The sequence below is a fragment of the Megalops cyprinoides genome, chromosome 21 (assembly GCF_013368585.1).
Source record: "Megalops cyprinoides isolate fMegCyp1 chromosome 21, fMegCyp1.pri, whole genome shotgun sequence".
In the NCBI taxonomy this organism is placed as follows: Eukaryota; Metazoa; Chordata; class Actinopteri; order Elopiformes; family Megalopidae; genus Megalops; species Megalops cyprinoides.
In genome coordinates, this window is record NC_050603.1 from 1897530 (window position 1) to 1967365 (window position 69836).

At 48.8% G+C, this 69836-nt stretch overlaps 5 protein-coding genes across 6 annotated transcripts in view; 2 read left to right on the top strand and 3 right to left on the bottom strand.

Annotated features, from left to right (window-relative positions):
• Window positions 1-8917: 8917 nt before the first annotated feature.
• On the top strand, window positions 8918-15085 carry tac1 (tachykinin precursor 1). Of its 2 annotated transcripts, none has more exons than XM_036516028.1 (5): window positions 8918-9554; window positions 10733-10850; window positions 11282-11305; window positions 14386-14442; window positions 14904-15085. In XM_036516028.1, the coding sequence occupies exons 1-5, from the start codon at window positions 9441-9443 to the stop codon at window positions 14948-14950; spliced, it is 360 nt and encodes a 119-aa protein (XP_036371921.1). In that variant the 5' UTR covers window positions 8918-9440; the 3' UTR covers window positions 14951-15085. The 2 variants fall into 2 exon arrangements, with proteins under 2 accessions (XP_036371921.1, XP_036371922.1); XM_036516029.1 differs by having other exon boundaries at window positions 10733-10835.
• A 2042-nt stretch (window positions 15086-17127) lies between these two features.
• On the bottom strand, window positions 17128-27003 carry asns (asparagine synthetase). Its single transcript, XM_036515973.1, has 12 exons — window positions 26921-27003; window positions 25377-25639; window positions 24093-24330; window positions 23171-23356; window positions 22895-22996; window positions 22609-22736; window positions 22385-22511; window positions 19847-19953; window positions 18682-18782; window positions 18094-18175; window positions 17773-17928; window positions 17128-17514 (listed from the first exon to the last, which is right to left on the bottom strand). The coding sequence occupies exons 2-12, from the start codon at window positions 25623-25625 to the stop codon at window positions 17311-17313; spliced, it is 1680 nt and encodes a 559-aa protein (XP_036371866.1). The 5' UTR covers window positions 25626-25639; window positions 26921-27003; the 3' UTR covers window positions 17128-17310.
• Window positions 27004-30551: 3548 nt separating this feature from the next.
• Window positions 30552-44501, bottom strand: anln (anillin, actin binding protein). The gene is made up of 25 exons (XM_036516066.1): window positions 44400-44501; window positions 42450-42597; window positions 41065-41394; window positions 40342-40667; window positions 39661-40054; window positions 39238-39437; window positions 39057-39140; window positions 38714-38792; window positions 38216-38326; window positions 37645-37892; window positions 36653-36810; window positions 36290-36431; window positions 35941-36076; window positions 35615-35809; window positions 35313-35439; window positions 35060-35108; window positions 34774-34827; window positions 34164-34199; window positions 33779-33800; window positions 33549-33661; window positions 33295-33348; window positions 32664-32750; window positions 32232-32339; window positions 31240-31412; window positions 30552-30985 (listed from the first exon to the last, which is right to left on the bottom strand). Exons 1-25 carry the CDS (start codon window positions 44415-44417, stop codon window positions 30871-30873), a joined length of 3507 nt encoding a protein of 1168 aa, XP_036371959.1. The 5' UTR covers window positions 44418-44501; the 3' UTR covers window positions 30552-30870.
• Window positions 44502-48101: 3600 nt separating this feature from the next.
• LOC118769056 (uncharacterized protein KIAA0895-like) lies at window positions 48102-51405 on the top strand. The gene is made up of 6 exons (XM_036516067.1): window positions 48102-48659; window positions 48976-49119; window positions 49466-49598; window positions 50166-50471; window positions 50912-51009; window positions 51229-51405. The coding sequence occupies exons 1-6, from the start codon at window positions 48102-48104 to the stop codon at window positions 51385-51387; spliced, it is 1398 nt and encodes a 465-aa protein (XP_036371960.1). The 3' UTR covers window positions 51388-51405.
• A 3538-nt stretch (window positions 51406-54943) lies between these two features.
• Window positions 54944-69836, bottom strand: part of LOC118768771 (endonuclease/exonuclease/phosphatase family domain-containing protein 1-like) — a 17752-nt gene continuing 2859 nt past the window's right edge. Inside the window, exons 2-7 of the mRNA XM_036515681.1 lie at window positions 61795-61846; window positions 58208-58318; window positions 56719-56853; window positions 56150-56288; window positions 55837-56031; window positions 54944-55358 (exon numbers count right to left, since the gene is read on the bottom strand). Of these exons, the coding sequence (XP_036371574.1) occupies window positions 55162-55358; window positions 55837-56031; window positions 56150-56288; window positions 56719-56853; window positions 58208-58318; window positions 61795-61846 (829 nt within the window). The 3' untranslated portion in view covers window positions 54944-55161. The remainder of the gene's footprint in view (window positions 55359-55836; window positions 56032-56149; window positions 56289-56718; window positions 56854-58207; window positions 58319-61794; window positions 61847-69836) is intronic.

The window sequence follows — 69836 nt, forward strand, 5'->3', positions numbered from 1 at the left end:
AAGATACCCAACGTGTGCCATTCCAAAAGAACAGGTTGTTCCCAACGCCAACATTTTCGGTCTATAGAAATGGGAGACAAGGAGGAAAAAAACTCTCTTCATAATTGTCACTGTACCAATCATTCTCAATAGAGCTTGTCAGAACTGAGTGGTCCAGTCTTCCTGTCGTACCACTGATACAGGCATAAAAGGCTGAATGGCCCATTCTCATCATGATAATGCTCTCTCCTTTCTGTTCTCAGACAGAGCCAGCCGGCAGCCCGCAGGGACCCAGCCCGAGGGAGCGGAGTCGCCATCGCACCCGAGCGTCTGACTGGCGCAAAGCCTCAGGAACGGCCCCTCTGGCCAGCGGCTCACGGTTCGATGGGGCAGGTGGCGTCAATCAACCCACAGCAATCAGCCATTACATGTCAATTTAATGCACATGTACATGACGAAGGGACATTAGTGGGATGGGGATTCAGAGACTTCTGAGGTTACAGTTAAAGTCCTCTCCGCACCTCCCCCCCTTTTTACGGGGGTCGTGGGCTCAGCCCCCCCCATCACACACCCCCCCACCCGCCCTCCCGCAGTGGGGTTTCTCTGTTACGCCTCAGAACTGCAGGAGGAATGAGTCGGCTGGGAGAAACGCAAGCGTGCAGCAAGGCTTCTGAAGCAGACGGCTGGGGCGCTCTCACAGGGGGGTTTCAGTGGGTTGCCTGGGAGACGGGTCCTGAGGCTGAAACGGGGGGCAGAACCCCAACGTGCAGGGAAACAGGGAAACATGTCTGTCGCCCCGACTGCTTTAAAAGGGAAAAGAAAGTATTGCTCTGACTGCACAGGGCCTTTGACGTCGCCGTGAAGCGCTCTCTGCAGCAGCACAGATCAATACCACAATACTAATGGTTTTCCAGTTCTCCACCTCCAGACATCCATTTTTCAGCTATTTCAGCGTGTGTGTGAGTGTGTGTGAGTGTGTGTGTGTGTGTGTGTGTGTGTCTGTGTATGTGTGTGTGTGTGTGTGTGTGTGTGTGTCTGTGGTGGGCTGGGGCGGGAGTCGTACTGGGAGGAGGGGGGACTATGAGGGGGGATTCAGGGGTGGGTGGGCCAGGTGCCACCCACCCCCCAGCTTTGCTCGCAGTGTGAGTGGAGCTTCATTAAAACCACTTAAAAACCACCCCATCCCATCGCTGCGTGTACATCACTGTGGGATGATCTAATCACATCATTCACAGAGAGAGGGAGGGGCGTAGAAAGGGAGAGGGGCAAAGAAAGAGGGAGGGGCAAAGAGAGAGGGAGGGGCAAAGACCGAGGGAGGGGCAAAGAGAGGCTTTGCTCATTAACAGGCAGAGAGAAGACTGTGTAAAAATGGATGGCATGAGAAATCAGCATTGTGTGTTTCTGGATCATTAGGAAGCTATTCCAGGAGACAATTCAATGCAAGATCTAGCACCATACTTTCGTTCCTGTCTCTGAAAAAAAGAGTTCCTGTAAAGATCACACTTACTTTCTCAATGTATTCATGAATATTCACAAGCACAAAGGTACAAACTTACATTAACTTATATTAAATAGCTGGTGCTCACAAAGCAGATACTCCATACATACTGTATAGAGAGTGATTACAATCGAAGCCAAACAAGTTCCCTTAATGAATATCCATTTGTCTGCTTTCACCTAAGATTTGCAGTTCAACAGAGACTAAACTTTCCAGCTTCAACTACTGAGCCACAGATCTTGCCAATGGGCAAAGCATTTCTACTCCAGCCTGTGTCTGCATTTAGTGTATCACACTGGATAAGACAGAGCAGGATTAACTGAATCAATCTTCTGTCTACACTAAAATACGAAATCTCCACGTTCAGAGGCTTTACCTGTGGGGGAGGGAGGGTGGTTCAATACGATAAGGCTAAAATGAAAATGTGTCATCATATTGCCATCATCAGTAAACCAGCATTCTGTTGTCGTGTTATTCTGAGCGTAGTATGATGAATAATTTCCCAGAAATGCACGACAGAGTAAGAAGAAACCTGGTTAGACACCTGGAGTAGCAGACGGCAGGGGGTTTTATCTGCAGGTATCCTGCCGTGCGTTACTCTGCACACTACCTGCAGATTTACTGATCTTAACATGAACCGACTAGCCCATTCCATTCACTTGTGTTGGCTTTAGCCAATCCACTTACACTGTAGATCAGTGGGTCTGCAGAATTTGAGGCAGCAGCGGGACCAGACCTTTTGTTTGTGTTGACCTTCCAATGACCTCCTGTTTCCTGTCAGGCCGGGAGCTCCGTCTGCGGCGTCTCTCCTGGAGGAAGGCCAGCGAGTGAGATGCTGTTTCCGCCGTCAGCTCGCTCTCAGGAATATGAATGACAGGAATGAGTAGAAGGAAAACTGCATTACGCTAATGAGCTCTTGGGACTGGTAAAGCTGCCAGCACTATAGAGTTTGGCATCTTACTGACTTTGTCCACAATGCTATTCCAGTGTCATATCATTTTTTTTGTTTTTTGTTTTGTTTTTATTGAGATGACAGATTGGTTTTCTTTGAGCGCTGGACCTGCACTGGCCTTTGCTGCAACCTCTGTTTTAATTGCTTAATTTGCCCAATGTTTTCCCACATTTTAAAATCTAAAAGATGAGGACTCTACTTCTGCCACATTCTCAATATTTTATACTGCGTATTTCTGGAAATGAGTGGCGGCCATATTGTCTGTGACCAATTAACTAATTGAATCAATTAAGACCGAACAGCAACCTGCCTACACGCAGCATCCTGGGAACATCCCTGTCACCCCTGGCAACAACCTCCCCCCCCACCCCACCCCCCGTGCATCAAAACACCAGATATGTCAGTTTCTCTACACAGATTACAAGGATTACCATACCAGAGGCGTGTGATATTCACCTTTACAGAAGCGTGACATGAGAGCGTGAGTTGCCTTTGGCCTCTGAGTGTGTATGTGTGATATAGGCTTTTCTTCAAAACAGGAGGGAATTATCTATACATTTCAATATCAGAAATTTAAATAAATAAACAGTATCACTCTCAAATGAAAATGAACGATGGATTTCTCTCACTGGCCGGTATACCTCTTCTGTGAACCAGATTAAAATCTGAACACCGTGCGATAGGAACGCCGTATACGCCAGTCCTGCACAGTTTTCTCTCTCTCAGAGGTTGGTGGCTGTAATTCTTCAGCAAACCAGATTAAAAATCTGACGCTCTCAGATAAGGTGTGAATAAAGAGGTGTTTTTATGTGCGCCGCAGGCGCTGAAGGTCTCCTCAAAGCGCACGTGAGTGAGGGGGAGCGGGGGGGGGAATGTGAGTGGGGGGGGGGGGGGGGGGGGGGCGCCCCTCCAGAGAGCCTGTGCTTGGCCCTGCTCAGAAGGAGATGTTCCTCAGGGGAATTAGGCTCGGAACGGTGAGGTGTAAATGAAACCACGGTGATTCTCTCGCGTGTGGGATGTGTTGAGGTATGATCTCACAGCGCGCACAGAGACGCAGCACCAGGCAAACATTTGATTTGGTTCAGGACGCAATAGTGTGGCATAGTATTAAAGGGGCAGGGCTTGAAACCGGAAGGTTGCTGGTTCCAACCTCCCCGGGGCACTGCTGTCGTACCCTTGGGCAAGGTACTCGACCCAGAATTGCCTCAGTAAACATCCAGATATCCAGCTATATAAATGCATTTATTTGTAACCTATGTAAGTCTCTCTGGATAAGAGCATCTGCTAAATGACAGTAATGTAATGAAATGTGATCGCTGACGATTGGTAGGAGCTGAGGATCCGTGGCATTTGCCTGTGAGGCAGGTGAGGATGAATGAGGCAGCTGATTGATCTGGCCTCCTCTGTTCTCACAGCGGAAGCAGTGCGACCACCATGCAGTGAGTTTGTTTTTGGAATCGCATGCTAGGGCCCGCGTCATGTACAAACCAGCGGTGTGGTTGGGAGGGGACCAACACCCTGCTTCCCCCTCACTCTCGGCACCATGACTGAAGTCCTGCTCACACAGCTGGTGATTCCTGCAAACTGGAGCTGTGTCAGACATCACTGCCTCCAGCTCTGAGAGAGATCCTGGTTTAAACTGAGGCTCTCCAAGAATGCAGAAGTGGAGTATCCAGAATCTGCACTCAGTTAAGATAAATTCTGCTTATTTTGATCACTCATTTTTCTGAGTCTCTCTCTGTCTCTCTCTTGCACACACACACACACACACACACACACACACGTGCATGCACACACACGAACACGCACACACTCCAAAACTACCCTGATCAAACAGCTCTACATGTGTCCGATGCTGTGCTAAGTCATTCATGCGGCGCCCGAGTTGTGTACTGTTTAATATTAATGCCTCCAGCTTCAGTAATGCTGTGGAGGCTCTCTGCTGCACTGCCCCATCATCGTGTCAGGAGGGGGTGTTCACAGGGGTTCACTGATCACATTACGCCACTCGTAATGGCAGCCAGAGACCCTACCTCTTCTCTCAGCAAGATATCTCTCTCCCCTCTTTCTCATTCCACCCTTCTTTCTCACACCTCTCTACATCCTGCCCTCCAGCTCTCACCCTGGCTTTCTTTTACTTCCCTCTTTTTTTTCCTCTTTCTCTCTGTCTTTACCTCTATCTCTCCTTCCCTCTTTCCCCCTCTCCCTTTCTCTATCTCCTCTCAATCCCTTACTCCTTCTCTCTGTCATTCTTTCCCTCTTTCCTTCTCTCTTTTCCTCTTCCTCTCTGTCACAACCTCCTCTGCCTTTTGCTCCATTTCTCCTTCTCTTTCTTCCCTCTAATTCATCCCTTGTTCTACCTGTCTTCCTCTTTCCCTCCATCTCTCACCACCTCTCTCTCTCTCCCTACCTTTCTCTAGCACTTTCTACCTCTTTTTGCCATTTCACTCCCTCTCTCTATCCCATGTTTGCTTATTTTCCCTCATTCTGTCTATCTTTCTCTCTTTCCTCTCCTTCTTAATTAAATCAGCAGACTCACTGCTGTGGGTGATTCACTCCTGTTCAGAGAGTCACTGAGGTCACAGGTCACGTATCGCAGAGGAGTGATTAAAATTAAAATCAGGAATCCGTCATCTTTGTAGGGCCTTCCTTTCCTCCCTGGCAGGGTGAGGACTTTCACTGGAGTCCCTCCAAGCTGTTAGAGCCAAGGCTGTTAAAACATTGATGGATCTTTTGTATCGGAACCCTTATGTGCAAATGTTCTGGCCCACAAAGTCTTAATGGATTAATTTATAAATATAACAGTGCGCTTATGAGGGTGTAGATAAATTGGCACAACCACTTTCAGCTTTAGGAAGTGCACTGTAGAACGCGATTATGAAAAAAACATTTCTAAGATATAGATATAATATCTCTTTTTTAGTGTGTGTGAGTAATCTTCTGACCATGGCAATATGTACATATACAGAACATAAAACACTTCAAATCAGGAAGTCTTCATGAAAACGTGTGCTGGTTATGCATGTTTTATATTAATATAGTTACAATAAATTATGTTGATGGTTAGTCATAGAGGTCACTGTTTATGTACATGTACTGGTACACTAACTTCACCATGTTAATATCTTGCCATTTTACCCTGCTATTGGCACATAGGAGAGCTCTGGCTTCAACATTTTTTGGAACATGAGATCCGTATACAAAGTGCTCATCTGGGCAGATCAAGCTGCACACTGCGGATGAAAATGTGTCTGTCTGGTCTGAAGTGTGTGTGGTCTGAAGGATCTGAGCCATCTTCCACTGCGTATGTCTTACATTTACATTTACATTTATTCATTTGCCAGACGCTTTTATCCAAAGCGACTTACAAATGAGGTAGAGTACAACACAAGCGAAAAACCTTCCTCATCTTTGTCCAGCACTAAACCCTTCATGTGCTTTCAATGACTCTGATTTGAACCAATCACGGTGTTTCACAGAGTACAGCGAAATCTGATTGGCAGCGCATAATAGCTCCACCCACTGTGGAATTCATGAAGCCTGACTGTTCCACACTAATGGTGAAGCCACGCTCTGATGGTCAGACCACCACCAATCTGCAACATAATGAGACAAACTGTATACACACACACACAGTTTCAGCTGCCATGAATACCTCCCTTTGGAGGAAAAGAGCTAAGTCTATATCTCTGTGAGAGTTCTCTGAGGCACATACAGCAATTCTCTCTCAAAATCATTTAGGGGAATCTGCATGTTCATTATAGAATCCCTTCTCCCCTGGCGGCCGTCAGCAGAGCAGCAGCTAAACAGCATTTATAGCAGGGACTGCTGCACTCGGGGTCATGTTCAGCGTAATGTCCTCCATCCACACTTAACTCATGATTTAGAGGCCATAGCCTGGGCTTTAGTGCCGCTGAACAGGGCCATTTCTGGCTAAAACCAGATAATGAAGCGGTGTGATTCCAGCAGACAGGAGCATCGATTCAGGGCTACCTTTCCTCATGAGAGTCTAGAGAAGCTCTCTGTGAAACACAAACCCCAGGAAAAGACTCAGTTGGCCCAGAAAAGCATTCATCAGCCTTGTGAGGGCCTACTATTTTGTGAACAATTGAAATGTACAACCATAACAACCACACACCCGCCCCCTCCTTCCAGATTTAATCTTTTTGTCATTTTGCAGAGAGCCTAAAATGACTGTTAACCTTTGAATTTGATACACATGATAATAATAGAAATAGATAATAATAGAAATATCAAATATTGGTATTTATTTCTGAAAATACACATCGGAGGCTTTTTTTTAGCGTATATCCAATACAACAGGGGAATCAAACATTCAGACCGGCCACTTCGAAACAGGAAAAAAGGACTTCAGGTTTTAGGTGATCCTTTGTCTCCTAAATCACAATGGCCCACGATTTATTACTACTGATATTAACATAATGCTATCAATCTCTGACAAAACAGAACAGAGAGAGTGCATAGTGTCCCTACAGCACAAAACTACAGAACTCCACCTCAAGTCTGAAGGACAAATATGAAATTCACCTTGTACAGAGAAGAATGGATTCATGCTGACGAAATGTAGCACGTACTTATTCCTGAACCCTCATTACCATTTATCATCAGCATATTAACATCATCGCTGCTGTTTAAATGCATATATCTATAAGAAAACACGCGCCTCTCCTGTGCCAGTAACCTTAATAGTGTTATTTTTTTCAGGGGTATATAACATTAACATACGACATTAACATATGATTAAATAAGGGAACGTTGCCGTTCCACAAAAGCCTCTTCATCCGTGAAGAGGGCATTGGGCGATGTGGGCAGCGTGTCACCGGCCCTCTCCGCCTCTCCGCCTCCCTCTCTCCGCGGTAAACACGCTGCTTTTTTAAACAAGCACTCATTCTGATGCAAATTAGTCACGGCCGCTCTTCCTGCGCGGGGTCGCCGGCCTCTGACTGTCCCCTCTCCGTTTAAATTGTGTTTGATGCTTTCATTTGCTTTCGCGCACAGCGCTGATTTAACCGTGAAAGCGTCAGCGGAGATGGGCTCCGAGGCAGAGACGGCAGCGCCGTTACGCCCGGACCCAGCCCGAAATAAAACTCCGCACCCCTGCCGAGGAATCAGATGAGGCGCTGAATGGAAATACTGGCGCAGAGGCGTATGGTCGTTGCTTCGTTCTTAACTTTAAGACAGAAATTTAATAAAGTGTTATTTTTTTATTCTTCTATTGAAATTCCCGTGAGGTTTGAGGAGAAACAGATTTTTAATGTAAATTCTCCAGAATCAATTATGGTGAAAATGAGCAAACGTACAGCGTGAGGTCAACAGACAGCCTTTTGATAACAAATGTGCTTAACGGCGTCTTGCGCAACTCTTCACTTTTATCCAAACCATTTGCTTCAGTAATGTCATGTTGTAGCAGAACATCAAATTCACACTCAAATCCGGCCACAGCGACACCTGAAGCACCAACAGTTACAGCTGGCCGTTCTCATATATCACATTAACTCCGGATCCATGCAATGAAACGGAGCGGCCCTGTCATGCGCCGCGCCCCGGCGCTGCTTTCTCTCAGCCGTTAATAATACCCGGATCGAACTGTGATCTGCGGGCACCCATTGCAGCTTGTTCTCCTCTTGTATTAGCTCAAGTCAACTTTCTGCCAAAAATGTAAAAAAAAATGATGTTCCCTTAAAGTTTAAATTCAGAAAGCAGGGCACACATGGTAATTTGTCCATATTCTCTCTCCCATACATTTGGGGCGAGGGGAGGTTGTTTTTTGTCGTGTCAGGAGCAAATCGTATACACGAAATCAATGTGTAAGATGTTCCGTTGTCAGACGTGCCTCTGTCTCAACTCATTCTGCTGCCTTCAGTCTAGATGGTTTCTTTTTCAATTTATAATATGTTAAGGTACAACCACTTAAATTATGGATATGCAGTCTGTAACAGTTCTTGGAGAAAGCTGGAATTATGCAGCCCTGTTAAAATTGTCATGTAAGACACTGTCAACGGATACTATGAACGAGCGCAGTAGCCTACATTTGAAGTGAATGGCTTTATGAAGATTTCTTTTAAAAATTATTTCGATTTAAAGTGTATGTTGTCCATCTTTGTGGGTGTGATTATGGAAACACGGGCATACAGAGCGCTGTCTCAGATGCAACGGCAGAATGCAGAAATTTGCCTGCGTCTTAGCATGATCATCCATTAATGCATTTCTGTCGGAACACCGCTGATCTCTTAATAGTTTGTCAATGTATTTTCAAAGTAAATTTTTCCATCTCTGGTACAACAGTATCAAATATTTATGGGGAAAAAACAGTATTTAACATTCTGTGCATATTGTTATCATTTGCGTAGAACTGGGCGTAATCTGGGTAGAAGTGAGTTTTGCGTGCGTCACTGGATTCTTTTTTCTTTGTGAAGACGACTTTGACATCCCAATTACATCGGCTGAGATGATTCCAGTGCTACAAAAGCCACGGGGCGACGTTATAGCAGAATCGACCTTATGTAAAATCGTAGAACGGATATTAGTCATACAGTGCGTCGAATCCACCTGCCAAAGAAATTAACTACCTTAATTGATTTAAAGCAGTTTAAGATACCCGTCACTTGCCAAACTCTCGCTATAAAACGTAGTTGGTACTCAAGGGTTGTCACGAAGACGCAACAGCAGCGAGGTGGAGGCGCTGCAAGGCAGAACAGAAGCGTGGCGGGAAACCGAGGACGCTTTCCATTTTGCGCACGCTTTTACGCTGTTTGGAGAGGACAGCATTCTGTCAGGTGAAACGCTGCGGGAGCGCCGAGTACACGGATTCCTAGATCGACAAAGAGCATTAACGGCGGCTCGAGTCGCACTCCTTCACGCAGATTATTACCGTTCCTTAGATATATCGCGCTATTTCACGAACTTGCGCACAGGCTCCTGACGCGCGTTCCGAGCTCGGGGAAACCGGACTCTAAGGTGAATCTGTTGCACGCCACCGACCGCGGCACCATGAAATCACTGCTCTCTCTTACGGTCGTTTGCCTCGTTCTTGCACAAGTCTTTTGTGAAGAAATGAGCTCAAAAGATGATTTGAATTACTGGACGGGCAGCAATGAAGTGCAGGTAGGTGTCCGTTTTTCACGCCGCGCGCCCCTTGCTTTACAATGTTTAATTGAAGTGATACCTGTCTGACAGATTACTTTTGCGCTTCCAAACTTTATTCTGAAGGTTGTTATACATTTAAAAGTCTTTTTCAGCTAACAGTTAGGGGGTACTTGCATGAAATCTTGTTAGACTATTTGTAGGTTTTTTTTGTGCGTCTTTGAGATAAGGTACACTTTTATTTCGTTTTGTCATTTTTGTTCAAATGCGTGTCACCTGCTGTTTATGTTACTGACAATATAGGTGCTTCCAAATACATTAAGTCGTTATGCAATATCAAATATATTCAAAAATATGGTATAAACAGTGTATTGAGATGGTCTTATCTTTTGATCTCAATTTGTTTTAAAATAGTAATAGTAGTAAGTAGTAATATTATGTATTATAGTCCACATGTATGTTAATCCTGTACACAGAATTTTAACATTTTACTTGGCAGAGTAGGAGGTAAGAGGATCCATCCGTTTAGTACACAGATTGATTCGTAAATCAATAGAGCGCTAATGTATACAGCCCTGTGCCCCGTCGCGGATTGCTTTTGTCCCAGACAATCTCCTTTCTGATGTAGCGCACGTTTCACGTTTGACATTGCGGGCTGGACGGCAGCCAAACGCTAAAACGGTATTAGATCTTCCTGCTCATAAACTGCAGCTCCCCACCGTTTGCCATCAATCCCGAGTCCCGCCAGGCGTTTTACAGGTCGACTGAAATATTCTGAATATCTTGTTTTAAAAATGGTATGAGTGGATTAATTACAAACTCGATGTATAGGACAACAGGAATATGGTGTTGTTATAGTTTGTTTTTGACTCTTTAATACTGTATTAATTACTATTAGGTATTATGCAGTGCACTTGGGTTCTGCTAAAACCCGAAGATGTGTATTTTATTGATAGTGGTCTACACACTGAAGTTCATTGTGGATATATATATAACTCAAAAGTGGTATAAACAGACACCGCGGTACATTTAGAGTAGGCTTGCGGACACTGAAGACGATGATGGTATTGGGTTGTTATCATGGTTGTGTGTAACTGATGGGTGTTTTCGAATGAATTACGGTAAATGCTGTCGAGTCGTAAAACCCTCCTCACTGATGCACTCTGCTGCTGTAACGCTAATGAAATTTCCCTCCTCAGGACGAGTGGCTCTCCGCTGACCCGTTTAAGGAGATTTTGAGACGGATGACGCGGAAACCTCGACCGCATCAGTTCTTCGGCCTAATGGGGAAGCGGTCCTCCGGTACGAACGTTTTAAGTAAGATCGTTTTAGACAGAAATCGCTCACTTTCTCCCCCACCGCCCCCACCTCTCTCTCTCTCTCTCTCTCTCGCTCCCTCTCTCTCTCTCTCTCTCTCTCCCGCCTCTCTACCGTTCAGACTGCACTGCGATGCGCTCGGTTTAATGTCTACTGGCGCAATCCTCCTGAAGTATTAAAATGACTTCCGAAAGGGTGATCATACATATTTCATTAACAACTTCATTTTTTAATTAATTTGTGAAATATGGAAATATGACCTTTGAAATGAAAACAGTGGAACAGAAATTCAGAAGCTCCACATACCTTTTTAAGAAGCTCACATGAATTACAGAACAGATTAATATGCATTCATAAACCAATAACCATTTTTACAACTTTACAAAGACTGAAACTCTCCACTTTTCTCTCTCTGTTTTTCTTCCCAATAGCCAATGCACAGATAACCCGCAAAAGTAAGTAAGACAATATGACATATCTCCTTATGAAATGCTCTATCGTGATACAACTAATCAGGAGTTGGTGTGGCTCACCAGGATTAATATTCAGAGCTGATCCATTGCATAAGTTAAGCATATTCAATTAGTTCCTACCCTGGGCTGTACCCCTGGGCAAGGTACTTAACCTGAATTACCTCAGTAAATATCCAGCTCTATAAACAGACATTTAAAAATGCACCATGCAAGTCGCTCTGGGTTCGAGGGTCTGCTAAGCGAGTGTAATGTAAATGAGATGTGATGTGTTTACCTGAGGGAGGCCATTCCTGTGTGGAAGCACAGGTTAATGAGGTATCACAGGTCGCTGCTGAGGGGTGCCCCCATCTGGAGGAAGATAATAAAACTAACAGTCCGATGTTAGGGTGAGACACTGCACCAGGGGACTGAAAATGGCCGGAGTCGGAAGGCATTCATTTTTGCAAGGTTTCTGTCATTTTAAATCGGGAAGGCGGGGTGGGTTTACATGTGTGAATATATCTTTGTTTAGACAGAACCTCAGCGCAAAATTACCTGAAAACCATGTCCTGGCCAGATGCTTTTTCACTGCGAAACTACCGCGACACTTACGACTATATGTTTTGTGTTTTTTGAAGGTTGCAAATCTCCTGGGCTCAGATTTTCTCTCTCTCGAGCTCTCTGAACCCTTTTATAGGCGGTGCCACCATGTGTGAACCAATCACAGTTCGGTGCCCCTCTACTGTGACACCGCTTCGGTTCAGACTGCCCAGTCCTCATAACTGTGGAAGATTAAGTAGTAGAAATGAGTCATATCTCTGTCAGGAAGGCTGTGGAGTCATGGCTCTGTTGGTACGGTGAAGCAGCCTGGAGTCATGACTCCAGCAGTAGGGTTAAATAGACTGGACTGGTTGTAAGGTTAAGTACCTGCACTGCAGGAAGGCAGTCCCGAAGAAGTGTCAATCTTCAGGCCACTTCTCAAGGTCAAGGGCTCTGTGATGCATCTGACCTCTGCAGCATCATCCTCACTTTCCCCCACTGTAAGGTCACAAGGTCAGGTCAAAGGTCACACGTGCTGCCTGTCAGGGAAAACAGCTTCGGTTCAGAACAGTGAGTATGAGGAGGTCAGGGAGAGAGGGAGGGATAGAGAGGGGGGAGGAGAGAGGAGGTGAAGCTGGGGGAGGAAAGATAAAGGGACAGAGGGAAAAAAGAGGCAAGACAGAGGGAAATAGAGAGTGAGTGATAGATAGAGAGGTTCGGGGTAGAGGAGCTAAGCTTCATAGGCCCTCTCTAATTGACAAGCTCTCAGACTACAGACCCCCAGGATACCATTGATTTCTGCCAGGACAGTAATGGGTTAAATTAGATTGGCGTTTGCAGCCAGTCTCAAAGTGCAGCACTCAATCATGTGATACTCTTTTCCTTTTCATACTTAACTTTATTAATATCCCTGCTGAAATTCGTTTTGCAGCAGGGTATGTGTAGCTACTTTCATTGAAGAAATTAAGTGAAGCCCTCTTTTTAGAGAGCAATCAAGAGCACAGCTCACGAGCGAAGCCTTTTTACGACTAACGTATATTCTTGCCAATCATATCTGAACCTTTAACATGAAGCCCCTCCGATGGTGAGACCCTCATACATCTGGGATCAGTCCCCTGACGGTAGCAAGCGTGTGTAAACGCCTCTCAGTCCCGCACGCTGGGGAACTCCCCGGAGGCTCTGTTCCCTGTCAGAGCAGCAGGTGTTTCATTACTGCAGTGGACAGAGGCGTCCTGTGGCGCGGTGACAGTCCTCACGAGAGGCTCACAGCGTTCAGCACAACCGTCTCTCCCGTGAAACGCCCTCTCCCGCCGCCTCCGCTACACACCGCTGCCCCGCCCGCAAACACAGCACAGTCCTCGAGAAAAACACTTCACCAGCGCGACAGGATTCCCCTCTATTCTTCGATTAACCTCTGTGACATTGCATCTATATTCCTACCGACTCCTCACAAGTCCTGTCTCCACCCACTTAGCGAGTGTTTTAGGGTGTTGGAGGAACCGCAGAGAAATACCTGTGCACAAAATACACGAGCAAAGACACTTTTCCATCCAAACTGACGAGATATAATACGGGGGGATTCACAGTGAGGTCACTGTGATGCCAGAACTGAATGTGCTCACTACTGTCACACAAGTTATCTTGTAGTTTGTATGTAGAATAAAGCAACCCTGTCAAAGTAAAACCTGCATATCGAATATGCATAACAAGGTGGACATTCTGTGCACATTTTGTTGTCTTTAAAGCAGTGTGCATGATAATCTGTGCTATGCTGTATTTCCTCTCCTTGTCTGAAGACAATAAGCAGCTGGTTAGAATGATCAATCATTCAGATCAAGATAGAGGCTCCAGCAGTACTGTGCTTGTTTTTTATCCTTGAGCAGCTTTCAAAACAGTCATGTGCTCCCAGCTCTACCTGTCTAGTTATTTTATATGGCACTGAACATGAATGTCCAGTGTTTAGAAAAAGCCACAGGGCCCAATCAAAGAGCTTTAACACATTCACTAGGACTGCACATATACTCACATTCAGGGTTTTCCACATCTTGCATCAGTCAAACAGTTGTTGCAAGTTAGAATAACACAACCTCTTTTGGGTTACCTTGGGAGAAAGCTTTCGACCGTAAAACAGAAAAAATAATCTCACAGTAACCTCACAAAAACTAAAACAAGCGGAAAACACACCGTGGCTGGAAGTCAGAACCTTCGTTTGGTTTTGTTCAGTTCTTGTTGGACCAACATTGCACAGATTCACTGACCTTCATAGCATATGAAAAGGCATGAATGGTTGGATCAGTGAGCAGGATAGGAAATCCAGATAATGTGAGGATCAGTGATTCTTGTGCAGCACTGATCAGAGACGGTCTGCACAGTGCCTCTAATCCGATCCTTGTGAGGAAGCAGGTAAATACCTCACCCAGGTGAGCTTTGCAGAGCCAGTGAACAGGTGAGGGGTGGCCTCCCTCTCAGAGTGAGTGAGTGAGTGAGTGAGTGAATGAGTAAATGAATGAAACTCTGATGGCTCTCTGAATGACTCTTTCCAGGACACAAACTGAACTCTTTTGTGGGACTGATGGGAAAAAGAAGCCAGGAGGAACCAGGTAACAGAAGCATTAAAACTCACTAATATTAGAACCAGTTTCACAAGGCATAAATAACACGGGCATTAGCATGGAATTACTCACTTTAGAAATCTTTTAATAAACACCTGCAGCCCTTTACAAGAGCTGAAATGGTAATATGGCAGGTAATGTACAAAAAACATAGATACATACATGAAAGCGTGCAGTGTATCAGCCAGCCACAGTAAATGACACTTACTTACAACTGCATTATAAAGGGAAAACAACATAGCCATTACTGTTCCACCTGTTATGTGAAGGGCTTATGAAGTTAAACCCCCATTATCAGGTCTTGAACCTTTTGTATTTGAGCCAATTGCCTTGTTCATGCTGGCTTAACTCTTTAAAAAAAACCAACAACGAATGTGCTGAATGTCAAACGATCAGGAGTTCAAAATACCCGAATTTATTTGACAGGAAGTTTTTTTTTCTCCTTGCAGGTTCGTACGAGTGGAGCACAATACTGAATTATGATCAACGGCGCTGAAACAGTCGCAGCCGAAGGGGAGAGACGTGTGCCTGGCTTCTTTTATTTTGTTTTTTTTTAAAGGTATTACTTCAAACTGTTGATCGAAGTTGTAGGGGTTAATAAACGTTCTGTTTCCACACCGTGGCAATGCTACTGTACTTGTGCCAGTTTTGTTTTAGCTCAAGGGTGGGGGGCGGCAAAGATGGAGGATACCGGGGTCTGCGGCAGCCCGCTGCAGAGACCTGCACGCGGGGCTTACCCCGGGGCCGGGCAGGGCCGGGCGGGGGGTGGGGGGGCCACACTGCCAGCGCTGCTTACCGCTTCGGCTGTCTGTACTGACCGTACCGTCAGCACACCGTCCCATATAGCTGTATCGTCAGAGCCTGTTGCTCCCAGCGTGGTGTTTGTGACTGTATGTTGCCGTTACCTCTCTCCAAACGATGGTCTTTGTTACGACATCACAGAAACACTGGTTCTTACTGGTTTGTGATAGTGGCTTGACAAATTAAAATTATTTTTTACTACTAGTGGAACTTTTAATTTCTTATCTTTTTTATGCGTCCATTTCGTGCTCTTCGAGAGAGGTGAAATGCAGCAAGCACAGAGAAGCTTGCACCCAGCTAGGACAACCAACACTGCCGATAACACAACTGCACCCTCTGGTGGGAGTTGGAGGAACAGCAAGACACTGCATGGCGGCCAGACGGGTTCATGACTGGAGCAAGACGGGGAACACAGTGTGTGTGTGTGTGTGTGTGTGTGTGTGTGTGTGTGTGTGTGTGTGTGTGTGTGTGTGTGTGTGTGTGTGTGTGTGTGTGTGTGTGTGTGTGTGTGTGTATGTGTGTGTGCACGCACATGAATGAGCGTTAAATGTCTCTCCTAACACACTGCAACAGGTTCATGTGTGAAACAACTTCATTCACCACACCTCATGAAGAAAAAAAAATACAAAAGCACAACATTTAAATAGTTTTTTTTTTTTAATTCAATCAAAACACAGCAAGGGAAGGGTGCAGTCTATTTAAGAGCTAAGGTCTGGCGGTTAATCACTCTACTCTCATGAGGGGAACAGGCAGAATGAGTTAGGCTGGGCCTGGCCAACTCTTCCTCACAGACGTCCCAAACTCACTCCACAGGCACTAGGTCATTCTCCAATTACACATGTATGTCTACTTTCCAGTCACTTCTTATATATGTATTATATGCATTTTATATTACATATAATTAATACATAAAAATAGGACTTTTTCCCCTTTCTCTACTCTCTGTCACAGAGACACGCACACACTCACTCCTCTGACTGCATGTGACACCATCCAACCAGAGGCAAATGAAAGAGAGTGTAAGAACGGAGGAAAAGCAAACTTACTCCATTTTACTCACATCTTTGTCTCCCAAAGGAGACACCCTTAGTCACTTCAGAGAACCAAACCACTGCACATTTTCAAATTTTAATCTTCTGACCTGTATTTCCAACCAGAAATATTGTTTTGAACAATACATTTTATCATTTCATCTGAATCTCAAAATTCCAGTGTCATTCAGAAAAGAAAAATAAATTTAGTCCAATACATTACATTCCTTAAAACAAAAATCCAGAAAATGCATGAAAACCCAAATGGAAAAATAATCTTCAGCCCAGGAATCTGACAGCGTGTGTCTGAGAGACATGCCCGAGCGAGAGCGACGTCAAGAACATACACAGGAATGGAAAAACCAGCAGGAACGCCAAGCAGGAACGCCAGGAACTCTCCCGCCCCTGCGCAGCTGCATAGCGCCGAGCAACAGCTGTGCATTTTATTCACACACATTATGCACCAGGCATTTAGCCCTTTCACTAAAGGCTCATTTTAAAGACTAATGGGGGGTCACACCTCAGGACCACTGATGCCCATCTGAACCGGAGTGGCAGCCCCAGTTGGGGAACAGCAGCTCCAGCTCTAATGAAGCTCAGTGGTCTGGGATGCGTGACCTTGAAAAGGCCGCAGCCATTGGTCCTGCATCTTTAGAATGCCACACCCCTTTCCCGTGATTGGCCCTGCCTAGCGATGCTGCAGGGAGGAGGCCGTTAAACACTGGCCGCTTTATTTTTGCGAGGAGTGTAAGTGCGAATGAGCGTGTGTGTAAAAAGGCGTAAACCCGTGTTGTGTAGAGCAGGTCTGGACCTTCAGGGCCACCACACGGTGACTCCGCTCACACACACACTGCTGTTGGCGGGTTATGGTGAGTACTATGGAGCATTATTACCAGAGTCCTTCGTTTTATTTCGGGGTTTGTTTGAGAACGCAAGGTGGGGCTGCTAAGTGCTGTTGGGGTTGGCGGGGCGGGGGGTTAAAGGCAGGTGTGCATCACCTCCATTGCCGTGGTGACGGGTGCGGTCACTCGTCCTTGTCAGGCTTGTAGATGGACAGCGTCCGGGCGGACGGGTCTGTGGCCTTGATCCAGCGGGGCATCCAGTAGTGGGACAGCCAGGAGGCCCGGCCGGGGTAGTACTTCTCAAAGATCTGCCGGTAGAAGTAGGCCTCTTTCGTCCGGGGAGGGTTGTGGCTGAACACAGCTTTGTCTAGCTGGGTGTCGTTCACCTACAGCAGAGACCGGGGGGGGCAGAGAGAGGGAGAAGACAGAGAGAGCGACAGAGGGACAGAGAGGGGGGAGAGGGAGAGGGGGAAAGAGGTAGAAGGAGAAAGAGGGGGAGAGAGAGGTAGTTAGTATCAGGGTATCCTTTGGCGAGTGTTGACACTGTGTGTGTGAGGGTACATGCATCCGCCATGACTGTGAGTGAGCGTGTGAGCAAGTGTGTGAGTGCAAGAGCTAGCACAGGAGAGAGAGCTTGCACACACCTTAGACTCGATGTGGTCCTGCAGGCAGGAGTACCACGACTTCTTCACGGAGGTCATGCCGTCGCTGAAGGCCTCTTTGCGTCTCCACAGAATCTCCTCTGGAATCAGGTTCATCCCCTTAAACGCGTCTCTCAGGAGGTGCTTCTCCACCCCGTCCTGACGCGTGATTGACAAGTGTTTCATCCAATCAGAACCACCAAAAAAAAAACACAGAATGCATCCACGCAGCCCTCCATGTGAGTTACAGGGTTGCCAAATAAAATCACATCCTCTTGTGAAGCATTATTATTGTTTCTACAAATGACAGGGTGAGGCACTCACCTTTGGAACCCTCATCTCTTCAGGGAGAGAGAGGTAGTAGGCGGTGAATCTGTGATCCAGGAAGGGAACTCTCAGCTCCAGCCTACAGTGAGAGAGAGAGAGAGAGTGAGCTTTAAGAGCCGCAGGGAGTGGGTGTGTGTGCGCATGTGTATGTGTGTGCGTGTGTGTGACCACTGCCCCAGTGTTTCATCTCCACAGCATGGCTCACTCGCAGAATTAACACGACTGATTGCTACTGTCATCCTCACTGCAGATGTCAGTCACCCTTCCCACAGACATCAAGCATGGCAACATAACCGCACAGAAATGCTCTCACACGCAACCGAGTGTCACTGAGCTGGCCAATCAGAGCAGAGGCCACACTGAGCTGGCCAATCAGAGCGGAGGCCACACTGAGCTGGCCAATCAGAGCGGAGGCCACACTGAGCTGGCCAATCAGAGCGGAGGCCACACTGAGCTGGCCAATCAGAGCGGAGGCCACACTGAGCTGGCCAATCAGAGCAGAGGCCACACTGAGCTGGCCAATCGGAGGCCACACTGAGCTGGCCAATCAGAGCGGAGGCCACACAGAGCGCGTGTGGGGCGTACCCATGGGCGGCGGTGGTGCGGTCGGCTCTCAGCACGTCGAACATGAACAGCTCCTTCAGCAGACGCACACTGTCCTCCGCGGCTGCCTGGGGCGATGGGGCCTGGACCAATCACACAACAGGATTACTCCTCACACAATCAGCCTTGGACCAATCGGAACAGGAGGTTGGGTCGTGGCGGTTCTGAATGATCCTGTTTTCATTTAGATTCACTCTGCTGTATCAGTAGTCCAGATAAACGTTAAAAACAGTTAAAGAGTCACTGTTGCCCTCAAGGACCAGGACAGAGGAGCAGCGTTCTTCCACAGAGAGGGAGAGTAACTGACAGAGAGGAGCAGTGATGCTCTTCCACAGAGAGAGGGAGTAACTGACAGAGAGGAGCAGTGATGCTCTTCCACAGAGAGAGGGAGTAACTGACAGAGAGGAGCAGTGATGCTCTTCCACAGAGAGAGAGAGTAACTGACAGAGAGGAGCAGTGATGCTCTTCCACAGAGAGAGGGAGTAACTGACAGAGAGGAGCAGTGATGCTCTTCCACAGAGAGAGGGAGTAACTGACAGAGAGGAGCAGAGAGAGGGAGTAACTGACAGAGAGGAGCAGTGATGCTCTTCCACAGAGAGAGAGAGTAACTGACAGAGAGGAGCAGTGATGCTCTTCCACAGAGAGAGAGTAACTGACAGAGAGGAGCAGTGATGCTCTTCCACAGAGAGAGGGAGTAACTGAGACAGAGAGGAGCAGTGATGCTCTTCCACAGAGAGAGAGAGTAACTGACAGAGAGGAGCAGTGATGCTCTTCCACAGAGAGAGGGAGTAACTGACAGAGAGGAGCAGTGACGCTCTTCCACAGGGAGAGGGAGTAACTGACAGAGAGGAGCAGTGACGCTCTTCCACAGGGAGGGAGAGTAACTGACAGAGAGGAGCAGTGATGCTCTTCCACAGAGAGAGGGAGTAACTGACAGAGAGGAGCAGTGATGCTCTTCCACAGAGAGAGGGAGTAACTGACAGAGAGGAGCAGTGATGCTCTTCCACAGAGAGAGAGTAACTGACAGAGAGGAGCAGTGATGCTCTTCCACAGAGAGAGGGAGTAACTGAGACAGAGAGGAGCAGTGATGCTCTTCCACAGAGAGAGGGAGTAACTGACAGAGAGGAGCAGTGGAGAGCAGGCCTACCTTGTGGAAATAGATGTATCCCTGGGTCAGCTCGTCAGACCCCTCCCCAGAGAAGATCACCACGCTGTCGGTCTTCTCCCGGATGTACTTGGAAACCAGATACATTCCTGGAGGGGGGAGGATTTTGAGACAGTCTTAGGGTTACAGAACCAATGACACAAACTTTAACTGAACAACAGCTTTAGAGAACAACATAAAACTGCTCCCAGGTTTGTGTTCCTCAGCGTGGTGGAGCTGGGGAAAAAGTCTGGCATTCAGTCTCTCCCAGCAGGCAGGGGGAGGTTTCACCTGGAGTGCCCTCACATCTTTACAGGCAGGTTTTTAACAATGAAATCAGTGGCTGTAGCTGGAAGGAACTTCTGAAAGAAGCAGAAAACACCCTCACATTGTAAAACAGACACCTCCGACAGGAATCAGACACAAAGGGAGAGAGCAACACATCCCCCTGAGAGTGAACGGCATTTCTCAAACCTGTCCGAGGCAGAACGGTGACAAGCTCTGAAATTCGCAAACGCACGGCACTTCAGCTCGTGAGCATCTACCTGAAATGGCAAATCTTTGGCTTTCATGGCCTAATTAGCCTGAGCTGAGTCGCTCTGCAAATTTCAGCGCGTTTGGAAGGAGACAGGCGCAGTGAGGACCCCACGGCGTTCAGGCATTCAGAGGAAGCTCCTGAGTGAGTCGATGTCTCTGCCTCCCCACAGAGATAACAAGGAGACAGAATAAAGCCTGGCCTTCTCTCGCGTGGCGCTGGTATTTTAAAATGTCCTCCTGAACACTCAAGCTATGCAAGTGCTCGATGCTCCTCTTCAGATAGAGAAACGCTAATGGGTTCCAACAATTTTCTCCGGAGATTTCAAAAGCACTCAAAATGAAGACGGAGGTGTTCTCTAAGGCTGTTTCTCTGTCCTTCAGGAAATGCAATCCCACCTGTTTAACAGACTCTCTGAAGCATGAGGACATTTTCTTAAAATGAAACTGACCGTGTGCTGAGCTTGCCTTTGTTATAGCTGGGCATCCACACTGAGAAGCTATTTCATTTAATAAACTAAGAATATGAAGAAGCTCCTCCCAAAAACCCCCAGAATGCACTGCTCCACCCCTCTCTCTGGGTTCTAGTATGAGGGGTTGAGAGGAGGTGGGTGTTCTGTTCTTGTTCTGTGCTTATGTATAGTAGCTCAGTTACAAATACAGTTCTGCATTTGCAAAGACATAATTAATACTCGCCAACATGCCCTTTAACTTGCGCTGAGCTAAATGGCCAAATTTGTCTCCAGACCAAGTAACATGTTCTTCAGAAAAGCTAGATATAATCAGACTTTTTGGGATATGTTAAGTAACAAGCACTCTTTATTCATGCAAAGCACCAGTATGAAAATGCAGGGCAGTGTAACTCTTATCAGCCCTGAAAACAGGGCTTATCTGCTCAGCACAGCTTCGCACAGTTTAGGACAGCCTGCTGTCCCTTATTCCCAACACTGTCCTCTACCAGCACTCTGGCTCCACCTTGTGGCAGAAATTGTGAAATAACAATGAGCCCTATTGCTGGCAGCTTGGCTGACGCTTTCTCGCGGGTTTAAGCGATATGCACTAAATGCTTTACCTCTGATGCTTTCTCGCGGGTTTAAGCGATATGCACTAAATGCTTTACCTCTGACGCTTTCTCGCGGGTTTAAGCGATATGCACTAAATGCTCTACCTCTGAAAAGGTTTCTGGGAAATAATGAAACATGGACAGGGGTCGGGAAGTTAAATCATTTTTTTTGTATGATATTAAATCTTTTCCACTCTTGTTTATAACAGCAAATGACTTTGTGCTCAAGCAAAGTTATTCTCGCTAGTGAACATGTGGATCAGTGGTCAAGCTACATGAGTTTCCAATGCTTGACCTGCCATAATTGCCTGTGTTCATACAATACCAATCACAACAGCGTCCTAAGAAAGTGATCTGATAATCTTTCTGTTTTATTTCATTTTTTAGAGGATAAAGCATTGTGTCCAACATCCTACAGATGTGCAACAGACCCAAAGCAAACCCACATCACGTGTTTACAAGCAGAACGCTGGCACTCCCGACCGCTGCTGACGGCGCAGTTTAAACGCCAGCGATTAGGGTGGATAACGGAGTCTAATCCGTGGGCAGCAGGGAGAGGTTCGCCTGAGAGAGAGGATCGCAGGAATGCCAGGGGACAGAGGCTGCAGTGAGAGGAGCCGGACACTCGGCACGCTGCCCAACACGTCACGGGTCTGCGTTTACACACTCAGACGCACCCCGCTAACCACAATCTGCACCTTCAGACACGCTCCAGTGACCGCAGTCTGCACCTTCAGACACGCTCCAGTGGCCGCAGTCTGCACCCTTAGACAAATTCCACTAGCTCAGCTACTGCAAGGAGCCAAACAAGACTCTCAGACTGGACCCTGGTGCTCGGCCATCATCATCCGGACATCATCACCCTTATCAGACATGTTATTGTCGCTCTAACAGTCAGGGCGGAAGTGAAACGCGTCGTGTGTAAATTCCGGGTGAAGTCTCACCGACGGAGGCGCGGATGGTGGTGATGTCGTACGTCTCCAGGTGGAAGATGACCTCCTCTAAGGCACTGATGCCCTCCTCGGGGGTAAAGTTCACCTCGTGATGCTCGCTGCCGATGTGCGCCGCCACCTGGTGGAAGGGAGGAGGAAACGCAGCCAGCAGTGTCAGCTTCCCGTGTCAGGGCGAGGGGACTCGGGGTGGGGGGGGTGGGGGGTCAGGCTCTCACCTTGCGGGCCGCCAGGACGTCGGGGCTGTCCTCCGCACCGATGGAGAAGGTCTGAACTGGGTACTTCAGCTCCGCCTCCTTAGCCAATTTCACCAGCATCGCAGCAACCAGGCTGGAATCCAGCCCACCTGCAGGCCGGGAAAACATCACCGTAACAACGGGAAGGAAAATAGCCGTGACTACCAGGGGCGGAGGGAGGATGGAGAAACTGGTTTAGAGAGCTTCAGGTATTAGTAGGTGAAGGGGGGGTGTATCGATAGGTGATGAGTTTGGGGTAAAATCTCACCGGACAGAAGGCAGCCGATCCTCCTGTGAGCCATCAGCCGTTTGCGCACTGCGTTTTCAAACAGAGTCCTGATGTTGCTCTTCACCGTCTCCAGCTCAAAACCTGGGAGAGGAGGCATCACACACACACACACACTCAGCTCACACCACTGCCTGCTACAGACTCCACTCATAATCAGCAAGGAAGGTTAAACATTCACAAACACGCGCACCGGGTCGCTGACAGGGTGTATCCCTGAGATCAGCCCCCCGGGTGCGAGGGGAGGGGCATGGCTACCTGAGGGGAGTGGCTCCACGCTGTCGTAGATGGCGTGCTTGGGCTCGTCCGTGCAGCTGTGGTAGCGGTCCAGCTGGATGGACTCCACCTTGCCGTTGGCCTTCAGGTCGAACACCTCAAAGTGTCCGGGGGGGAAGGGCGTGACCTCGGCCGGGGTGGACATCGAGTGCGTGATCTCCGTCAGGCCTGCGGGACAGAGCCAGCACACGGTCACGACAACCACAGCCACACGGTCACGACAACCACAGCCACATGATCAGGACAACCGCAGCCAGGCAGTCATGACAACCGCAGCCAGGCAGTCATGATGACCGCAGCCACACGGTCACGATGACCGCAGCCACACGGTCACGATGACCGCAGCCACACGGTCACGATGACCGCAGCCACACGGTCACGATGACCGCAGCCACGTGATCATGACAACCACAGCCAGACGGTCACAATGACCGCAGCCACACGGTCACGATGACCGCAGCCACACGGTCAGGACAACCGCAGCCACACGGTCACGACGACCGCAGCCACACGGTCACGACGACCGCAGCCACACGGTCATGATGACCGCAGCCAGATGGTCATGATGACCGCAGCCACACGGTCACGACGACCGCACCCATGCGGTCACAACAAGCACAACCACCCAACCAGAGCAGGAAGACAGTCACCTAAATCATGACCTCAGCATCTAACCAACCAGCATCTAACTACGAAATGGTCACAGGTATGACCACAACTTTTACAGTAGCAGGTCTGGATCGAAGGGAAAACATTAATATTAACTTAGCTTTCATAATGTGTCACAGAAGTCTGTGTCACTGCATTTGCAGTATGAATTGTTCTTCAGAAACACATCGTTCCACAGGGATGCCACAGCACCAGTCTAAGACTCAAACCCACACCCTACTGGTCAGCGTGCTACCTTTAGCCTCGGAGCAGACTGCGAGGAAGCCGTTGTCCGTTATCATCTTGAACATGGGGCGCACCCCGTAGGTGTCCCTCCCCAGGAAGACTTTGCGGTTGGCCGTGTCCAGCAGGATGAAGGCGAACACCCCGTCCAGGAGAGAGGCCATCCTCTCGATCCCGAACCGCTCGTACAGGTGAAGCAGGACCTCACCGTCCATCTTGGTCTGGTAGTCGAACTCGAACTTCTTCCTCAGCTATGGGAGGAAGAGGAGAGCGTGTGACATCACTCAACTGCGATTCCATCGGTCACCTGACTCTCATACTGAACCAATTAGGCTTCAGAAACAGAAGCCTCCTTTCACTGAAATCCGGTGCATGTGTTCCCAGCTTTAAATGTCGCCCCCTGCAGGTACAACCAGGCTTGAACTATTCCTGTTTCCTGCTCTTGCAAAGACGAGGCAGAGAGGCGAGTGCATCCGAGGAGGCCACATCACGTCACACGAGGCTCATCAGAGCTGAAGCACCCAGTGTAGTCTGCGCTCAATAGGAACAAACAAAGAGTTTCCGTTTGCAGCTGAGGGCCCGAGTCACTACACAGCAATCTAACCGCAACTGAACAACAGAGCTGCATTGGGTTCATAACATCAGTGAATTACCGATCACAGAGCCCAGGAACTGCACAGTCTGGTAATATCCTTAAAGGAAGAGAGTGCTGTGAAGAGGTTTGCTGGAAAGAAGCCCACTCCTGCGAACGCTTATCAGCACCTCTTTATGACATTCTACAATATCTGTCATATTAAACTGACAGAAGGCCAACACCAATAATTACAATACAAATGAGTTTGAGTCACAGCACTGACCCGCCCCACTCTCCCTGATTACTCTAGCATTTTACACCCTGAAAATCAACCCCTGTCCAGCGGAGAGGTGAGGGATAGGGGCGGGGAACGGGGCGGGGAACGGGGCGGGGACAGCCGCGGGAGAGGAGTGGGATAGGAGCAGGGATCAGGGCGGGGACAGGCGCGGGAGAGGAGTGGGATAGTAGCAGGGATCAGGGCGGGGACAGGCGCGGGAGAGGAGTGGGATAGGGGCAGGGATCGGGGCGGGGATCGGGGCGGGGACAGCGGCGGGAGAGGAGTGGGATAGGAGCGGGATAGGAGCAGGGATCAGGGCGGGGACAGCGGCGGGAGAGGAGTGGGATAGTAGCAGGGATCGGGGCGGGGACAGCGGTGGGAGAGGAGTGGGATAGGGGCAGGGATCGGGGCGGGGACAGGCGCGGTCTCCCGCCGCCAGCACACACCCTGTGATGGTTGTAGATCTCTCCGTTGTAGCAGAGCCAGAGGAAGGGGAACTTCTTGACCCGCAGCGGCTGCATGCCGTACAGCTGGTCGACGATGGCCAGCCGGTGGAAGCCGAAGCAGCAGTTGGTGAAGCCGTTGACATTCTCGAAGCGGAAGGCGTCAGGCCCGCGGTGCGCGATCTTCATGGCACACGTGCACTGCGTCGAGAGGCAGTCGTCGCTGCCGAACAAAGCCCAGATGCCACACATCTCTGCAGGTTCACCTGTGCAGGGAACACAGACACAGACGGAGCACAGTCAGGGAACACAGCCCAGAATCCAGAGGCTGCAGGTTCAAATCTGAGGAAGGAGGCACTGCTGTTGTTTCTTTAATCAAAGTTAAATTTACAATGATGTCACAGGGAAAATGGCAAGACAAGGAGCCAAGTCAACTAGAACATCTGAGCAAATGACTGTGTGCATACTGACAAAAGGAGTTCATTTCGGGGATGTGGGAAACACTTCCCACAGCCTGGTAAAAGCATTACCCAGCAAGGACTGCACCGGTTTAGCTCTCCTCAAAGATAAGATAAGAAATACTTTATTAATCTCGAGGGAAATGTGACACTTTATTAATCCCGAGGGAAATCTGAGTATTTCTTATCTTAAAAAAGTGCCTGTGTTCTAAACAGCAATTAGACTTGTTTAAATGCTGCAGTTCCAGACAAAAATAACAAATGTATTGTTCCTATGTTTCAGGAATGTCGTGCAGCTTCCCAACTCACGACTCCATGCCCGACAAGCAGCGAGAGTTCAAACAGCCCGCGCATGCTCAGTAACGTGACGTCACCCCGCCCGCGCTCCTGCTGCATGAGGTTCGTGTTTAAACCGGCAGCGCGTCGCCAATGCGGCCGCCATTCACCCAAAGCGTTTTATCTGCAGTCAAACAAAAACGAAAAAGCCATTCAAGCCATGATGTCAATGTGTAAACCGGCTAACGCGTCATTTAAAACCTCATCAAACCCAACACTGGCGTTTAATACACTGAAACCGAGCTAGCTTGCTTTTATTAGAAACAGCCATATGGCCAGACATAACCTCAGGAATACTACTGTAGCCAGGCCAGCTGGTAATATGTAAGGAATCGTTTGACACACTTGGTGATCGTGTGTGGACATGCGAATAACATACGTCATCAGTGCGTAACGCTCCAGAATCACACACCCTCCACCGGCGAAAATTTTGAACAACGTAAACGCGGTCTGTGTAGCTACCCAGCCAGCCAAATGACGCAATTCACCATGTTCGCTTTTTACACTTTTCCAGCTGACCACGTAACATTTTGACAATACAAAAGAATCAGTCAAACAGCTGCGAGTACATCTTCAAAACCCCGTATGATGGTGACAGTTGGTTCTCTAATTTCTTGACACCGGGCAAGCGAGCTAACTTCTGATCGCCATGCCTTGCGTTCATCGGCAATATAACCTAGCTGCGTAGTTCTACCTATACCAATATTACAGCTGAGATATCAATATATCAGTCAAAATCCGCGTTTGACTTACCGTTAGCGTTTCTGAATGAGAATTATATTATTACTGTTGGTATATGTAGCAACACGCCGCTTCGGACACGCACGCCGTTACCGTCTGAGCCGAAACACCGTTCTGCGAGGAGGGCGTGTGGTAAAACCCGATGCGGTGGAAAACCCGAAGCGGAACACGCTGGAATGGACCGCTATGTTCCCCAGTGCACCGTTCCGAGGGGCCGCTCCAGGAGTCCATTTCTGCTTTTGGAAATGCGGGCGCGAAACGTGCGTCATCCATTCGCGTAATTTGACATGATGTCGCGGAATACATGCGCTGCTCGCAACAACGTGCCGAGTTGCATCATCTTAAAATACTGTTTTATTTTTACATTATTACAAGTTAATTCGTAGAACTGGAAAATACATTTAATTGTTTTACTTTCACCGTATTTCCAAAAAGGAATAGTTTAATTCTATAGCTCGTTTCTTTATTATTTTCAGAATGCGTTTCTTCTTCATGGTCGCGAAACAGAGAGAGGCTTTTCCGCAGCAGCTGCCTTATGACATAGTCATCTTTTCCGCTTTTTTTTTTTACATAAATTTTCAGCGTGTTACGTTTTGTTCTAAAGCGAACAAGATGGATCTGGCAGTACATATTGTGGGAGATCATATTGGACACGAAGTAGGATGGCTGTGAGCAATACAAAAGGAAGGCCGTTACCTTTGGCGTAAGCCACATGGGTGACGTGTCCAAATTGAAGTCAGGCATGGGTCTAATGAGAGACCAAGTGCCGATTTAGCAGTGACCTCCAATAAACGACGACCGAGTGCAGAATAGCTGAGTAGCAAAAACTCTCATAATAGTGTCTCTCATATACGCTTGGTGGAGAGGATTTATTTTATCAATGGCAAACAATGTATTAAATATGCTTCGAATCAGTGAGCATCTGAATGTTCCTGTGTGACCCGGTGGTCAGCACTTTGCCTGCAAAGAATGGCGGATATTTTCTAGTACTTTGCTAGTATTCAGCATGAAGCGTTGACTGAGCCTGTTATTAACCTGGAAACAACTCACAGCTTGCTGCTTTGAATTCTGGATCAGACAAAGCTGTTGTACCGTAACCTGCGGTTGTTCAACCAGAATTGTTTTAGCAAGTGTACAAAAGTATAGACTGATAGGGATCGCAGTAAAACAATAGTTAGGTACCCTGGATGAGGGAATCTGCAAAACAGATCTTGTCAGTTATAGGGCTACATGTCTACATGGAAGTTTTAAATCGAATAATTAATATTTCATATTTTTAAAGCCAGAAAGCATACCAGGTTGACAGTGCTGAGTAGCACAGTGGCTGTTCCAGTTTACATGCTCAAACTAGACCACTGTCGGGGGCCATGCCCGTTTGCCTGCTTGGGTTACAACAGCAGCGCTTACACAATGACGAGAATCTGGGGCCCTGTCATGTCAGAAAAAAAAAACTGGGTCATATTTGCAGACAAAGATGCATCTTTAGCTTTCTTTGCAGAAGAAAAATGTAGGTTTCTCCAGAATACCTACATTATACCTACCTACATACCACCACCCCCCCCCCCCCCCTTGGGTGAGGCAACTCATCCATAATGATTTACAGCAGTGATGTCATCATGACCCCCCCCCCCCAGGACCCACAGTCCTAAGGGTGACAGAGAGGCCTCTCAACCAGCAGCAGCAGCTTAAAAATGCAACGTTGTTCTTGTCCAGAATATAGTTTTGAGTATTTAGAGGTCAGTAGTGTTTGTTTACGCTGTTGAGTCAGCCAGGGCCTGAAGGAGAGGCCTTTCTGCTGCCAGAGCTTCAGGAAACGGAAAAAATGATGCAGCCACACGCTGCCATGTGTGTATGAAATGTTCACCATCAGTACTTAACGACTCCCAGCTTCCTCCCTTATGTGCTAAAATGCCCAGATGAAGTTTGTTAGAGGTGAGTGTGTGTTTGCACTTACAAGGCTGCTCATTCAGTGAAAGAAATTCTTGTTTTGCCAGCTGTTCTGCATTTTTTCACCATAGAATGCAACGTGATTAATCTTTATGGAAAATAAAATGCCAATGCAACCATCCAGCCAAGTCCTCCAGCAGGTTTCAGTGATCAGGCATTTTCAGGTTTTGACCAGCTGCCTCCTTGGAATCATTCTTCATTCCTCTCCCATACCTGTACTTTGCACACACTTGTGATTTTTCTGTGGCCAGGTTGCTACAGGTGAAGTGAGCCGAAAGTGAAGTTCTATTCCAGCATTTCTGTCAGTGTTCCAAGGAAAACTTTAAACTCAAGTTTAACATACACCACTTTTCACACAAGACTGCATTTTATTCATGTTTTTCATCAGTGGAAATGCTGCAGATAAACTCTCGGATACGTTCTTTACGCATTCTTTCCTCAGATGAGTTAAGTGAAACGTACCTTTGGAAAACACGCCAGGTTTCACCCAACAGCTGCACAGCCACTGTCTGCAGACTACAGAGAGAGCACCAGGCAGGAAATCCCACAGTTACACACCCCCCCCATTCATCTCAGACCCCACTCTGCCCCCAAGGCACACCAGAAATAAGAAAACCCATTGTGTTAAAGCTGGCATTTATTGGGAGCATTTCCCAAAAACAAAACAAAAAAAAACCTGCTTATGGAAATCTGGAGTGTTCGTTGTACAAAGGCGAGGCTTTTTGGCGTACTCTAGAATCAAAAAGAATTACAAAAAAAGCTGGATGCAAACTGTGCATTAGGTGGTTGATGTTATACAAATTAGAGGACCCGGTACAACACACATTTTGCTGGCATAACACTGACAACCAAAAGTGAGTATATAATTCTGTTGTAAAAACATTTAACATGCATAATAATACCAGGTAATAATGACACTGGAGATGAAAGGTTAGTATTTTGTCAAAAACAATAGTGTAGACATTTACGACAGACAAAGTCTTGTTAGTAAAGTGTGCTTTCATAAGCCTGGTTTATCGTAACGCTCCTCTGCCCAGACTGAGGTAACCATATGAAACATTACAGCAGTGTCCAGCAGATCAAACTCCCGGCAACCTCAGCAAGATTATAAATGCCATTAACTATAGACACAAACATAAACACAAATATATAAAAACAAACGTTAAAAGTATATCATCTTGGTAGTAGCACAGACAGCTGGAGAATGATCGAAACATGCCATTTCAGCGCAATGAACAATGTGCGTCCTGTTACACTTTCAGCTCGGCCGCAGTTACACATTTCCACACATTGGGTTACTGCGTGTGATTGCAAAAGCAAGGTCTGGAATTTGTTTTATATAAAGTGAGTGTTTCGTATAGCTTTGTGGTTAAATGTAGAAGTATGGTGTAGTTCAGCAGAGCGGCTTAGGCCTGCTCTAAGTGCTCTGACCCACCCCCACCCATGCAAAGATGTCAAGACACAAGACATTCACACAAAGTCCCACTTAAATATCCATGGGGTCTCGAATGAATAAATTAGATTGCGATCAGTGTGGATTATTCTCTTGAACCGACTATACAGGACACGCAACATTAAAACACTAATAAAACCCAGTGAATTCTTAAAATAGGGGGGGGCTATTCATCTGCCTCTTTCAATCAACAAAACCTATCTACTGCTCCTTAGCAGAGCTGAATGAGGAAGTGGCAGCAAGACTCAAAATCCCGCAGGGGGAATTTGGCCTGTTCAGTTCTGAAATCTAATCAAGAACAGACGAGAGTGGGCCAGAACCGGCCCCCTTCAATACTGAAATGTCTATAAAGTATGGCTTTATTAAATATCTTCCCATGTTCTGTAACTTTAGAGTCCACTTTAAAATGCTGCTCTAAAAATATCCATGTGTAAATCCTCGAAGTTGTGTCCTCTATTGCACTCTTTATTTTTAAAGTGTCACTGATGTTAGTCAGTGGAAGGCGACTGGGGAGGAAGAGGGCGAGGGTGTCTTTTGACCTCCAGTCCAGGAGGTGGCACCCTCACAAAGGCCTGTAGCAGGAGTCTGGCTGCCACATGCGCAGGTCCACCAGGATCTGGTTGAGCTTCTGCATCCACAGGTTTCTCTCTTCCTTGGTGTCAGCGCTCAGCCAGTTCCTGCAGAGAAAAAAGTACATCAGCGCTTTGTTCTGGACTCAATACAGAGGCACAGTTGTCTTCCCAGCCATAATTTCCCAGTTTCATCTAATGGAACAGACTCGTGCCAGAACTGCAGCATTTAGGACAGAACCCCACTTCCTGTTTAACACTGACAGCCTACAGCAGCATCCTGTGCTCGAGAGCGTGAGGCCCACAGCGTGCATGAGAAGGTGCCGTCAGCGGCCCCCGACGGCCCCCGGCCAGGTCCTTACTTGGTGACACACATGGTGTTCTTGCAGCGGCTGACCAGCGTCTCCTTGTCGTCCTCCCTCTGTGGCCTGACGGTGATCAGCTCGAAGGTGTTGGGCCGGGCGCAGAACTCCCTGTTCGCCGGCTCCACCTTCCGGCTCGTGCAGTTTGCCAGGTTAATCCGACCAATGGGGTTCTGGAGAGATGGTGATAAGGAAATATCAATACTGGCGTATCATGGACTTGCGTATGCATGATGGATATGTAACAGTTCTTAAGACGATGGTCTTACCCAGACCAACTTACAAAGGTACTGAGTTAAACAGACTTTAAAGCTCAAAAAAGAAAGTCATGAGGTTCCATAAAACAGCATAAAAGATCTGCACACAGACCAAAACCTAGTTAAACAGTCCCAGAAAACCTTTAGTGGAGAGGGAAAAAAGCTGATGCAACTGCAAACCTTTTCCCTAACACTACTCATTGGTTTAGGGAAACACTCCGACCATCTTATCTTGGTGCACAGATAGTAGTGGGCGTAGCCAATGCAGTAGAAGCATGCTGACATCCATGCCTGGCACACAGACACACTGATCTCTAACCCAAGGCTGCTGCTCATAGTACATCTGCTTTGGAGATTGCAAACACTAATATTGCATTTTGCAGCGTAATGTTGGCTACTGTACACATATACCATGGACTTCTCCTCATAGTGAACATAGCACTAAGCAGGGCTCAGGTCTCCTAAAGACAACATGCAGCCACTGTGAAACTGGGGGGCCCCCTACTTCACCTGTTAGCAGAGGCCATAGGAAATCAGTTAAATAAAATGTAGTCAACTTCTAAAGGAAACATCATGGTTCAGTACAACTAACCAGTTAGACTAGTTATAGACTACGGTGCATCAGTGCTCCTGCATGCCAGAGATGGTTTCTCTTTTTAACCCTGTTAAAAGCTTTCACATGCCTTGCGCCGGAGCACACAGTTTTACACAGCGTAAAGGGGCGGGGCCACAGACCTTGCGTTTCTCGTCGTCCGGGTAGGTCCAGTACGAGATGCAGTATCCTGAAAGAACACACCACCTCCTGTGCCAGGCTCCGAAGCCGCTGACGTCCTCGAACATCGTCTGCAACGACACGGCGACAGAGCGTGAGACAGCGCTCAACGAGTCCGCTACGACACGGCGACGGCGCTCAACGAGTCCGCTACGACACGGCGACAGCGCTCAACGAGTCCGCTACAACGCCTTCCGAATGTCAGCGAGGGAACCCTGTCTGTCAGACACACAGCTGCTCCATGCTGTGAAACCCATACAGACACTTCAGATATGACCATCCACCCTCCGCCAATCACTTTCATGTGGCTGAATATTTAAACAACCCCCCACCGCCCCCCCGCAGTTAGGGGCACGCGTGTGATCAGGTGCGTGCGTGTGCACGTGTGTACTCACCAGGAAGCCCCTCTCCTCCAGGCGAGAGCCCACCTCGCACTGCAGCTTCAGGTACACGTGTCCCTCCAGCGGGCACAGGAAGGGCACCTGCAGAGACAGGAGCGCTCTGTGACGGCTGAGCCCAGCACCTCCCACACGCACAGACAGGAAGGGGTTAAAGGCACACATTTTACCCCTGGAGCTGATTGGCTTGCTGCACTCCGGTCCTGGAGGATCATACACTGCGGCCCTCCAAGACCAGGGCACTGTTACCCTTCTGCTGTTAGGGTGGGGGACGGGGTTCATTACCAATATTTGGTCAAATTCACCCGAAAGGCAACCTCTTAAGCCTGTACATCCAGACAGGGTGACCCCCAGTGCCACTGGAGCAGAGTCAGTGTCTGAGGATGCAGAAACATCCCCCACAACACCTCCCGCAATCAAAAGCATTTAGACTTTAAAAGCTCCCTGCACACCCAACACGGCAACCGCCATTATGAGTAAAGCATGCTGGGAATAATTAGTGTTCTGCACAGACGCACTCGGACGAAGTTAGACCCAGAACTACGAACTCGAACGGTGAGACAGAGCGGACGGTGAGGCAGAGTAGTATGAAGTTAATGCTGTGTGCGTTGGGGGAGAGTGAGGCCACCTTATACTGAAACAAGTCACTGAGAAGCTGTCTCTCGGTGCCTTCAACATTGATCTAGGAGAGAGAGAAAGCCCTGGGTCAGTGCTGATGGCCTGTGCTGTACTGAGGAGGGGAGCAGCTAGCATCAGAGGGGACAGAGAAACACATCCAGGTGCCTGCTGGCGTGACAGGGGCTACAGCCTCTGAGTACAGAGGCCTAAACACACAGACAGAGAAACACACACACCGTGAGGAGGGTTTTAATTGGGCAGTACCTTCTCGAGGGGGAACTTGTTTTTGCCGATGGAGGCCAGCGTGAGTTTGTGGGACCCGACGAGGGTGAAGCTGCTGGTGCGGACAGCGTTGGGGCCGCCTGGGCTAGCCATCACTGCAGAAGCAGATTTAACCATTTCAGTGCCACACGGCAGGATGTCAGAGTCAGGCAAAGCAATGCCCCATGGGCACCGTTTTAACACCATCAGCTAAGAAACAGTGTGGCTCTTACCTGGGGTCTGGAGATTGCTCTTCTACAAAAGCAAAGAGCAAACAGTTACATTTAATTACATTTCAGTTCAATTCATGACACATTATATTCCATTTATATTAAGTGAGGGAAGAGTGGCTCAACACCACCCTGGCAGAAATAGTCTGTAAATGTCAAGTCTGGAAGCCATGGGACACACAATATGAGCCGTGTCACTAACATGAGTCAAAATAATTACCACATTCAATACATTCAACAATATGCATGCCACATGTATACACAGACTGGAAATCAAGTGTACATCCAACAGTTGGCTTATGAGGGAAAATTTGTCTGTTTGCATTTGGAGGCATTCGCTCTTTTTTTTTTTTTTTTTTTAAACTGTAAAGCAGAAGGCAGGGCTTACCGTGATGGAGGTGAGGAGTCGTTTGGGAGTGATCGCCTGGGGAAGCAGACAGAATTCAGCGTGAGCCGAGCCACAGGCCTGACGCAGCGATAAGCGCAGCGAGGTTCACAGGGACACGAGCAGAGAGCCAGGGCAAAGACCTGACACGCGTGTAAACGCTGTGGTTCGAACCTCCATCCCCGATACCCACCTCACCGTGTGCAGCTCAGCATGCCAAAGATGACAACCTCTACAGAACCAGTACACAGGCCGCACCGTGTAAAAGACTACAATACCCACCCACCACGAGTGAGGGTGTGGACAGCGCACAGGGATGACCTCACAGTGAGAGGAACGTTTATAAGACGCAATACAGTGTCCGTACCGAGAAGCACGCGTCGTGGACCTGGTGCACATGCCGCCACAGAATCTGAACACAGACAGCGTCTCGTCTTTAATACATCACAGCCTTAACTCCACCAATCAGGCTCCACACAGCTCCACACATTGCATCAGGTCATCCAGTCACACAATCATACATTCATTGATAAATACATTCTCGCTTGCATAACTGAGAAGCTGAGAATGACCTGGCCAGTGGTGGGCAGGAGAATGGGGAAGTGGGAAATACCTTTGATTTGCTGGGCTTCTTCCTCTTATCAGAGTACACCTCCCGCTTCTGGACCTGTGAGGAAGTCAAACACGCCAACGTCATCCATGCCGCAAATGCAGGCTACAGCCATCAAACACACCCACCTCTCCTCACTCTGCCGCTTATAAACTGTCGGTTTTAAAAAGCGAGAAGTTACAGCGCATTGAGGTTTAACGGAAACCCCTCCTAAACCCATCATCTCTCTCTCTTCCCCTCCCTGTCCTTCCTTCCTCTTCATGATAATCAGTCAGCGTTTCACACTCACCAGGCAGTAAACTTCAACGTCGATTTCAAAGTCATTTGAAACATCAGGCCTGCAGATTAAAGAGAGCCGTTAGTACACTGTGACATCACAGCCGGTGAGATCAGCAGTGTGAAAGCAGCAGAGGGGTAAGGAGTTAAACGGCCCACAGAGATGTTTGATCTGAGAGCAGCGTTTTACTCTCCGGCTGAAACGCAGCGGTCAGAGAGACGCAGCTCCACATGTCGAGTTCTGCACACAGCAGCTCTACACTCACAGCGTAAACCTGGTGGAGAAGGTGAGGGCGTCTCCGCTCAGGGCGTTCCTCGTGCTCGCCAGGGGCGTGGCCACCGTGTTCTCTGCCCCCGCCCGGATCATGATGAAGAAGTAATAACTGGCCGACTCTGGGGGAGGGGAGGGGTCACAGCGTGTGAATGACACTGACGAGCCAATCAAACTGCAGTTCATGCTGTAATCCCACACTAGTTCAGAATCATCACCGTATATGGGCGTGTGTGTACCTGGTTTGCAGGTAAAGCCACACGGTGTGTGTGTGTGTGTGTGTGTGTGTGTGTGTACCTGGTTTGTTAGCAGCAGCACAGACAAAGTCAGCCTTCAGCGGGAGGCGGAGCTCCAGCAGGGAGACTGTCCCCCTGGAGGCGGACATTCCTGTGTCGTCCTGAGGTTTGGAGGAAGCCGACGCCTTCTTCTGACCTGCGGGACCCTCCCCCTTCAGACGGTCCAACTCCGCTTTCAGCGCTGCGCGTCTCTCAGCTGGGAAACGGACACAAACACAAGTGTGCGTGAGTGTGGGGGGGGTGTGGGTGTGGGTGTGGGTGTGAGTGTGTGTGTGAGTGTGGGGGGTGTGTGTGTGTGTGTGTGTGTGTACACAGTATCAGACTCACTGGCGATGAGCAGCAGCCTCTCGGCCTCGGCCTCCACCTGGGAGCCTTTCCCATGCTCCTCATCAGTGCAGCAGTTGAGGGCCTGACTGGCCTGGTGGATCACCGTCTGCTGCAGGTTCATCTCATTGCTCAGGACCTGACAGCGGATTGGACAGAGAGAAAGGGAGAGCTCTGATTTGTCTGACCAAATGTCACTCAAACAGGCAAAACATGAGAGGGGAGGACTGCCGTTGGTGCACTCGGACATTCCAGTGTGCTCGATTTCACATAAGGGAGGAGGCGTTTTTAAACAAGACAAACATCTATAAACCCGTGGAATACACAGTGCGGTATGAGGCCCTTCTCTCACCTTCATCCTCTGCTTGATGCTGACGTGATTGGGCCGCGCTGGCTCCTCCCCCTTCTGACTGACATCCTCCTTCCTGACGATCACCTGCCGCACGTGCGGCCTCTCCGTCTCCTTGATCCTGGTCGACCTGTACGCGTCGATGCTGGGGTACAAAGGGTTAACGCACCGTTAGTCTCTCTGAAAGCATTACGCACTGGGGGACGGGCGAGAACGGAGCTATCAACTGATCCAAACTGCTACACCTGCAGTGTGCACCAAAAGCACTACGCTTACATCTGTACAAAGGACAGGCTGGCTGCGGGGAGTGGGGGTGGAGCAGGCATTTAGGCCCGTGGGTGAGGCAGGGGTGGGAAATGGGGGTACCTGTAGGGCAGGTTGTGGTCCTCGTCAGCGGAAGCCGCGTCCTCGGGGCCGTCAGGCGCACCAGCCCGGGCGACACGCGCTCTCTGGAACTTACTGGGGCGAGAGTTACCGTCAGGGGTCCTGCTCTTCTCACAGAAAGAGCTCGCCGGGGTGGAGGTCTGCGGGAGGGGCAGTGCAACACACACACACACACACACACACACACACACACACACACACACACACAGGTAAACAACTGCCCGACTGTGCTTCTCCTGCTCACATTCTGACTTAGTAACTGGTCCCTCTAGTGGCCATAAACATCCAAGGGCGGAGAGGCTGTTTTGTCCCCGTTTGTCTCTGTCTGCAGATTAGATTAATTGGGCAAACAATCTTAAACTGATTTCAAACTTAGACAAGTCTTAACTAATTAAAGTGTTGATCCCTTAATGTGCCGTTAAACACTTATTCCTGAGGATGCCTTCATGCGAATCCATGTCAGTGGCACACTCTCTGACAGAAGCCAGCCTGTGACAGAGAGACACACCTGAGTGTGAAGGCACACACATACCAGCACGAGGATCTGAGAATGCCACGCTTTGTTCCTGAAGGCCACATTAATGTGAGGGGAAGCCACAGCGCCAACACAGGTGGCAGTGAACAGAGCTGGTACGCTCCCCATGTGACAGTCACATGCTACACTACACTACACTAACTATACACTTCAGCATTTTATAGTTGCACTTAAGGGTTATGTCTGAACCGCAGGACTTCAAGCACAGTGCTGTATTACTCTGCTGTAGAAGCCCCTTCACCATTATTTCATCATTTAGCAAACTCTCCTATCCAGAGCCACTTGCTATTTTATTCATTCATACAGCTGGATATTTACTGAGGCAATTGTGGGTTAAGTTCCTTCCCCGAGGGTAGAGCAGTTACAGCTAAAACAAGAGCACTTTCATAAGTACAGCTTTTGAGCAGTTAAAGAGCATTTCCTTGACTACAATTCTTACCATCAGCTTCATCTCTGGGCTTCTTGCTACAGCAGCAACTGTCTCTACCAGGGGGGTCAGCAGAGACATGGAGGAGATGTTCAGAGCATCTTCGTCCCCATCCTCCTCCTCTTCATCCTCCTCCTCCTCCTCTCCTGCAGTGCTCTGCCCCTTGCTGTCCTCCAGAACGCCCTCGAAGAGCTCATTGATGACCTCGGAGCTGTTCACCTCGTCCACGTTCATCTCAATCTCACGCACAACCTCAGGATCTGCGTGAGGACAGACAGCAGGTCAGTGGCAGGGAGCCCCTACCGCTATCCAAAACACTAATACAGGGCCGTTTAACTCTGATCTTGGATTAGGGCTACAGTGTCTGGAGGTTCTCATTTCAGCTAGGCACTTATCCACTTCCCTGTCCTGAGAATCCGTTCAGCCACCATAACAAGTTCAAGATGTCAATGGTTGAAAAAGCTGGAAGAACCTGCTGGGTACTTAGATCTTAACATCCAAAGCTAAAAAAAACCCTGAGATCATTCTACGTTTGCTGCAATCAGGAACACATTCCGAACACTAATGTTAAGACTACACATACCAGCATGCTCCTCTTTCTCCCTCTCTTCCTCCACAGTCCTCTTCTCCAATGAAAACTCTTCCTTTTCCAACAAGCTGGATGTGGAGGTGGTTGCACCCACACTTTCAAGCCCTTATTTAAACAAAGAGGTTTAGCACTTTGAAACACACCCACCACTCAGGGAACAATATGCTCATGAACACTCAAGTCTTGATCTTAAACCATCTGGATGGCCACTGATCTTTAAACCATCTGGATGGCTCATCTCATTCACTACAACCACTATCCGAGCCATATGCTATGAAGATCAGTGACTGAGCAGAACCTGCCTTTTGTACCACAATGTCTGTTGAGTGAAAAGAACACTGCCAAAGATGACCCTCAGACAAAAGACCTGCTCAAGCCAGCAGGGGGTGTAGTGGCTACAGCCCAGGTCTATACCACAGGGTCACAGGTTTAAATCCTGGCATATCACTACAGCACAAGCTTTAGAGGCATCGAGTGAAATGCATACGGCACCTGCAGTGCCCACTGTGTCCGCAGGGGGCGCTGTGGGTTCCTCCTCAGTCTTGCTTTCTGCTGGAGGCTGTGGCAGCTCCTGCAGTGGGACAGAGAGTTAACAGCTCAGCACAATCTCTCCTCTGTCCAGTGCAAACACAGGGTCATAAATCTCCCAAAGCCCCGAACGCACACGGGAAAAAAAGAACACAGTCCATTTTTAACACTGTGGAGCTACATAGTAAAAAAAATCTGCACACGAGCTGTAGTTTAAGGGGTGCATATTACACAGAATGATCATTTCCAAGACTATAAAATGACTAATTAGACTCCTCCGCCCCTTCGGTGACCCCTCAGTGCTGACCTTTTCCTCAGGGTCTCTGTCGCTCTTCCACATGTTGCCTCTCTGGAAGCGGCTGCGGATCTGTGCCAGCTCCTTCTCCCGCTCCTGAAAGAGAGCGGGCGTTAACATCAGCCTAAACCTCCACTGCAAGTGTTCCGCTGCAATCCCCGCGGTCTTGGGCGAGGCGGGCGAGGCGGCGTACCAGCTTCTGCTTCAGGGTCAGGTCGGCGGTGGCCGTGACCACCTGGGTGTTCTTCAGCCGGTCCTGGACCAGGCGAGTGTTGGGGGTGACCCCAGGAGTCCTCTGGCCCGGTGTGGTGGAGGGGGAGTTATGGGTGGAGCGCTCCTGGCACCTCTCCCCAAAACGCTCCAGGAATGACTTCACACCTGCTCCTCCGGTGGCTACAGGACAGAGTGCCATGTTACTGTGACTACCACTGTATCCCATGGTGCATTGCTTTGCTGGCAGGTCAGAATGGTAGTATTCTGAATGTCCCAGTCTATCACACAAAGACACCAATGGAAATGCACTTCAAGCCTCCACCAATAGGAAGCAGTGTTATGCTGCCTCAGAGGACAGATGAACAGCCAATCACCCACTCTTGTGCAGACAGAGCTCTCTCACCTGGGGTGTGGGCGGGGCCTCTCTGAAGGGGTGTGGCCTCTCTGGACAGGGAGGCGGGGGGCACCGCTGGCTTGGCCAGCAGCTCGGGCTTCTTGGGGCTGGGGTGGGCGTCCCGGCTCAAGTCGGGCTGTCGGGCGGGCCCTGGGCTCCGCAGGGGAGTCTGGGAATCAGAGCGGGTCGGCTCTGGCTTTGAGAGCCCCGCTTTCTGAGGACTGGCGGGGAAGGTTCTCCCAGAATGCAGTGCAGTGGGGCTGGATGGGGGAGGGGCTGTGGTTTTCAGAGGGCTGGCGGACACGCCCCGCCCCGCCTGAGGAGCGGGCCTGACCTCGGGAAGCTCCGCCTTCTGGGGGTTCGGGAAGGCCACTCTGGTGGACTTCACAGGGGAATGGAGCGTCTGCAAACACGCAAATCACAGCCGAATGAGCACCTTTAACACTCTCTCCTGCGATTAAACACAAATAGTTTTAACTAACAGCTTATAACAATTTAATAATCCAGTTTTTTTATTCCAAGAACATACAGCCACAAGCGAGCATCACATCTGCAAAGGCCTGTGTATGTTAGAGAGAAACAGGCAGAGAGACAGGCAGAAGCAGTACTGCGTATGTGTGTCAGCTCCATGTCAGTGCGTCAGAGGGGCACAGAGCTGTGTGGGGAGAATGGGGGCGTTGTGTGACCCACCTGTTTCGCAGAGCTGCCGGGCTTGCTGTCGGACGCGGCTCCAGGCTGCGGGCGGGTTGCCGTGGCGCTGGCCTTGGCGCCGATGCCGGGGGTCTCGCGGGCCGGAGCGGGTAAACAGGCGGTACCAGGCTGCGTTTGTGCATTGTCTCTCCGCGGCGCCGAGTGGCTGAGGTCATCCTCCCAGGAGCCAATGGTGGCGGCCAGGTTGGCCAGCCGGCCCCGCCTCCCGACGGGAGCCTCGGAGGACACGGGGGCGGGGCACGCCTCCTGACGCTGCGTCTTCACGGGAGAGGGGGTGGAGCTGTCCGGGGCGCCATCTGGAGCAGCTTCATGAAGAAACCACAAGATAAATGTTTCTAAGAAACTTTAACACCATGCAAATGCATAGTTAAATGGAAAAATGGGCAATACATATAAAGCCTCAATATTCTTCCTGGGTTTGGCTAAATTAGGGACAATCTTGGGCAAAACCAGCACTGTACAACATTTTCTACCTGACAAAAACATAGTGAACAAGTGCAAAGGTAGAAAGGGCAAATAAAGGCATTTATATGGCACTCTCTCAGGGATGTAAAAGCCCCTTGATTGCAGAGTTAGACGTTTCTGTGACACTGTAGGGACGCACTGAAATGTGCTTTAGACACAAGCTTTCCCGCGGTAAACAAGCTGTGGGTGCGCTGCAGTGTGTGAGGCGTGAGTCAAACACGGTTGTTGCTAGGTTACCGTCGCTGTCCCAGTACTGCCTCTGCTGGGCCAGTCTCTGCAGGCGTGACCGCATGCCGGACACCGCGGTTCCCGCGTCACCGCCGCTGACATCACTGTGTTCGGGCGCTGGCTCGGGCGTGTCCCTCCTCTCCGGGACGGGGCGTGGGGCGCTCCTCTCCAGTGAGGAGGTGGGCCGGCCGCTCACGGGCGCCACCGGGGGCTTCTTATCTGTCACAGGGTCCTTCGCCATGGCAACCGGGGGCTCGCAGTTCTCCGACCCCGCGACGGGACGATCCTTTTCAGAGGAGCACCTGCGCTTGGAGGGGGACGGCTTTGTGGAGGGCGGGGCTATGGGCGGGGACAGGGAGGGGCACATCAGCACCCTGTTTCCACACTCTGCAGTCTCCGCTTTCATTGGCATCCCCCCTTTCTGAAACAGGGAGTTTCTACCACACATTCACTCTCTTGGCATCCCCCCTTTCCGAAACAGGGAGTTTCTACCACACCTTTCACTCTCCTGGCACTTTGCATCATCATAGGACCTGAATTTGGGAAGCTCCAATGAACTCCTTACCAAGAAGCCACACAGGTATGCTCAACTGAAAATATGCAGTAATTTTCAAGAAAGGTCCTGAAAATCATTGTTGCATCTGATCACTTATTGGAGCTTGAACAGTATGTTAAACACCATATTAAGTCTCTCACACTCCACACGCCTTCAATGTGCACACACACAGTCAGCAGGCCCATTTCCTGTGCTGAGTGACTGAACTCGGCATGAAAGGGAGCTACACAGCTTCCTTAATTCAACTAAACGTGCCATCAATCTACAGCAGAACCCCGGTTTAGGAGTAGATTTCCTGAGGGTCCAAAGTACTGGCTGATCTTTGATCTTCACAGCTCTTAACTGAACTCAAGTCAGTAATCTAAAAGGATGGCAACTCGCCAGCTTCACCCCTTAGGACAGGAATCTTTGAATCTGACATGCCTCAGAATGCGGTACTCCTAATTTCCACCAGAGGGCACACTTGGTCTTGGAGTCAGTGTCAGATTTTCCAAGGGGAAAAAAATTAACATAGATACAGTTACACAATACACATCAATAGTGATGTGCTGTTGTAGCCTAACGGTTGACCATGACTAATATAAAATCATATTACAATGAAGCAATGAAAGTCAACTAAAGGACAGTAACTATAAAAATATTCATTACAGATACTTCAAGAAAACACTTGAAGTATGCCCCGCTGACTTCCTCACACAGTGTGGAAACTGAGCAGATGCTGACACTCATTGGCTTAACAGGCTGACAGCCATTTCACTCGAACAAACTCTCAAAGGCAGCCCAAGTCCAGCACTGTCATCACCCCTCCCAAATGCCCTCATCCTGAAAGGGGGTTTACCGTTCTCGCTGGCCAGCTCGCCTGGGCCGTTGGCCTCGGTCAGCGGCTCTCTGGTCCTCTTGACCATCTGTCTGCTGGCGGGCGTGGGCCTCTCAGCCATCTTCCTCTGCAGGTTCTCCCTGCGGGCTCGGGTGCGCTCCAGGAGCTTCTGCAGAACCAGAACACACACACACACAGCCGTCTGAGGCGCAATCCAAATCACTGCAGATCACTGCGTTAACTTACCATTATTTCAGTCTTCCTTTCTGAACTGAAAAACACAGATATGAAATCATAAAACCAAACAAAGTGTTGAAGGAGCTTGTGTGCAAGTACTGCAATCCTATGCACCGACTGTACCAGGCAACATCCAGCAATTCTTCTTAGGCTGGCTAAAGAATTAAGGCACTCCAGAGATGGCAATAATTTGGCAATAACTCAACTGAGTATAAAAGCCGATATAATGCAACTATTGATTTTTCCACACATTGAGTTAGAGGCTCATTTGGGCAATTTATGCTCAATAACTTTCCCGCCAGCATCCAACCACTCAGAACAAACTGCTAATGCAGAATGAATGCAGACGTGCCGAACCAAAATGAGTCATTCAATATGCAGTTCCTCTGCTGCTGTCCCTGATATACTACAGGCGGGGGACCAGCATGCTTTGCGCTCTTCTTGCCCGATGTGTGGCAAAAAAAAACGCATCTGGCCTCCCAAACACAGCAGCCCTGAGGAAAGATTTACAGCTGCAGTTGATGGAAAGACTCCACATTCCTGGTTTCTCCGCGGGCAGGCGCCTCTGGATAGCGTGGAAACTTCGGTTGGAGGTGCGAGTGTCATTCCTGAGGAATGAGCGCGATGACGTCATGCGACCTGAACTCAAACTCTACCGGATGGCAGGGCGTTTTCGCACCGGCCCGATGGCGTTCAAAGTCAGTCTAGAGAAGGGGCTCATTGTTCTTCATAAGACTGTTCGTCATACATGTTTAAAAAAGACATTTGCTACATAACGTAAAAGCTTAAAAGTGTGCAAGGTGGGCCGTTGGGTATATGTGATACAGTTAGTTAACCCTGTTATTCACTTAACATTAAGGGTATTAGGGCTGGCACATTATTATAGACAGACATATCTCTGGTACATAATGCACACCCGCACTAACGTAGTGACAATTTTTCACTCAAAACCCATTGAAGCTGCACCTTGTCATCGGGTCAACATTCCTCATCTGGCACGGTTCCCAGATCCAGCGGGTGTGAAAACTTTTCACTCGCTACCAATTATGGGAAGAGACGCTTTCTACTGGGCCTGACCAGTTCAGCGCGTCTGAGGAGGGGAAAGTGTGTTGATGTTATTAGCAGAACTCGTCCGTTAGGGGAGGGAACAGCAGGCTGGCGATGTGCGAATCTCTGCGGGAAAATGAGCGCTTAACCCCGGCCAGAGACCTGAATGACTGGTCATGCAAATCAGCGTTTGCTGTCTGGGAACAGCCGCGGTACTCATGCATGTTACCGAAAATGGTGCTCGTTCGCCAGCATGCCAGCCAGTTTTTTGAAAAATGTCATCTAACGTTATACAGCCTGCTAGGTAACTTGCGAGAAAATCCGCAGCTAGCGTTATGTTGCTAACGTTATGTGACGTTCTTTGGCTAATGATCCAGATTGGGGTTGAATATTTTAAGGTTTGGCATGATAACCAGAACAGCTAGCCAATGTTGGCAAAAACGAGAGATTGTGGGCCAGTAAAGTTATTGTTAAATAACATCGGCTATCTAGGGATTTCAACCTAAAATAGCAATAACTTAACACAGTCTGCTACTTATTGGGTTAGCAAATTTTCACAAAAAACACGTTTAGCTGTTGGCTGGTTTGCTAGCTAGCTAAGCTAATTACAACGTGACTGCGCGTCGCAAAGCGGTTGACAAAATACTGGATTTGAAGAGGAAATGTGTTCGCAAGTAAAACACTCACCTCAGTAAATGGATCCATCCCGATTAAACCTTTCTCCCCGTCGCTTGGATTTGGGGGGACCTCCGTATTCAGCTTCTCTGGCGACCTAAGGCGTTGCTCCTTCCTCCCTCGGACCGCTCAGTATCTCCCTGCAACGCAAACATCTGTTCAAATTTGAATTTCAGCGCTGCGCTCACTGCGCAGGCGCCGAGGCGGAGTGCCCACGTGACACAGTGACTGTCAGGCCGAAAAGCCTGTGATAAGACGGCTTAAAATATATACGGACCGCCCACATTTTTGATTGGATCTCACAAAACCGTCAGGATTTAAAGGCTGAATAACAACTGAAATGGTTGAAAAACCTGGAGTGTTTTTGTGGGCTTCGGAAATACATCATGTGCTTGACGTAGGTTATTTTTAGATGCAGACTCGTCGCATGTTTGATAGTTTATGATATATACGAAATAGACCTGAAAAAAATCGCCCCATCACTTTTGTATAACCTCTGGTCCAATATACCGAACGTAGTTATTTTAATACATTATACAAGTTTTACTTCATATTACACAAATTAAGCCTGGAGATGTACAGTAGTTTGTTAGTGAGCTGTCCCGCCTTTATTTCTTGCTGTAATCGCCTTTGTTATATCGCTTTAAACCTGATATCAAACAGCATTCAACAAAACAAGCCAAAACAAGTCAAGCCATAAATATAATAATGTAAATATTATACTGTACAGTAGGGGGAAAGAGTTATTGCTACATATTTTCTAGCAGCAAGAACAACATATTTATTTGCACCAGAGTATCCAGGGAAATCAAATAATGCTGAAAGTGAGAGTACTTCTCACAGAAATCTCAAAGCTGGCGTTTTTGGGAAAGCGACAACTATTGTAAAATATAATATGCTAACATAACTTTCATTCACAAGATGGATTTTGCATATTCTTAGTTGAAAAATCACGAGATACAGATGACTGCCAAGTAACAGGAAGTATTTTTCAATACATTTATTGTTCTAGGATTCTGAAGTGGTAGGCCTACACATACAAGTCTGAACTTAACATGGATCATAAAACTTCACTGAAAACAAAACTTCTATTGTACTTCAAGCAGAAGGGAGATTCTTTCTTTCAGTGCAAGCATTATAGTTTCTTCCAACAAACTATTTGTTTGTGTAATTGGAACTGAATATGTCTTTGTCTTGAAAAGTCAAGATTCTGACCCTTAACAGTCTTGCTTGTTTGCCTTTGTTCCTACAGTCTCTTTTTGTAATTTCATATTTCACAGAAGTAGTGTAATGTAGTTCAGCAGATAGCCATTAAACTCTGCTCTTGAATTGGATGATGTCCTCTGACATTGACACTTTGGGTGTGCCTAACTGATAAATATCAGACAAAGCAGTTAAACAGTTAATTCACTCACACAAATGAGCTCTACTTTATTTGCCAAATTACAGGTAACACTGCAATGTACGTAGCCTGATTACAGCTCTGTTTGTCTGAATTCCTGTCAGAGTTGTGAAAACTTCACATAAAATGGGAAACAGTTAACAAACAGTGCAATGGGAACAGTGTTTATTAAGGAATTTTTCTCTCCTGAGAGCAGACATCACTTTCACCACGCAGGTAGTTTAAATCACCTGTTGCACAGGTGTCCTTCCAGGATCACCCGTATTGCTCATGTTTTATCATCTCTTCAAATAAACTCGCTTATTTCGCTTTTACGCAGGGGATGCTTTTCTAAGAGCATGTTGGTAATGTGCTCTGGGCACCGGCCACGCTCCCCCCCTCCCACACGGAGAGTGTGGAAATTCAGGGGACTGATCAGGGCCAACATGACCCCTCTCATCCACATCAAAGATTAGAATGACAGCAGTCGCCATGGATGAATGGAATATGATCTGGTGGGATAAAAACAAGATCTGGTCTCTGTTTCTGTGTAACCATGTGTAACATGCCCAAGGGAGACTACCGTAAACATAATTATTATCATCAGAGAGAGGGAGTGAGCAAGAGATCAAGAGTGCCCCTGATCAGTGACATTCAAGACTGGCCAGTTTAGTCAGCAATGTTTAGCCATATACTGGCAGGAATTCAGTGGTTTAGTGGAATGTTTCAAGTTGTTGGTCATAATCATTAACCATCAAGACACCATCCAATGACAAGACTCAAATTCAAATTCAAATCAGCTTTGTTTCCCTTACCCAGAATTTCCAATTAATCTGCCTTATTTCTTACAGGTGGGGAGGAATAATTCAAAATATTATATACTATAGTATATACTAAATAGTATATAAAGTGGTTTTTCTGGAATAACTGGTAATTTATTACAATACAGAAGAAAGTGCATCCCTGTTCCCACCTCGCTTGTCTCACAGTGACCACACAGCCTCACTGCTTTCGGTAGCACTGTTCTCTAATGCCTGCCTTTCTCTGTGGCCAGGCTGTGGTTACTGAGCCTGTACTTACTCAGAATCTGTTTCTGTTTTGTACGTCTGACAGTGAAGAGATAATCTGCCAGTATGCGATTTTGCCAAAGAGTCCTTTAAGTTTGCTTTAAGTTTAAGTTTGCTTTGTAATTTTCCTGTGTCCTAATGTTACCAATATAGGTTATTGGTTTGTTTCACAGTTGGATTGATTCTGATTTGTGAAGAGCCAGATCTGGTTTAAGCTTGGTGTGCAGTATATTAGTAGTGCTTACTAGGTTAGTGAGTGCTAAACGCAGACAGTAAGTAGAGGACCTCTTTCAGGGTTCAGTTGCCGGGCTTACTGCAGCGTGTCTTGGGGACTCAGATGCATCAAGCTTTATTCTGTAACATTATCATTACAACAACATTACCTACAGCACAGCCGTGACGCGTTATCCGACATTCTACCGTATAAAGTTGCTGTGACGTATTTATGATTGTCATGACAACGGAGGACGCACAGAGCCCCTGTATATTCGCCCACTGCGGTAAGTGTCGCTAGTCAGCAGTAACAGTTGCTTTGTATCGTATTTACACTATTTTTATTTAGTTTATGAATTAAAAAGCTTCGCTGTTTTAACAGGCTTGGACATTGTTGAGTGAGAGCCAGAGGAATGGTAGAATCAGTTAACGTTACTGGTGCGTGTAATCAATCTTTTAAAAACATAGCTAATACAACTTAAGAGCAAGTCTGCTTTTTGTTCCGCTTGGATGTATTCTGGGAATAGCTATCTATACATAGAGAGGGATGTTCTACAGTTATGTAATGGCATCTTTAAAGCATTGTGCCAGGGGTCTTGCAGCCAAGGAACTAACTTAGCTGAAAAGTCAGCTGAGCTGTATCTCTGAGATCGCTATTAACATTACTGAACATTGAAAAACGATTCCGATAGGAGCACCTAAAGGTGGACCCTTTCGGAAGGTTTAGAAAATAATTAAAAGAAAACGTTTTGATGCTAAAAAAACACTCAACTAGATTCGTTCAAGGTGCGCTGTGAAGCTGACAAGTTTGTCTCCATATGAAAACGTTAAGCGATGAAAGTGTTGTAGGCAGTGTATTGGCTGGTGACAGGAATGAAAATTAAAAACAGATACTCTGAGCTAAGTAATTAACCATTTTCTGGTGCGTTCACAAAAGAACTCCCCCTAAATGAAGAGATTCATGCTTCATGCTTTTCTCCTCCTGTGCTGTGTGTGTCAGAGCGCCCCCACTAGGCCGAGCTGGAGCATCGCAGGAAGGACCCTCAGGGCCCGATGGAGAGGCCGACGAGCCCCAGCCAGGTGTTTCTGGAGCAGCTGCAGTCCGGCGTGCTGAAGGACCTCTTCACCACCGGAACCAGCACCTTCAACGTGCACCAGCACGGCAGAGAGGGGGAGGACGGCCGGGACAGCAGGAGCCCCCGAAAATCCCGCACCCCCAGGCTCCTGCGTGCATCTGTGGTGCACAGGAGCGAGGGCTGTCCTCCCCACGGGGACCCCCTGCTGGGACACCCCCGGGAGAGCCTGGGCAGCCGGCAGGGCAGGGGGCTGGCGGTGATGGGGCGGTCTCTGGACCTGTCCCCGCGCCTCCCTGCTCACAGCGCAGACTGCCCCCTGCTGGTGGAGGGCAGCGCCGCGTATGACACGGACAGCACCGCTCTGCAACGGAGACTCTGTATCTTCTCTGCCGTAAAGCCGTCCAATGTGGAGGCCGAGAAGACCAAGTTCTTCATGTCCAACTTCACCTACAACCCGCAGTTTGAGTACAGCCACCGGCTCCCCCCCACAGTGCAGGACCGATACAGCGACGCCTCCGACACGTTCCTCACACAGGTAAAACACAGGTTCCTCACACAAATAAAGCACAGGCTCCTCACACAGGTAAAACATCCATACGCAGGTAAAACACCCTCGCACAGGTAAAACACAGGTTCCTCACACAGATAAAGCACAGGCTCCTCACACAGGTAAAACATCCATACGCAGGTAAAACACCCTCGCACAGGTAAAACACAGGTTCCTCACACAGATAAAGCACAGGCTCCTCACACAGGTAAAACACGCTGACACAGGTAAAGCACATCCATCTCAGAAGGCACAGACTGAGCTGAGAGGTGGCGGGTGTGGTGTGTTTCCCCTTGTGCTCCAGGCGGTGCGGATCCTGGAGCAGGCTCTGCAGAAGTACGGGAGCTATGAGAGGTTTGAGCGGGCCACCGGGGGGAACCTCGTCTCCAAAAAACGCATCAGGAACCACGTCAAGAAGTACATGGAGAAGGAGGGCTGTCTGGGGGAGGTGAGGAGGGGGATGTTTGGGGGAGGTGAGGAGGGGGATGTTTGGGGGAGGTGAGGAGGGGGATGTTTGGGGTGTTTTGGGGTGGTTTATCCTTTTTCTCGCTGTTTCCCTCCTCCCATCTTTCCTCCTCTCCTCTTTTCCTGTCTTTCTGTCCTGTCCCTCTCGCTGTCCCCCTCCCTCTCCCCCTTTCTCTCTCTTTCACTCTTCCCCTCCCCTCTCTCTCCCTCTCCCTCTTCCCCTCCCCTCTCTCTCCCTCTCCCTCTCCCCCCTCTCTCTCTCTCTCTCTCCCTCTCCCTCTCTCTTCCCCTCCCTTCTCTCTCTCTCTCTCTCTCGCTCTCTGTGGCAGATTGCAGTCCACCTGACAGAAGACCTCCTGTCCAGGGCCTCGATGACAGTAGTGAACAGCCGTCCCACCCTAACCATCAACGTCTCCATGGCCCGGGAGTACTGGCTGGAGGGCATGCTGAGGCACGAGATCGGTACGCCCTCTGCAGGTCACCCCGCAACACTGCACACACAGCGCCCTCCGCAGGCCACCCGGCAACACTGCACACACAGCACCCCTCTATATATTGATGTGGCAGGATGTGACTCTGGCAGGATGTGACTCTGGCAGGATGTGACTCTGTAGGGGTGTGACTCTGTCACAGTGATGTGTGGTGTCTGTCCCATGTCTCAGGTACGCAATACCTGTGTGGGATGTGACTCTGTAGGGGTGTGACTCTGTCACAGTGATGTGTGGTGTCTGTCCCAGTGATGTGTGGTGTCTGTCCCATGTCTCAGGTACGCAATACCTGTGTGGGATGTGACTGTTAGGCTGTGACTCTGGCAGGATGTGATTCTGTATGGATGTGACTCTGTTAAGCTGCGACTCTGTAGCAATGTGACTCTGGTGGTGGGTAACTCTGTAGGGACGTGACTCTGTATGATGTGACTCTGTCACAGTGTGGCGTGCGCTGTCTGTCCCGCGTCTCAGGTACGCACTATCTGCGCAGGATGTGACTCTGTTAGGCTGTGACTCTGTTAGTGTCTGTCCCGCGTCTCAGGTACGCACTATCTGCGCGGGATGAATAACAGCCAGCAGCCGTGGAGCAGCGGGGTGGGCAGGCGCAGGTATGAGCTGAAGCACTACAACCCGACGGAGGAGGGCCTAGCCAGCCTCCACAGCGTGCTGTTCCGGAAGGACCCCACCCTGTGGCGTGCGGCGTTACTGTACTACACCGTGTACCAGGCCAGCCGCCTGTCCTTCTCCCGGCTCTTCCAGGACCTGGGCCGCTTCGTGCAGGACCCCCACACACGCTGGGACTACTGCATCCGCGCCAAGCGGGGCCAGACCGACACCGCGCTGCCCGGTACTGCAGCCCCGCCCCTCCCTCACCGCTGTCCGTCATATCGTAGGCCCCACCCTTACTTTCTGCTATCCGTCACATTTTAGGCCCAGAACCTTTCTTAATTGTGTTGAATATAACCTATTTTACTGATTTGTTTAAGGGGCACATATTAAAAGAATAGTTTTAAGAAAAACATGTCATTCTTACAAGCACACATCCAACTACATGTTTCTATCTTCAGACACCGAAAGCAGACCACTTCCAAGTGATGTCTAATTCACATCCTTGTTCAATTAACAGCTCATGCAAACCAAACCAATTAACACCACAGTTTGAACACACACACGGCAATTCCTGTACCAGGGTTCTCCTGTACCAGAGCTGAGCCGGTTGTGAAGCAGCTGTGAGGCTCATGTGAAGCTCTTGTGACGCGGTGTCTCTGGGCTCTGCGTGTGTCTCAGGCTGCTTCAGTAAGGACCAGGTGTACCTGGACGGCGTCGTGAGGCTGCTGAGGTACAGGGAGCACGTTGACTTCCAGCTGCTCATGGCCCTGGGGAAGGTGGGTTGTCATGTTCGTCTGCTCTGCCTGTTTCAGTCGACTGTTTCCAGTCACCATGGCCTCGGTCTCCAGTGTTTATGTCTGTCTATACTTGTTTCGTTCAAACATTTTGAACTACTGTGGTCTCAGTCGCCTCTGCCTGACTGCACTGTTTTTAATGAATGATTTTTTTGTAGTGCGTTTGCCTCTGTCTCGATTGCTTCTGTCTGGCCAGCGCAGGTGTCGTATGAGGACGTGGATCGGCTGCGTGACCTGGCCTTCATGGAGCACGTGCGAATACCTCACTTCCTGCAGGACCGAGCCCGCTACCATGCACAGCTCTGCCGGATCATGGAGGTCAACCAGCTGACGGACGGGGAGCTGCGCAAGCTCATCTGAGCATGCCCAGAGCGACCCTGCCCCGCCCACCAACAGCACTCAGACCAAGCACTCCTGAGGACCTGCCCCTCTGGTAACTGAAACGGTTGTGCTCTGTGCCTGATTGTGCTGTTGAATCACTGAAACCACAGGATCTGCACTTCACTATCCTTATTTTAACATTGAAGCATTGAATTTATTTACATGAAGCCAAAAGCAGAAGGAAACTCAGTCTGAAGCTTTTTACCTGGTGCATTGTGTCTGAATATGAGTGTCTGTGTCAACAGCAGAGTGCTGTATTTAATGTTCGTACGCTTCCCCATCACGACATCCTCTTTTTTTCCTCCTGTGCTGGGATGGTGAGTCCGTGTTTCAGTGCCCCGTACTCTGTGTCACAGTACGGTGCTTTGCTCTGAATACTGCTGCACTCAAGAATTTTCAGCTTAACCTACTGACCGCTCACATGTGGTCATGGTGTCATGGTTGAGAGCACCCACCCACACACACACACACACACACCCACACACACACACACACACACACACACACACACACCATGTCTGTATCCACCATGCAGCAAACCTTTTTTTTTTTTCCATGGGGACGTCCTGCTAGTTTAGACAAGTAACGTCACTGTTCAAAATATGAATGCTATTACAATGGTAACAGGTGTTTAAACTGTACATGCTGTGATGGTGCAGCCTGGGGTATATGCTAATGATTCTGTGTTGCTAATGTGCTATTTTTCAGGAGCAGCACAGATCTGTGAGGGTTTTGTTATCTCCATGTTGGGTCTCCTGTCTCTGGTTTCAGGTGCCGTTGCCCCTACTCATCTCGCTGTGCCTTCCCTCAACTTCTGCAGGAGGCAACGTTTTGGTCTCGATGCCATTTTTTCTGCATAAGACTACAGAGGACAGATACCAGCACACTTACTGTGCAATGTTTTATTTATATAACCCCATTTTGGACTCTGTACATGTAATGAAGTTCTGGACATTGATTGGGACTGTAGTTTTTTTTCCCATTATTCTATCTAGAAGGTACATAAGATAAATAAATGTCTTCAGTTTTGATAACTTGCTTTTCTGTGAGCCCTGTCACACACAGAGAGACACACACAGACTCTCTCTGCCCTAACCACACACACTGCTGTTGTCTTTGGGTTAGACTCACAGTGAACTCTGACCCTGCCCATGCTCCACAGTGATTGGGTGCTCCAACTCCACACAAAGGGCCATTGTGTCTCCATCAGTGCTGCCCACACAGCTGACCATGAGTGCTCTCCTGTGCCCATATCCTCCCCTTCCTGTCTCATTATGACATCACTTCCTCCAGAACACATGTGAGGGCTGCACAGACAGACAGCAGCCTTACACTGCCAGGGACCGTCTGCAAAGATACTTACACCCACACTGCCAGGGACCGTCTGCAAAGATACTTACACTCACACTGGCAGGGACTGTCTGCACAGATACTTACACTCACACTGGCAGGGACCGTCTGCAAAGATACTTACACTCACACTGGCAGGGACTGTCTGCACAGATACTTACACCCACACTGCCAGGGACCGTCTGCACAGATACTTACACTCACACTGGCAGGGACTGTCTGCACAGATACTTACACTCACACTGCCAGGGACCGTCTGCACAGACACTTACACTCACACTGCCAGGGACCGTCTGCAAAGATACTTACACTCACACTAGCAGGGACCGTCTGCAAAGATACTTACACTCACACTGGTAGGAGATACCTGTAATGGCTGTAGACACCAAACTTCAAAATTTCAATTTACAGGTCAAATCTATTAAACACTGCATGACAGTGCTGCTATCTGTGGAAAAGTATACATGTATATATAAATTCTTACTGTTCTGTCTGATACACATCATTAATTTTTGACTACCCTTTGCAACATATAGATTGGTGCAGGTTTTAAAAAGCACCAAAACTGTTTGTATGTTCTTTTTCAACAAGTTCAGTTTAAATGTAAACATGTATCCGCGTATGGCATATCACAATGTTTAATTTCAACTCGGGTGTAAGTGATCGCTTTGCGCCCCCTAGTGGTCAATGGAGTGAAAGCGTCTTAATCAGAACAAGAAGACTGAGTTAATTCAGAACAAGTTACAAAGTCATCACTGAAGCAGTATTCAGCCGGAGTCTGCATCACAGATGCGCCGCTTACGTACGAGTTCATTCAGACGTCACTGGGTTTACACCTGGCCTCCGAAATGCACCCCGCTTCCTGGAATCGCATCTGCAAGTCAGTCCCACTGCCGCTGTCCAGACCAGCGGAATGCAGGAAACTCAAAGAATGAAATGTCTCGAAATGTTTTCTGAGTGGAAGTGGAACAAGCTGTTTTGGGGGAAAGTTAAGAGGTCAGGAAGGGGCAACAAAGTAGGGACCATCAACAACAGCATATGTTATTTGCGTATGTGTGGATTATATACATGAGAGATATGGGGAGAAAGAGGGAGGTATTTGTAACAGTGTTGCCTGGAACTCCATCAAAATTCCTGGATTTATAGTGGTTTACGTTTGAATTAAACCATTTCGGTACGGTCTAATCATTACATCCAGATTGTCATCGCGCTTTTAAGCTTTCAGAGAGCTGATTCCCAGTTCTGTCACAGCATGTTTGGATTGCGCAGAAATCAGGCAAGGTCATCAGCCACCGTGACACGCGATCGGTCACGGACAGACCTGCTTTTTTAAACAGCGGGCTGGGGAACGTTTGGCCTGCGTGACAGATTTCTCCCAAGCCCACCCCACATGCCCTCATTTCCAAACTTAGGAAGGACCAGCGGAAAAACAAGAGGTCTCAGCATAACAGAGCAGGTCCACATACTTAGGTTAAAAAGGTGATCTCTGGTCATGGGTGCAACATCTGGCTTTGAGGAATTTAACAACTGTTAAGCGGTGTCTTCAGTGTAAAAAGAACAGAATGGGGAACCAGCCATCAGAATTTCCATACCTAATTCACTTATTATACTGGGAGTTGTCAGATGATGTTTTCACTTCCCATCCTTGTATTAATTTCTGTGGGAAAACTGTTATTTTACACTTGACACGAGCTGGAGATGAAATGGCATGCTGCCGTTCTGGTGACATTAGTTAACCCGAACGCCGCTTGTTCTAGAGCGCCCTCATGTGTGTCTATGCTGTAATAGCGCTTTTCCTAATTCACGGGACACAACAAAATATTTTTAATCACAGCATTAATCAAATTTGTCATTAATGTTTTTTTCTTTGTCCCTAACTGAAGGACGGAAAGCTCTAGGGCGATAGTTTAGTCCCTCCTAGAACAGATCGTAATTCATCTTGTGTAATGGCCTTCATGTTCTGGTTTATGTAGTGTAGTGTTAAGCAGTAATGTGTCAGACAGACAGTGGTGGGGGGGGGTGTCTGGTGGCTGGGTACCCCAGCTGAAACTGGGTCAGACGCTTCGAGACACAATCGATCAACATCTCTACCATCAACTGGCGGACTTCCAAAACAGACCTGACATTTTGCAATAAAAGACATCTCGACTTTATTTTACTTCATATTTTTTAAAATTATGGCATGTTTGAACATCCATATTATATACACTTACATTTATAATATAGCTCTTATTCACTGGGAACATATCGCGTGAGTCTCTGACCCAGACAGGCCATCTCAATGCCTCTCACTCTCGCTCCAAAAAAATAACAGAGCCGGAGTGGAGCAGGGGACGGGATTCAGTGTGATGTCACTTCCTGTCACTTCCAGGCCTGTCCCGGGTGAGGGGTGCGGGCGGAGTGTCACCGCTCGTGTTTGGATGTGATCTCGCCCCTCTCCACCACTGCCACCCCGTTCCCGTTTCGAGTCGGCTCCTTGGCGACGGTATCCGTGTAGAACTCGGCCACGACGGGACAGTGATCCGACGCCACTCCTCCCCAGGACCAGCTGTCTGGGATCCAGGGGTTGGTCAGGCCTTCCCGCACTACCCAGCAGTGACCTGCAGGGGGCAGCAGAGGTGTGCACAGACACAGAGGGAGTTCAGTTCTGTTCAGTCACAAATGTTACACACACTCATACACTCCTAGCTCTATGTAACAATTTCTTAGTATCAGCTGACGTGTTAATGCATGTATATCATTTCACATTCTCATTCTCTCTCTCGCTCTCTCGCTCCCTCGCTCTCTCTCTCTCTCTCTCTCGCTCCCTCTCTCTCTCTCGCTCCCTCTCTCTCTCTCGCTCCCTCTCGCTCTCTCGCTCCCTCTCGCTCTCTCGCTCCCTCCCTCTCTCGCTCCCTCCCTCTCTCGCTCTCTCTCTCGCTCCCTCCCTCTCTCGCTCTCTCTCTCGCTCTCTCTCTCGCTCTCTCTCACACACACACACACACACTCCCAGCTCTATATAACAAGTTGTCAGTGTTCCTTTAGTTGTCATGTTAATGCATGTTTCACCCACTCACACACACACACACACACACACACCTGAGTACGTCCTCTTGAGGGTGCGGCTGACCCAGACGTTGTCCAGGCAGTGGGACCCCTGGGGTGCGCGGGTGCTGATGTTGGTGAAGACGGTGGGGGGGACCAGGGGCATCAGCTTCTCCTTCCTCAGGAGGTCCAGCTCGCCGCTGTCCGGGGGCACCCCAAAATCTCCCAGCAGCAGCAAGGCCTTCTCCCCTGCGCGTCCACAAACACGGCTGCTTATCACAGCGGCTGCTTCCAGCTTCACAACAGCAAACAGCATCGCTCTAATCACATGGTTCCCCAAGGCCCACCCCCAGGCCCCGAGCCTGACCTTTCAGCGTCTCCTGGATCCCGTTGGTCAGACGGGCCACCTTGCGGTCACCTGAGCGGCTCTTCCCGTTCTGGGGCTCGCCTGCCGGGACCGGACCTTTCAGGTGAACGTTTGCGACCATCACCTCTGACGGCCCGATCTGCGCACAGAACAGGAAACCACCACTGTGGGTTATTCTGAAAATCCCCCAAAACCACAGAGGCACAGAGCTAAAAAACAGATACTGTATGCACAGATAGATCACGGAAATTAAATTTACCACAGCAGTACTGCTGTTTAAAGGATGTTTAAAAATTCAGCTTATCATTACAATTATTCATCTACAAAGCCAAGAAGCTAAGGAAGACTCGTGGGCTCTAAGACTATTACAGGCCCAGAGTCTTGTTCGTTTTTCAGGGGGGTTTACACCAGCTGTGTGACACACTCTGCCCTGCGTGTTTTTAACACTGTTTTGTAGCGCATTATCTCCCGCGCTGCAGGCTGAAACAGGCCAGGTTCCGCGCCGGGACCCGGTCCTGCAGCCGGTTTTGAGCGGCTCCCACCACACTACCACACCACCTCACACGTACATCGAAGCACGCCAGGTACGGCCGGGGGTGGGCCTGCTTCCCGTTGCCGTTGGCGACCGGGCTCTCCAGGAGCAGGGTGTCCCTCAGCTCGATCCTGGAGGCGCTGTCCCACAGGAACCCCGAAAACTCCGCCCCCTGCGCAGGAAGGGAAACAGGAAGTGAGTGAGAGGAAGTGAAATCAGCCCGCCGGACGGACAGACTGACTGACTGGGGCTACAGACAATGCCAAGTCTGTAGCTGCATTTTGAAAAAGCCTCTCACAGTATCAGAGGTGAGACCCACTATTTTTCATGTCCCACAAAAAACTCCCACCAAATCTCTTATTGTGTCCTCCAATCATTACGTTATTATCATATTACATGCATTTAGAAGATGCTCTTATCCAGACTGACTTTCAGCACAACAGAACAAGTGTATCAATTCAAGTTAAATAAGCAGCAATCCTGAGTGCAAAGGATTCACTCAGGGCCTTTCTTTTGCAAACTGCTTACCCAGGGAACACAGCACATTGCAAGATACATAAAGTGTAACTCACTGAAAAACAAGAGACATTATCGTCTCGCTGTCCCCGTATCTTTAGTGTCGCGAGTCTGGCTGTGGAAAACAGGCTCGAGCATCACGGCCTCCCGCTCAGCAGGGCTGCCCTCTGCCTCATTTTCACACGCAGACTGCTGGTTTGAGTTACACTCTGAATCTGAGGCTGTGACTGACAGCACGCTGCCTCGGGAGGGAATCGGTCCCTCTGAGTCAGAGAGGAGGAAGCTGGACTCTGTCAGTGGGCTGTTTGGATGAGGACAGACTCTACCCAGGCCTGGCCTTGGTAAACACATAAAAGCACATTCACTCCAACACTGAACCACCCCTCCAGCAGCACAAACAGCTTCAGCACAAACAGCTTCAGCCATAAACGCGTGGTGTGAGAGAGAACAGCGAGTCTGAATGTGTTCAGCGGCAGGGGTCAGCTCAAACAGGGTGAGGAGATCATGGAGATGCACGCCAAATTTGCGCTTCCTTGGATTGTGTTGAAACCTGCCCTCTGGGAGGTTCCAAATTCGTCCCCTCATCACTCTGACTCATCCGGGCGGGATGACCTTCTCCCCCTCCCACCACTGCCCTGCGGCATTTTAGAGGCCCAGTCAGAGGGTACAGGAGCGCCGTCGCACCGCCTGGCATTTCGGAGACCCAGTTTTGATAAGGACCCGTGGCAGAGATAAGAGATGTTTAGCAAACAAGCCCTCCAGCCAGAGATATCTTAGCAACCATCGCCCTGGTGAACCGCTGTCTGCAGCACACGTAACTGAGAAAGCACATACGCACAGACACATGCAAACAAAAGAACACACACACACACACACACACATATAGATTGGGGGGGGGGGGGGTCTGTGGGCTAGGCATTGTCGGGGGGTTCCAGCCTTACCTTTTGGTAACCCTTTGGGACTCCCCAGTGGGTTTAGGGTTAGGGTTGGGGGGGTGGTTCCAGCCTCACCTTTTGGGACTGCCCGGTGGGTTTCTCTGAGACGACACACTTCCACGACCCTCTGGGACCCTTCCACTTGCGAACGCTGGGCAGGGTGGTCTGATTCAGCTCCGCACAGAACTGCAAGACAAAGCAGCCATATGACGACACACTATCCCTGTGCAATATCTGTACACAACAATATAATTAGTCAAATACAAAAGAATCCAGTTTTAGCACCTGCATCAATGCTCCAAATCCCTCATTCAGACCTCCACACATCCTGTAACCCCCCCCTCCGAAATGAGAGTGGCAGTCTGTCAGCACCCTCTGTTTCCATAATGAAATTTAGGAAATGGCACAGACACAGCGGGTTTGGTCTGGGGCGGAAACGTGTCTGACAGCCACTGCATTACCCTGATGCACAGGTACACCATCACCTCCGGATCAGCATGAGCACGCCGCCCCTCCACACACTCTGTCAGCATGTAAGTAATATGATTAGATCTGGAGACAGCCTGCAGTGAACAGACCTTGGGAAATGTGCCATAAAGCGTGACCAACTGCTGTAAAACCAGGCCATCCACTCTCCCACAGTCTCCCATACAGCACCAATAATCTGCACTGTTCCTGGATCAGTGCGTTCCCCCCCCACAGGTGAGTCAAGCTGAGGGTGGCCTCTGTCTCCGATCCCCACAGCTTCTTCTCCTTGGCCTCCAGCAGTTTTGCAAACACGGTCAGAGGGCTGACGCCACCAGCTCATAAACGTCCCGGAAACCTTTAGTAATGCCGCATTTCTTTGAATAACGCCACTGCTCCTGGAGGAACAGCTGCTCTTTGAAATTTTCCAGGACGTTATTTTTTTTTTTATTACCAGCACATAGTAACGGTTACAGCATTCTGTCATTTCTTTTTAAATGCAGGAAAACAGTAGCGTCATTCCAGGCGAGCCCGGCGCGGTCCCTGCTGTGCTCTTTCAAACCCTCAGCCAGCCAATGGCAGGCCGCGGGCTCCCACGCTTGCTGCCGGAGTCTTTTTTAGCGACGCTGAGTGAGAGAGGCAGGAATGAGAGCCGTTTGGCCTACGTGAGTCACTGTGCTGAGAGGAACGCCCAGACCCTCCCTGCAGGCCCTGCACACGGGCCTCTCTTCCTATTCCTGCTCATTTCACCTGCACACAAAGGATGCACAGCAGCATCTGAACACAACTGAATAAATAAGACACTTTATCAACATCAAAATGTAGAGAGGACTCGGGCTACTCTCTTAGTTACTCATTTTGAGATTACTTTTCATCATACAGTATTCACAAACACTGCATTACACTGCATACACAGTGCTGTTAAAGTATTCATGCCAGTCCAGCTTGCTGTGGAGCTGTGAGTCAGATACACAGGAATGCGAATGTTTTTCCCGAGGGAATATTTTCTGGAAACACCGTCTGCTTGGCCTCAGTAATGTTTCAGTAATTCTCCACAAACCCGTGGGACTCCCTTGGTTACTGCATTCTGAGAATCCCTGATTGCTCATCATCAAGGCAGCGTGCAGAGATAACCTAACCACTGCTGTATGCAACTGTGCATTATTGTTACTTCAGAGAGAAAAGTGCTGCCAACACACAGAAAACAAAACGATCAGAGACAAAATGCAAGGCACTTCTGGTCAGATCAACAGCCCTGTGTGACTGAGAACAAACAAACAAATGCTATACAATGAAGAATAAAACTGTTCTGTTTGAATATGCTGCAGATGGACCCGATTCATGAGGGAGATGTTCCTCTTAGCACCGTAAGGTGCGTCTTATCAGCCATGAAAATCCTCAGCTGTTGGCTCTATAGTCCAATATTCAGGACCAAACCAAAGTCTGACCTCTGTAACTGCAGTAGGCTAATAATGTGTCACATTGCTCTTCCCAATACAACAGCCCGCTACATGCAAGCCTGGCTGACTTAGGAAACCTCCAGCTGAACACTTTGCAAATGGACTTTTTCCCCACTGGAGCCTGGGTTTCTACTCTCTGTTTGAGAGTCTTCATCTCTGCTTTATTGTGTTGACATGCTTGGCACTAAGTTGCCAAAACAAAGCTGTTTTGGTACCAGTTTCCTGGAATTCCGCTGGGGAGTGCTGGAATTCCGGGTTTGGGCTCCACAGCAATGATGCCGATTAATGAAGCGTGTAGAAAGCCATGAGTCAGGCCAGTTTCGGCAGGACCCAAAGACTGGGCCAATCACAGCAGGTGTAGCATCTGCGAAAACTCAGGAGCACCCCCCCCCCCCCCCCACCCCCCCGCCCCCCCCGCCAAGTTCAGTCAGAACAACATGGAGCAGAATAACATCCTAACATCCTAATTTTCCAGTCTGATCCTGAGACTCTTTCAATTGATTTTGTTACAGTGGAACAGTGAGTGCAGCTATCTTAGGTCACGGAGCAAAACCAGAATCAATCAGACCATCTGTCACACCAGAGGCAAACGGAGTATGAGGAGGGAGGGAAAAACAAAGGAAAGGGGAGAGAGAGGGAGAGAGGGAGGGGGAGAGAGAGAGAGAGAGAGAGAGAGAGAGAGAGAGAGAGAGAGGGAGAGGGAGAGGGAGAGGGAGTGAGTGAGAGAGGGAGAGCGAGAGAGAGAGAGAGAGAGAGAGAGGAGACAGGACTTTTGAGGGGAGAGGAAAGACAGAAAAGGAGAGGATAGCAGAGTGAGAGAGACAGCAGGATGGGGGGGGTGGGGGGGGGGGGGGTCGGTAGGAATAGTAATTCCTCCCCCAGATTTATGACCTCCCTCCTGATTTGGGTCACCTCCATTTTAGAGAGCGCTGTGCTGTGAGCCTGGCTGCCACCTGGCCCGCTGACCCAGTTCTCTCTGGCACCGGAGCCGGGACGCGGGCAGCGTCTCACGCCTCGGCCGGGGTGTAAATCTGTCCCCCGACAGCCACACCAGAACCTTCTCACAGTATTCACTCCCCGATCCCCTTTCTTTAGCCGCTAGTATTACACACGGTGCCTCTGATCCATAATCCTGGATGGACCTGGGATTTCACGCTATGTCCCAGACAGTGGAGCTGCGAGTTCTACTCCGGTCTGCTGATGAAGAGTGTGCTTTGTACCAGTGCAGTAGTATGGCATGCCAGCCCTTTCAGACAGTAAGCAGAAAGAAGCACGCTTGAGGATGCATGGAAGACTGCCCAAAAGAGTTAGAGGGCTGTGATTGGACACCTGAAGAGAGTCTCAGGCTTTGATTGGACATCTGAGGAGAGCCTCAGGTTCTGATTGGATGGCCTGTATTCAGGCCCTCCCACTCCTGTTTACTTCAGTATTAATTATGATATTGGCATAGGACAGGTTCACGCTGATCCACACTGCTAAAAACAGACAGGAAATTAGGACAGAGGGAGGGAGAGAATGAGAGCGAAAGAGAGACGGAGAGTGAGGGAGAGTGCAGGAGGGAGATCGAGAACGATCCCACAGTGGACACAATGCGTGAAATCCACCACACCATGGGCCTCCCCATCTTCACTGTTACTGGGTGTGTCCCTCTACCGAGCCATTCTGCCCCTCGTGGCCTCTGAGAGAACACTCCTCACATCACATCCTTGTCCACCTGAGCACAGGTGAGCTCATTACCTTCTCCAGGGCATCTCGGTCCGTCAGATCCTGAACTGCAAGGAGTTTGATACTGCAGAGAGAGAGAGACAGAGAGACAGTGAAAGTCCTGCAGCAGACATCCAAAACCAACAGGAATTTTCCACTCATTTCATCATCTCCATATGGCATCAAAGCCAAGGTTTCTATTGGTGGATGCGATATGGGAGTGTAGTTCTACTGGTTGATGGGCAGCATGGTATCACCAGCGTTCCTGGTCTGACACTGTTCCTCATTTAACTTGAATGGACACACTTCTGTTCTCTTGTGCTGGAAGTCGCTCTGGATAAGAGAGTCTGCTAAATGAACGTAATGTAATGTAATATTCCACTATTCAAGGGCCAGATGGATATTCTCATGCAAAAAGAGAGCAGAGATTTCTCTCCAGGCAGAAAACTTCTTTTCAGGAGATATTGGGCAGCCCCTATTGATTGCTGCATTTATGTTGGGTGCAACTATGGCAACAGGCCTGATGGTTGTGGGTTGCTGTGGTAATGACATTCTGTGGTTGTGGTCACCATAGTGACGGTGTCGATTGTATCAACAGGGCATGGGAGTCTGCAGTGAGCTACAAGATTGTGCAGTTACTTTTCCAACCATACAAGAAAGCAAAAATACACCATCAAACATAATTTAGAACAGAAGATTACATCTGAATATACATCTAGGGATAAAAATAAGAAAATACATGACTCAAAACAAGCACACATAATCATTTCCTCAAAGGGCTGTCAGACTAAAATTAGATGCATCATTAGAGAGATATAGAGGTTATGTAAACTCATAATCATAAATTACTTGATAAATATATAATAACTGATTAGTGAAATGTCACGACATTGTTTTATCAATTGTTTATGCACCATAGTAACCTGACAGATCATGCTGTGTAATCGGGATTTCCCCTCAGAAGGACGAGTCATAGCCCTTGGTGGCTGCAGAAAGCACAGCTCTCACACACACACACACACACACACACACACACACACACACACACACACACACACACACACACACACACACACACACACAGTGCAGGGAGGGCAGGATCTAAGCGCACAACCAAACAGGAGGATAAACCCTGGCATCCTGCATGCCACTCTACTGACCACACACACGCCTGGAATAGTTCCTGCCGATCGCTGCTCCTGGAAAAGCACACCAAGTGCTGGTCCGGACCCCAGCCATCACAAGGGGGAATCTAAACCTGATCCAGGATCTTGGAATATGGGTCTGTAATTCCTACCCAGCACCAAAGCCACTCTGCGAGATAACAGAGAGGAAGCATCCACTTCCAATGCTGCTGTTCACAGTGAAAACGCTATCCACAGGAAACCTCATCTACATGCGCCAAAAAAAACTGATTCCAAATACGCCTTCAGATCAGAGGTCACAGATCAGCAAACAAGTATTTTTATCTTTGCGCCCAGTCGCAAGGACATTGCGGGAAGATGAGCTGGCAGCTTAAGTCTGAAAAGCCAGAAATCAAAAACCGCACCATATTGCATAAGTTTCTTTACGTAACGCTAATACTACAGAGGCAACAACGAGCGACCGGTGCCAACAAGGTCGTTAGAAAGGGCTGATTTCGGTTTTGCGCGTTCGGATTGGCGTAATAAGCCGATTTATCACACATACGTTACATAACCCACATCTGTCCCCCCCCGCGTCAGTCAAACGTTCCCACGACACTGCAACAACGTAGTCCAAATGAGGAGGAAGGATAGGGTGGCATTAATTTCTAATTCTTACCATTAACAATATGAAATAGGATCTTGTCATTATTGTTGCTATTATTATTATTGCTATTATAAATACAGCACCATTAATTTCCCATTAGGCTTGTTTGCTGGTTGGTGTACTTTGTTCAAGTGTATGATGTGCTGGCCAGGGTTCAAACATTTACATTTACATTTACATTTATTCATTTAGCAGACGCTTTTATCCAAAGCGACTCACATAGGTTACAGTTGTTTTACAGTGTTATCCATTTATACAGTTGGATATTTACTGAGGCAATTGTGGGTTAAGTACCTTGCCCAAGGGTACAGCAGCAGTGTCCCAGCGGGGATCGAACCTGCAACCTTTCGGTTACGAGCCCTGCTCCTTAACCACTATGCTACACTGCCACCCAAACCCCACAGCTGTGGCAGTTTAGCACACAGACTGCTGCTTCACAGTGCTTCTCCATTTCAAACGACCAGAGACGCAACCACACAGCGTACCGGCTGTGCCCATCCATCCGTTATGGGAACCCAGAACAGCCTGTCGTCCCTGTGCAGTCACTGCCATAAATGTGCAGAAACTCGATTGGACCCGTGACCCTCAGCGGAGCATCCGAGAGGCGGCCATCGTTCAAATCCAAATGAGATTCTGCACCAGCGTGTGATTGATTACAGCTATATGCCAGCACCAATGGAGGCTGCAACGCTTCACCAGCAGGTGCTTATTCAATGTGATTGCTGTAACAAGGTGTGCCAGCGGCTGCAGCTGCAGAAGGCAAGCCAAACAGACCTATCTAGGAGCAGACACACTGACCCAAATGTATCCCATACCCCTATAACCCATAATGGCCCCACAAACATTTCTGCAATGCTATGCCAACATCCCCGGGGGGATGGAGGGAGCATTCCTGAGCAGGTATGTCCCGGTGAGGTATGTCTGTGTGTCATATAACGCAGGGGGTATATTTAGGGGTGCTCTGGATGCAAGGTGATCTCTGGTTGCTAACCGAGAGGCAGCCAGATGCTGTCACTTTTAAACGGTCAAATCTGTCCTGGCATGTCTGCACCACCCGGGGGGGGGGCGGCTCAGTCGGGGGGCGGGGGGGTGCAGGCGGGGTTCGGGGGAGTGTGTGTGTGTTGTCAGATCGATGTGGTGCCGCTGGGTGCCGCGCTCTCAGAAATGAAATTCGCAGTGACAGGAAGCTGCAGGTTTACAGCTTCCCGGCTCATTTATGCACTCTGAAATTTGTATGGGTGCGTCCGGTATTAGGTGGAGCTCAGGATGGGCGGAGGCCTGAAAAAGCCTGTTCCTGCAGGCTCCCACAGCTGCATGGCTCTGTCAGAGGTGATCTGAGCTCGCCGTGTGAGAGACGGCACGTGCGAACTCACACCCGCTTCCACCAGGAAGCCCTCACTAAACGTGGGAACCAGGGTGGGGGGCTCTCTCAGGAAGAGTGACACGGCCGGGACAGAGAGGTCAGAGTTCAGGAAGGTCAAACTCAGGAGGCCTGGAACTCTCAATCTGTGGCCAAACCAATCAGCATGCACCTTCACTTGTGACATCACTATGCACAGAAGCCAGAGTCATCCTCACTTCTTGCAGCACTGACCCCTCCCTGACACTCCCAAATGTAGAACAACATGCAAGAACATCACGCAGCTCATCCTGTTTAGCCAGGAGATCTTTGTATTAACGAGAGAACAAGCCATTCATACCTTTTATACCTACGGCTTTCTACCATTTCCACAACGTTGCGTTGAAAATCACGTACGCCATGAGAAAGCTCACGTTTGCTCGATTGCTACCCGGCTTTGCTTTAGAGGGCACTTAAAACGGGCTGAAATATTGAAGCTCTCCACGCTGTGGCTTTCAGTGGAGAGATGTGAGGCAGGAAGAGGAGAGTTACTGCAGAGTTAATGAAGAAGTCGGTGAAGTGTGCTTAAGTCGAACTCGTCCCAGATGTGTCCACGCAGAAACCCTTAGTCACAGAGCACCGCAGAGAAGGAGCTGCTTTCCTTCTCAGCGGTCAACAATTCTTTGGATCTCGCTCTGCACGGTCCTCTTGACCGTAGGTGCACACACAGTGACCGTGGCCAGAGCAGGCTGTACAGCTCAGACCTTCAGTCGTTCAGATGTCTGGCCAGACAAGAACAGGAAATAACTGCAGAGTGGGGCTTCATGAACCCCACAGTGGGCAGGCTGGCTGTTCTCAGGAGGGGCAAAGTCTTTTTAACACTTTTCCGCCTTTCCCTTTTTTCATGCCGTATTTTGTCCTGGCAGGGACATATCTTAAATTGTGCTATACCACTACATATCACATCACGTGCGTAACTGTAACCTGTGCAAGTCACTCTGAATAAGAGCGTCTGTGGAATGGCAGTAATGTAATCTAACACCTACTTTCCGAAGCAGGGCTCATGTAAGCACCTTATACTGGGTTTTGAAGCTTGGGCCACTGCAGTGCTCATTCTTATAGCGGGCTTATTCATGACCCTTGACCCCTGACCTCTGACCCCTCATCCACACCTGACCGTGTTCAGACCGCATGTGAGCCCCACATCAAAGATCCCTCACCAGCCCAGTGACGCACGGTCCACTTTTGTTCAACCTACAGAGTTCTGTGGGGGGACAGCAGGTGCTCATGAATATTCATCAGCCTTGATTATTCATTAATGCATTATTCATGTCTGCAGAATCTTTACAGCGGCCCAGTTACTGAGGATGGGAGCGTGGTCCAAGCCAGCCCCGAGAATCTGCTCAAGCATATTCATGATTACACAGAGGGAAAACGGACTGGTTGTAACACTTCTTTAGCATGAACAGGAAACAACAGGGTGGGTGCCATCTCAACACTCAAACTATCTCTGCTGGGACTTGAGACCTCACCGGGAACACTGGAGCATGTAGATGTAAATACTTTCTGCTTCAGTGTGGGTCAGAGGTCAAGAGGTCAGAGTTCACCAGCTGTAGGTAAATGACTGCCTCACAGGAAGCTGGTGGCAGGACGCCCTGAACCCCACATTTTCAGGCTGGCTTCATTCGCAGGTGTTGATGTCAAACTCTAATTGAATCCTTCAATACGGTAAGCCTCCCTTTCATAGAAAGTGCAGGTGTAAACACAGCCAGGCAGGCAAGTGCAAACACTGCAGGGACGGTGGCCTTGGAGGAGCAAACAGCACCAGTCTTGGCAGAGGAAGCCATTCAGCTCCCGTTCTCGGTCCTCATCACTGTGACAGGCCCTGTTTTCATAACAAACAGCCGCTGCGTCCCCTGTGCCCCCCGTCCTCAGATCAGCTTCCGGCTGATGTCAGATCACACAGGCTGAAGGGTGGCTGATCCTTCTCTAAGTTCATCACCTGACCCCAGAACAGCGGACCGCACTGACCGCACAACATGACCGCAGGGCTGAGAGTGACCACAACAGCATACCTAAGCACAGATGATACAACCGGGACCGCAAACAGTGGCAGACAGAGAGTACAAGCAAAGGGTGGAGATGGAAAAACTACAGACAGGACACAAACACGACCACACAGCTACCACACACAGGACATGAACACGACCACACAGCTAGCACAGACAGGACATGAACACGACCACACAGCTACCACACACAGGACATGAACATGACCACACAGCTAACACAGACAGGACATGAACATGACCACACAGCTAGCACAGACAGGACATGAACACGACCACACAGCTACCACAGACAGGACAGACAGGACATGAACATGACCACAGGACTACTACAGACAGGAGTACCACAATTTATCTGCCACAGAAAAAACTACAATTAAACCCTTCCATGGAGTGTGAGTTTAAATCTGGACACAGTTCTGAGAGTATGGTGTCACAAATATTACCTCAGTACTTTTTAGGAGCCCTGTTGTAGCCCTGGTGTCTGAGTGTAACCCAGTTTCAGAGGTGTGAGGTGCAACATGAAAACACTTCCCCCTAGATGGGCTGTTACCCATAATCCACATCTAACACTGATCGTGAGAGAGGAAACTGTCTCCTTTGGCAGGACCCAGCTGGGAACCGAAACTATGACACTCGAGCACAAGGGATGATTCTCCAACCGCAAGGGCAGCTGAACCTGTTTCCTCACACTCAGTGTTACCGAGGCAGCCAAAAGATGCGTTTGCTTTACTGGCATGAATTTCACAGGCAACATTTAGGCTGAGCAAAGTAAACACGGCCACTGGGCTCTCCTTTGCCATTTTATTTTGTGAAAAAACGACTTGCTGATACTAGCAGCAGTGACCCCGTTATGTACTGGTTCCTCTGAAGGGAGCTCTGTATCGGGTCAGCCTGGTTCTGTATCGGGTCAGCCTGGTTCTGTATCGGGTCAGCACTGGTGGCACTTCTCTGGACCCACAGGGTTGTGTTCTACTCCGTGCAGAACCAGGTCGCTGCCATCGCGATAAATTTTTCACAGGAGCAACTGACCCCTGCTCCACATGCACCGAGCCTGACCCAGCCCCTCAGAGGTACGTGTGGGGGAGGGGTGGGGGTGGGGGGGTGCAGTTGGCTAAGGAGGTCCGAGTCGGTTCCAGAACTCTGTGGCCTATAAAAAGACCCCTCTCCCTCGCAAGCCTGCGTTGTGTGCGTTTTGGAAATGATCTTTCCCAGTAGCAACAGCCTTGAGATTTCATACAGCTGTTGTTTTTGGTAGAAACAACATCTGTATGAAATAATCACAAAAAAGAAAAAAAAAAACCCTCCTCCTGACCCTGCATACCCTCCCCAAAGGGAATCAATGGTCCACCTGAACACCACCTAACCTCAATGCCTCACACAGTCAAACACCTGCGCCCCATAGCTGGTCCCCTCACACTTATGCACACATTTATGTGTTAGATGGTTTTTTAAGGATATACTTAAGTGCCACACTAAAGTGCTTTACTTGGGTATCTCCATCACCCTGAAAGTCACATGAACTTATGTTTTTTCTTGGCATGAGTGGGAACAGTTTCAGCAGTTTTCTAGGTCTACCCAGACTGTGAGGATAAAAGCGAGGTGTGAGAACAGCACTGACAGAACAGCTCTGTGGCCCCACGACATCCGAGAGGTCATCCATAAATTAGCCTGCCTTGTTCAGACAGCCTTACACTCATTCTGGGACAAACTGTGCTCCTAACTGAGATAAGTATGCATGGACCGGCCCCAATCCTGAGGGAGGAGCAATGCTTGGTACCAACATGCAGTCTTACGTAAGAAACACCTACTGTTCTGTGATTGTGCGGGAGATTCGCCAGCTGCTTCTCACTGCCTGATCATTACAGATATATCATCCCTGTTTACAGCACAGCTCTGCTGGCAGGCCTGACGTGTCCAGCAGGCAGGGCCATCCATGTGCAGCCCAGGCCACACCGTCAACGGAAACAGGACTGAAAGCCAGAGCGTGAAATAGTTCCTCACAACAACCTGCCGTCAGATTCGTTTGGATTGGGTCTTTACATGTTGAAAAAAATTGAAATGTTTTATACTAAGGACATCTTGGCCTTCTTATTTGTGTTAATAATATAATTAACAGCTGCATTGCCCACACATCAAACACACAGTTATACATTCACAGGGAGATACTGTAAAGTAACTGTTAATGTTTACCGCTTACATTTTGATAAAAATTCAGGGTTCTATTAATTGCCTCCCTCCCTGTTGGCGGCTAATTGGCTAGACAATCCCCTGCGTCCACCACCCCCTTTATAGTGAACAAGCCATTGCTATTATAGGGATGTGATTTTACTATCCCTTGTTATAAAAAGGGTTAAATACATTTCCTCCTGCTGGTTCAGATCATGCCTTTGAACACCCTTTCTTTCAGCGGTTCCATGTAATGTTCAAAGCAGAAACCGTTAATGTTTGCCACTATGACAGCACAAGCAAACATTTAGCTTCACTGATCTGAGTGAGGAATTTCGAAAGGGCAAGACTCTCTGTGTGGTCTTCTTCCTCTTTTTTTTTTAAATAGACTTTAATAAACTGCAGCAGTCTGTCCTGGTGCCTCCTCTACTGTGCCCTAGCCTTTCTCCTCTGAGACGGTGGAGAGTTCCGTCAGATTAAAATAGCTTCCTGCCAAGACACTCTCCTCGGTCTGTTACTGACTAACCTATAGTAACTTCAGTGCTGGGGAGGTCATTGACCTGGAGTTTCTCCTGGCTGGGAGCAGGAGGGAAGCCAATAAGAACTGCAATGTGTCTGGGGCATGTGACTATACAGCTGATCAGAACAAACACACACACACCCATCCACACATACATACACATTAAGAGTCTCACGCACCCATCCAC

What these genes read in the sequence shown, in the direction of transcription:
- asns (XM_036515973.1), bottom strand. Translation starts at nt 25,625, where the DNA reads ATGTGTGGCATCTGGGCTTTGTTCGGCAGCGACGACTGCCTCTCGACG. An exon ending in AGATCTACAACCATCACAGG is followed by an intron (nt 24,331 to 25,376) that starts GTGTGTGCTGGC and finishes TTCCTCCCATAG; the next exon opens with CTGAGGAAGAAGTTCGAGTT. An exon ending in AGTCTGCTCCGAGGCTAAAG is followed by an intron (nt 23,357 to 24,092) that starts GTAGCACGCTGA and finishes TCTGTCCCGCAG; the next exon opens with GCCTGACGGAGATCACGCAC.
- anln (XM_036516066.1), bottom strand. An exon ending in AGAAGCCCAGCAAATCAAAG is followed by an intron (nt 34,200 to 34,773) that starts GTATTTCCCACT and finishes CTGCTTCCCCAG; the next exon opens with GCGATCACTCCCAAACGACT. An exon ending in GACTCCTCACCTCCATCACG is followed by an intron (nt 33,801 to 34,163) that starts GTAAGCCCTGCC and finishes TTGCTTTTGTAG; the next exon opens with AAGAGCAATCTCCAGACCCC.
- LOC118769056 (XM_036516067.1), top strand. Translation starts at nt 48,102, where the DNA reads ATGGAGAGGCCGACGAGCCCCAGCCAGGTGTTTCTGGAGCAGCTGCAG. An exon ending in AGGAGGGCTGTCTGGGGGAG is followed by an intron (nt 49,120 to 49,465) that starts GTGAGGAGGGGG and finishes TCTCTGTGGCAG; the next exon opens with ATTGCAGTCCACCTGACAGA. An exon ending in CATGCTGAGGCACGAGATCG is followed by an intron (nt 49,599 to 50,165) that starts GTACGCCCTCTG and finishes CCCGCGTCTCAG; the next exon opens with GTACGCACTATCTGCGCGGG.
- tac1 (XM_036516028.1), top strand. Translation starts at nt 9,441, where the DNA reads ATGAAATCACTGCTCTCTCTTACGGTCGTTTGCCTCGTTCTTGCACAA. An exon ending in CTCCGGTACGAACGTTTTAA is followed by an intron (nt 10,851 to 11,281) that starts GTAAGATCGTTT and finishes TCTTCCCAATAG; the next exon opens with CCAATGCACAGATAACCCGC. An exon ending in AAGAAGCCAGGAGGAACCAG is followed by an intron (nt 14,443 to 14,903) that starts GTAACAGAAGCA and finishes TTCTCCTTGCAG; the next exon opens with GTTCGTACGAGTGGAGCACA.